The 72089-nt window shown below is 31.4% G+C and overlaps 3 protein-coding genes and 1 long non-coding RNA gene across 4 annotated transcripts in view; 3 read left to right on the plus strand and 1 right to left on the minus strand.

Moving 5' to 3' along the window:
- Positions 1–1503: 1503 nt before the first annotated feature.
- On the minus strand, positions 1504–8224 carry LOC113366736 (maternal protein tudor-like). Its single transcript, XM_026608393.1, has 8 exons — positions 8164–8224; positions 7894–8090; positions 7349–7613; positions 5608–6724; positions 4919–5535; positions 4346–4580; positions 4025–4251; positions 1504–3125 (listed from the first exon to the last, which is right to left on the minus strand). Exons 2-8 carry the CDS (start codon positions 7894–7896, stop codon positions 1612–1614), a joined length of 3978 nt encoding a protein of 1325 aa, XP_026464178.1. The 5' UTR covers positions 7897–8090; positions 8164–8224; the 3' UTR covers positions 1504–1611.
- Positions 8225–18325: 10101 nt separating this feature from the next.
- Positions 18326–19336, plus strand: LOC113368230. Its single transcript, XR_003366365.1, has 5 exons — positions 18326–18385; positions 18480–18625; positions 18711–18830; positions 18901–18994; positions 19289–19336. It is a non-coding gene; the product is annotated as an uncharacterized LOC113368230 (long non-coding RNA).
- A 6368-nt stretch (positions 19337–25704) lies between these two features.
- Positions 25705–27995, plus strand: LOC113367292. The gene is made up of 2 exons (XM_026608909.1): positions 25705–25860; positions 27138–27995. Exons 1-2 carry the CDS (start codon positions 25705–25707, stop codon positions 27993–27995), a joined length of 1014 nt encoding a protein of 337 aa, XP_026464694.1.
- Positions 27996–53600: 25605 nt separating this feature from the next.
- The window catches only part of LOC113367293, a 33963-nt gene continuing 15474 nt past the window's right edge, over positions 53601–72089 (plus strand). The window contains exon 1 of the mRNA XM_026608911.1: positions 53601–53739. Within this exon, the coding sequence (XP_026464696.1) occupies positions 53601–53739 (139 nt within the window). The remainder of the gene's footprint in view (positions 53740–72089) is intronic.

A 72089-nucleotide genomic window follows, 5' to 3' on the forward strand; every position in this document is an offset into this window, starting at 1 on the left:
TCTGGCTCGATCATCGTACGCGGGTTATGCCCGTAAAATTTAAGTTTGGCCTAGTCATCGCACGCAGCTCTGCTCGTCATTTTAAGTTAAGGGGTTAAGACCAAGCACTCTATCGTTATTCCAAGCAAATCGTCTAATTTTCTCAAACTTTGATGAATTTTTAAAATTAAACTACTTGTCGTAAGACCGTAATATTTCAGTAAGTTGTATAATACCATGATATATATCGCCAAAAAAGTTCCATAAAAATCGGCTTAAATTTAAACTGTTTCGTATCATTCTCAACTAATATATCTTTTGAAGTTTTTGATTTTTTAAAATCGATTCGGTAGTATGAGCTTAAATGTGGACGAAAAGTTTAACACTTTTTTTCAAATTACAAAGAAACGGCTCGGGCGATCGTCGCACAAAACTGAGAGACGATAATCCTCATTGAGAGACATCAAATGATTCAAATGGCTTTTAAATTTCTGAAATCAGTTCAGGCATTTTTGAGAAAACGTCGATCAACGGTCTAATTTTGACAAATTCCAAAAAACGATACCAATTTTTGCAAACTTTGACGAATTTTTAAAGTTAAACGAGTTGTCGTAGGGTCATAATATTTTAGTATGATCTATAAGACTATGCTATGAGACTATGGTATCTACCGTCAAAAAAATAATAATAAAAATCTTTGAAATTTTTTTTAACACTTTATTATAAGAAAACGGCCCGGCCGATCACTACCAAAAACTAATCAGCACAATTCCCAACCAATATCTTTCGAATGTTTTGAATTTTCAAAATCGATTCAGAATTGCGGGCTAAAACGTAGATTTTTTTTTCACTTTTCTGCTATTTATAAAGAAATGGCTTGGCCGATCATCTCACAAAACTGACAAACAATAGTCCTCAATCGAGGTGCATCAAATTTAAATTATTTAAATTCTTTTTTAACGGCTTTTCAATTTTTGATTCGGTCCAGCCGTTTTTGAGAAAACGTCGATTTACGGCAAAAAATCTGTTCACATACACACATACACATACATACTGTTTTCAAATTTGGTCTCATTCGATTCAGAATGGCTCAAGACGTCGAGAAAGCAAAATTAGCAAATCGGATTTTTTGATGAAAGCATTAACTTCCCCTTCGAGAAGTTAAAAAAAAAATCTGGTATGCGCTTCTACAAAAGCTTTGTTTCAAACACTTGTAATAAATTATTAACATTTCATCAAATATAAGTAGAATTCAATCTAATTATACTAAACGTTCTACTCATTATACGAATTTTATTTATGCCATAATAAAAAAATTGTGAAATTAACAATATTAGCCATGAACAAGAATTAACATATAGTAAGAATGGATTTAACTTAATGGTAAATCATAGATAAGAAAATAGGGGTAAATGATGGGTAAATTAGTTCAGTCATTTATACATAAATCAAAAGTACCTATTCATTGAGCACAAGAATTAATAATAAACGAATGTCTATGAAAAAATTATTAATATATTCCGTTAGTACAAAATTATCACATAAACTATAAAATAAACAATAATCATGTCAAATGTGACAATTAACATAAGTAAATATTAAACAACATATTTAAAATACTAATATTTGGCATCAGAAGTGTTCAGATAATATTTTTTCTATTATATTTTCTCCATTTAAAATTAATTGTGTTTTATAAGGACTGCACAAACTCATGAACTCAATATCAAATATAGTTAGACCGTCCCCTGATATTTCTTGCAGCTTTTGACCAATCTCAAAACTCAAACTTGATAGATCATCTGGAATGAAAATGTAGCACTGCTTAGCTAGTTGACCAATATTATCCAGAGATGCAGGCATATCACGAATTTCTTTAGTAGTACCGGTGTTGCCAAAATCTATGAAAAATACTTCATAACAATCAGGCAAAACATTCAAGATTGATGCTCTGTACCAAAGCATATCATCGGCAAACTGAGCAACACAAACAACATCTTTTACAGGATTTTTGCAAACAGGAAATGAAGCAGCATTTGAAAGAGCATCTTCCAAAAACTCTAAACCAGCTCTATCACATTCAAGCTGCACATAAAATTCGTTGAGATCTACAAAATGGCTAATGTAACCAGTTTTTTTTTGAGTCAATACATCACTATCTGAGCATAAAACACTAGTGTCATGTATATCACTCACATCACACGTAATACCATGGCCATTCCTTATCAATTGCTCAGTTATATTAATGCCATCATGTTCTAACTCTACATAACAACATTTTCCTATTTTAAACAAAACATTTTGTTTGAAAGTTTCAGAAAGTTGAACAAATTCTTCAAATTCTTTGCACGCATTTTCACTCCAATCATCTCCCTCTACTGAAGCAGCTAATAATGAACACTTTGTAGCAAGAGGTTCAATTTGTTTTAATTCACCATCAAGATCTTTAAGTAAATTATCAGAATTTTCAATCACATCCGTATTTCCAAAATCAATAAATCTTATAGTAGTAATATCACTATCGGCATCAAGAATTACTGCTCTATACCATAGATCATCGATTGAGTATTTTGCAACACATATTCTACCGACTTGCAAATTTGTCAATGATGGCAATTTTTCAGCTATATTTTGCAAAACTTCTTGCAGATGTAACAAAGCTTCCTTATTACTGGCATCTTGCACCCAAAATTGGCTAGGTGAATCAATATGAGCAACAATAACTAAATCACATGTCTGAGTTAATTCTGTTTGAATGGAATCCTTATGGCCAACATTGTTGGATTTTGAAGATATTTCAGGTGCAGGATGACTTTGTTCATTATTACATAATTTGTGGCCAGAAGTTAGATACCACATTTTGCCTTTCCGACTTAGATTCACTTTAATCAAATCATCACTAGCATCATGACAAAAGTCATTGGAAGCAATTACTTCCAAACATAACATATATAATTCATAGTATGCTGTAGAAAGTTCTTTAATGTTATTAAAAGGTAAAAGTTCTTCATTACCATAATCAACATATCTGACAAGATAATCATTCTCCCTCGATTGAATGATTATAGCCCTATACCAATTACTGTCCAATAAAGATTTCGCTGCACAAACATTTCCTTCAGTTAACTCTGTCTGGGGCATATCACCTAAAATATTGTACAAGATAATAATTAATTTTGCCATATTGATGGATAGATAGATAAATAGATATGTATTGCAAGATTTTAATTATATATATATATATATATATATATATATATATATATATATAAGTCTAACAGTCAGGCATATCATCAATAAAAAACAAATTTCTTTTACATCCATATGTTTCGGTTATAATCCTTTTCAATTATTTTAGTTTTCAAATTTCATTTTCAGTTTCCACTGGATGAAGGCTAAGATTATAGCCAAAAAGTATGAATATAAAATAAATTCTTAAAAGAATTGTTTTTTATTGATGCTGTATCTGATTCTTAAACTTTGTTAAGACATATGTCAACATATTATATATATATATATATATATATATATATATATATATATATATATGTCTTGAAATGTTTATTTGCAGCCAAATAGTCCAAATAAAAAGCAATAAATATTTAAACTATTCTGTATGTTTTGACACTGTATGTGCGCCGTCATTCAGCATATTTAATAAAATCACACAAGAAAAAAAACACAAAACATAATATTTAAAAAATTTAAAGAACATTGTTTCAAAGAAACAAGCAATTTGTTGCAGGACCATGCTTTTTTAAATAATAAAAACAAATAAAATATTTATTGCTAAGATAAATTATATATTCTCTAAAAATATTGGAATTACTAAATAAAAAGTATCTAAATTATTACTGTATTAGTTTAGTTGTTTAAAAAAAAATCTAATGAATATGGTGCATATCATCAACGTGCTTCGCGCGTACATCCTCATGGCTTGAAACGTCGAGAAAACATAAAATTTGTGAATCGGATTTTTTTATGAAAGCAAACTTATCCTTCAGAAAGTTAATAATAATATAAGAAAGTCAAAATAAATTCTCACCATTATTTTCATAGAACTGAAAGAGGTTATCTAATAATTCCGATAGAAGCGTCATGTCTGAATCTTCCTGAATAAATGCTTGATCTCCATTTCGATGACTAATGATCACATTCATATTTTGCCTATATACTGGCTTTGCGCATAGAGGAAATACAGAAGATATTGACTCATCTGATGAAAAAGGAACAACTTTACACCCAGAAGAGTCGTATAATGTCACAAATAATCTGAAAAGCAAAATACATTTTACATTATTATTAAATAAAATTTCTATAACACTAGGTTATATAAGCACTTATATAGATTATATTAAAAACCTACTTGGTTCCTTGGATTTCATTAATATATATTATAAAAGTATTATTTTCTGTCATTTCACAAAAAGATTTTCTCATCTTGTTGTATTCGGGATCATTTTCATCACAGTTCCATTTATACAATCCACATTCAAATTGCGAATCTGTTTGAAACAAGTTCACAAAAAATATCTGAAAACTTTTTACTCCTAAGATTTTTCCTTTTATAAACTGTCCACGAAGCAAGTCAAATTCAATATCTATAATATGGAAACTTAATTATTTTTGAACTCATATTGATCAAAAATGTTAAATATAAATAATTTCATATAGCTTTAATGAAAAATAATGTGTTATCCTATTTAGTTTATTTGAATGCAAAATTTAATATGAAGTTACTGTATGAAAAGTTTTATAATATACATAATTTTTATAACCAAATATTAAACATGCTTTAAAAAATATTTTGTTATCTAATCATAGTTTAGCAAAAAAAAAAAACTATATACATAATTAATTTTTGTACTCTCAAAGTTCAATTGATAAATATTTAATATCGTGTAATATATATTACTGCTCAAATCTTAATATATCTTACCATTCCTTATATCTTCCGAAGCAAAAATAGCAAACCCATTTTCAACTAGTTGTAATCCAACATCAGCACCATTATGACTTAATTCCACATTAGTGTAGCCACTTGCATCAGTCTCATTAAACATACAATCATAAACATTTTGCTTGAAGAAGCCATATATCTGTGGCAGATTTGATTTATCCATTCTGATTGGAATAATGCTATTGATTTTACATTTTATAGCAAATGTTGGCTCTAATAAAAATTCATCCTCTATTGGAAAAATATCAGTAGGTCCAACAATGTCTTTGAAGCCATAATCAACAAATTGAATCAGATATCTTTGCTCTTTAATGTTCACTATCCTTCCTCTATACATAATATTATCTTGTTTATATTTCACAATCACAGCATCTTCTACTTCAGCATTGAACGCATTGCTTTTAATTTTACTGTACTTTGTTTGAATATTCTTCATCAAATCCACCAATTTTGCATCATTACATTTCAATTGGCAATGAAAATTGTGGGGATTGACAAACCAAGATACAGCAACTTGTTGCATAACTGATGGTAAATTATCCTTAAATCTTTTACTTTGATGCTGACTCATAAAACATTTTTGTAACTGAGATGATCTAAAAAAAAAGTATAATATTCATAAATAGACATGTGTAACACAAAAAACTCATAAAATTGAACTAACTTACAGTGCATTTTCATTTGTAACTTTCAATGAATGTTCAGTGGCAAAACCATTGGGGACTATTGCTTCAGGTGTGGTATTTTGCAAATTGTTTAATTGTGGGGTCTTTCTATCATTATGACTCAAACCTTTGTTTTCGGAAGCAATAAAACGATTCTGTCTCGGCGATGATAACTCAATAATTCTTTTTGATACGTTCAAGGGGGGTGTTATGTTTGAGTCCACTAAATCAACTACGGCACAACCCGTGTTAACATCATAATATGCCACCGTCATATTTAGAATCTTCTCTAAACACAACATTTCCAATTGTGTTGTAGTAGATTCATTTTGATTAATGCTGTCTAAGCCCGTTAAACAGCATAGAAGTGCTTGGGCTTCCAAACAAGATATCAATTCCTCACTCAATAATTTCAAACAAGATATATCTACAGTTTCACAATTGCCATAATCTACATATTGAACTTTTATTTTATTATCATGCAATGATAATATAACAGCTCTATACCAAATTTGATCCTCCAGATAGAGAGCTGCGCATGGCATGTTAACTTGCAAATGTTCTATAGATAATCCTTCAGCATTCTCACAATAAATGTTAAGTTTTTCCATTACATTATCTAATTGATCCTTATGTTCATATAAATGAATATAAAAATGTGACACTGTTTCTATATATGATACCAAAACATTATGTTTGGATCCCTTACAAACTTTAAGTTCAGCAAACGTAATATTATTTTTTGGTAGTTGAATATTGCAGGCTGCAGAAATTGTTTCATTAATTATGTCTATCACGTTTTTTCCATCAAGAAAAAGGTTACAATATTGTATTGCTGAACCCTTTGAAGGTAATACTTCTAGTTCTAATACTTGTTGATTTACAATATTCCAAAAATGCTCATGCATTATCTTTTTGAGCGTAGGATCTAAAAATAAACCATGCAAAGCAAATCTATATGCATAAACCTTATCAAGAATGAATTCAGCGTCGATTTGGAAAACTTTTGCGAAGGAAACCATTTCCGTTGTACCATAATCAATTGAATATAACTTCAGAGAATTTATATCCCCTACACCCATAACTGTGGCCCGATAATATAATCCATTTTTGAATTGACCTAAAAAAATTATTTTACAATATCAGTTATTTCTGCATTCTGCAGAAAATTAGAATGAAGTAAGAAACAAAGTTATTTAAATTATTTTAAATAATTATAATTGGTTAAAAAGCAACAAGAATATAATATGAATCACAATACCAAAAATTGAGTCACATTTCTATAGTTCTAAATGAATTATTTATATAATTTATAATTTTATCAATTTTAATGCAATCCAACAATTGAAACATATATTATTAAATATGTAGTTAATAATTGCAAGTTTTTATAGAATCAATTAAAAATAATTTGTATGATTTATAATAAGAAAATGAGCAGAATAGATTTTTCCTTACCATGCATAGAAAATATTGAGTATGCTAAAAGTTACTATTCCACATAATTGAATGAATAAACAATAAATATATGTATATATAAACAAAAACAACATTCTAAAAAAATCTATTCCTTATTTGCAATGTTTTGATTTTTTTTCAACTAGCATTGCAAATTACTCATTAACTGAAAATCTGATTCTCAACTAATAACTTTTAGCAGCAACCTCAAGTAGCATTTTACTAAAGAAATACTTTGGACAGCATAAGCTTACTAAATTTATATAAAAAGGAAAGAAATCCATACCTATACAGGTCGATCCATTTATTGGAATTTCATCAAAATGATATTTTTTACAATTATTAATCTGAATCATTAATTGTTCCAAATTTGTTTGTAGTGACAACAATTGCACACAACAAGTAAGTGTCTCTTCATCTATAGCTGAGACGATGACCATATGTCTTGTATGCAATTCTAAAGGTGCTCGGCTTTTGAAAGTCATCATCAAATTTTGTTCAGAACAGCATTTTGAATTATCGAGCAATTGATTATCCATTATATTAGAACACTATATAAATAAATCAATTAGTCTTAGATGGGCTGTTTTGCTGACTTTTCAATCATTTGGTCGAAAAGATATGAACATTTTCTTAAATAAATATCACTAGGAGGTTATAAAATAGAATAGTTCCATGTTAATTGAAAACAACAATTATGAAAAACAACAAACCAACATGACTTAAAACAGTGAACTAGATTTAATACTAAATAAATAATTCAATTACTTATTCTATAAAAAGTTGGCTAAAGATAGAACATAAATAAAAATTCATAAATGGATAACTCACCATTGAAATGCCAATATTTTTTTCTTGTAAACTTTCAATTAAAAAGTTAAATCTTCGTAATTATTATCATATACTTGTACGTGAGTTATATCTGTTACTTGTGAGCAGTTGAAAACAAACAAATGAAACTGCGCGGTAGCTTAAAAATTTTAGTCAAGGATTCCTTGATTGTGTCACTCATAAAAATTGGAGTATTTCTATAAAAAAAATCATCGACGATCATTCGCATTCATAAACAAAAACTGACAAAGTAATAAGATTAACACTAACCTCAGATCATTAACCCATACAAAAGAATGATTTATGTGAATAGTATTCTGTCAAAGTAAAATGTATACGTTAATAACTCGAGGCAGACAACTACAAAGTCGGTTAGTTTTGAACGTAGGACACATAGAACCCGAGACAATATTAGAATACCATGTGTCCATATAGATAGATGTTTCCATGGCCGGTAATCTCGGAACAAACATCTGTAATCTTGTTTTTAGTTTCCTCTCCCTCGTTTGGAGCGCTGGTAGCGCTACAAAACGGGCTAAAGAAAATATTCGAGAATCTAATATGGCGGAATAATAATATAGTGTCAAAGTGTCAAAAGTGTTTGTTAAAAGTTTATAACAAATATCATGTCAAAGTGTGGTGTACAACAATGCGGAACACCAACAAATATGCGAAAATGATGTATTTCCTGCAGAAAATGACGTAATATGTAAAATGATTAGTTAAATAACTGGAGCCCGGGCTGAGCACTGATGGTGAGAACTAGGTGAATAAGTTTTATCAATATGCACACAACAAAATACTCGCATCTATTACTAGCACTTCTGATATAATTTTTTATTGTAGCTTAATAACTGAGACATTTAACAGTATTAATGCTAGGAATTTTAAGGTTATAAATACAAGAACCCGTCTTACTAAATCCCTTTCTGGAAGGTATGATATTGAAAAATTATTCTTTTTATAACACTTTTTGTATTATTCTAATATAACATTTTATTGTAGCTTTCTTGGACTCTACAGTAGTAGGACACAAGGAATGTTTGAATCGTCTCACAATATATATGCACATACACAGTGGATAATATATACATTTATGTACGTTTCTATGCTATTTATGCATAGTTCATGAAGCTCACTAATCGTCATATATTTATATATATATATATATATATATATATATATATATATTTATATTACAGTACACATTATATATGTGTATATATACAAATATATAATATATACATTTATGCAAATTACATATCTTATAAATATGTATTGTAATAGCATAATGTAACATGTCATTGTTGAAATTATACGCTTTTTTATATTCAATTTTGGTTTTTTTAATTTAAAAAAAAATTTGAATTCAAACGGTCTATATAATATTGGTGCATTTCTTCAGCATTTTATATTCGCACCCATGGTCGACGCTGGCGCCATCTACATTGGGGAAGGGAAAACTAACCCGGGCAAATGGACAGTTTTGACCGAAAAACGTGGCAACGAAATATGGCACGAGAGAGCGATCTATATACTCTTCTTTTATCTATGGATGTTTCTCTCTCCCGATTTTTACGTTCAGAAGGAATACTTAAAGGGTCCTCCGCTCGACGTGATGGCGCTGCTCTTGGCATTCAAATTAATACACGAGTATTTGAAACCATTATGTTTACTTATCTATGTTTGAAACTAAATTTGGTATTACAATCGTATTATGTTTTGCAATAATACAATAATAACAAAAATATACTAGATATTATTATATTATAATAAATATACAATCAAATCGAAATATAAATCAACAAATACACTGCCGGTTTATATATAATAGACATCACATTTAATCTACTGGAATAACTTCTACACTTTTTCTACTTATTAATATAAATATTTAGTGAAATTTAGTGAATAATGCATTATACTGTTATAGTATAGGAGCCAGCAACGTTTTCAAAACAAGCATTTTAGTCAGGCTGGTTTTTTGGTATGTGGTCCTTGGTGCTCTCTCGGTTAGGGCAAGGGCCGTCTGGCAGCTGGAAGTGGTTGCGTTAATTAGTGCGCAGCCAATTTGTACAGCGCGATTTCAGAATTTTGAAAGCATTTTAGTCAGCCCAATTTTCGTTTTTTTGACTTCGAATAGGTTCACCAGACTCAAATTTTTTGTTGCCAGACATTTTGGGCGCTGCTAAATATGTGCCAGACGCCAATTTATTTATTAATTTTTTAAAAAAATTCAAATCATTTTAGTCCGTCTGAAATTTTAGTATTATGTTCGTTAAGGGTAAAAACACGTAAAATTAATTTGCCAGACGTTTCTGCGGTTGTTAACCATGTCTGGCAAGCAAAAATGTCTGGCAATATGATACTAGTTTATAGCATTTTAGTCAGTCCAATTTTCATTTTTTGACTTGATATTTGATTTGATAACTTGAATAAGTTATCCAGATTCACATTTTGTTGCCAGACATTTTGGGCGCTGCCAAATATGTGCCAGACGCCAATTTATTCATTAATTTTTTTTAAATTTCAAATCATTTTAGTCCGTCTGTAATTTTGATATTATATTCATTAAGGGTCAAGAAACATAAAATTAATTTGCCAGACGTTTCTGCGGTTGTTAAGCATGTCTGGCAACGAAAAAAGTTTGCCAATATGATACTAGTAGACAGAGTGAGACAATCGCTAAATACATTGGCGCGAATGAAACAAAAAACTATTATACTTGTAAGAGCGCTATACGTTTACTAGGCAGAAAACCATAAGAAAAATCAAGTAACTACATTAGACAGATGTGTTTGTTATAAACTTCTCTGCAAAATTGTGTTCATACCATTTTTCTTTAGAATCACCGTTTCTTACAAATTGCCATCTGGAAAGTTAAAAAATTCATATTTCTCATAATATGCAGCCTTTATAAATACATCATCAAAGGTGAATTATGAGTGAAAAATAAAAATCCATTGATTTGTTTTGGATAGATGAGTTTAACGAGTCTTATGATATATCACATTGTAGTATTATTGTCCCAGTGTGGGAGGTTCGCATACCTGATTGTTTTGAAGGAATTAATCAAAATAATTATGTATAAATGAATGCGGGGCGTGTTACAACATCCAAAGTGCACAGTTATCATATTAAGCCATAAGACGAATAAATCTGTACAATAGACGTTTTTATTCGTTGTTAAAAAAACGATATTCCCAATTATAATCTTGATTTAAGAGACCTAGGTCGAATGACTATCATTATATAGTGATACATATTGATCTAAAATGAACCCATTTGAATTTTTGAATTATTAAATACACTTCGATTTTTAAAAAACATTGCTCAATTTACAGCTAAAAGCTGAAAGAAAAAAGAGCGGAGAATGCTTGCTGTACAATATATATTGTATATATTATATATATACTAGAATTTTAAGATTCTATTCTAGGGGTAGCTCGAACTGGTAAGGTAGCAAAACTAGTATTATCAGTATTAAGTATAGGTATGTGTTAAAATTAGTTGCTGCTAAAGCCATGTAATATGTACATGCACCAATAATATAACATGTATCATGTAAAATGAAGTCATTCGACTCAGTTAACTTAGTGATAAAAAAAAATTGCGTACAGCAAAATGATTATTGTCAGTTTTCATTGCAAACCTTAAAATATATGATATTCTTAGAAAATTGACGATGTTACTTAACCACTGTCGAGTCAAATTTTTAAAAATATTAACAGCAATATTTTAGAATCATTAACATATTTTTTACAGCTAGTAAAATTAAAAAAATGACTAATATGATGCAATTACTTTGTCTTTTCTAATTAGGTCTTTATTTAACTTTATTTTATTTGTTTTATGAAAATGTTATTGAAATTGCACTAACTTTAAATAGCGCTCTTACGAGTATAATAGTTTTTTTGTTTCATTCGCGCCAATGTACATGTATTTAGCGATTGTCTCACTCTGTCTACTAGTATCATATTGCCAGACTTTTTTCGTTGCCAGACATGCTTAACAACCGCAGAAACGTCTGGCAAATTAATTTTATGTTTCTTGACCCTTAATGAGCATAATATTAAAATTACAGACGGACTAGAATGATTTGAAATTTTAAAAAAATTAATGAATAAATTGGCGTCTGGCACATATTTGGCAGCGCCCAAAATGTCTGGCAACAAAAATGTGAATCTGGATAACTTATTCAAGTTATCAAATCAAATATCAAGTCAAAAAATGAAAATTGGACTGACTAAAATGCTATAAACTAGTATCATATTGCCAGACATTTTTGCTTGCCAGACATGGTTAACAACCGCAGAAACGTCTGGCAAATTAATTTTACGTGTTTTTACCCTTAACGAACATAATACTAAAATTTCAGACGGACTAAAATGATTTGAAATTTTTAAAAAATTAATAAATAAATTGGCGTCTGGCACATATTTAGCAGCGCCCAAAATGTCTGGCAACAAAAAATTTGAGTCTGGTGAACCTATTCGAAGTCAAAAAAACGAAAATTGGGCTGACTAAAATGCTTTCAAAATTCTGAAATCGCGCTATACAAATTGGCTGCGCACTAATTAACACAACCACTTCCAGCTGCCAGACGGCCCTTGCCCTAACCGAGAGAGCACCAAGGACCACATACCAAAAAACCAGCCTGACTAAAATGCTTGCTCGAAAACGTTGCTGGCTCCCGTACTATTAGTTCATTACATCGTCTGACATTCTTAACTCTACCTAATAATCATCCCGTGCAAAATTTGACATTCTAAAGCCGGCAACAGACGTAACTGTATGCATGTGCAACTGAATGAATGCGCAAAATACCAAGCGTATTTTCACAGTGCTCACAGACGGCTCAAGTTTATGTTCAAGTATTTGCGCAAGCATATCACAAATGTCAACTAAGAAACGTCAAGACATAACCTAAAAATATATCTTTTTTATTAATTCATATATTTACAGCATCAGAAGAGAATTCAAAGTGTTCAGAGGGCTAATTTAATAACTTTTAATAGTCGATAACTTCATAAACTTGTATTATGAATTCGCTACAATAATAAAGTAAAATAAAAACGGGACATGTGCTGCCACACGCGGCCAACGAATGAACTTGCCGACTTGAATGATTGCGCAATTAAAATAATCGAAAAGTGCTCATGCCTACTCGCTTGCACCAGTCTGTCAAGTTGCGCAAAAAACACCCCACAGACGCTACAGAATGCAGGTGCAAGTCGCAGGTTGCGCAAGTATACAGTATCGTCTGTCGCCGGCTTAACTGTAACGTCAGCTTACTAAAATTTTAGATTTTTTAATATTGGTACCGCGATCATTTATGGCATTCTTTTTGAACGTTTTTCCTGGATCTCTAAAACCCATGGACTTGCCTTTCCAAAAAATTAACTAATTCTTCATTCCGTCGATACTTTTTGCCCCATATCTCCCAAACGTCTGGACCTATCTTTGCCAAAGACTAATAAACACTTATCCCGCATCAATAGCAATCCAAAATATTTATCTTATATATAAAAATGAATCGCAAAATGTGTTGGTAAGCGCATAACTCAACAACGCCTGGACCAATTTGGCCAATTCTTTTTTTAAAATGTTCTTTGAAGTCCAAGGATGATTCTCAAGGCGAGAAAAAATGTAATAAATGCCGGGAAAACCCTAAAAACAGCCTTTTTATTTTTCACATACAAACGTTTTCTAACTAATACGTAGAATCAATTCGAGCTTTAATTTGTTTATAATGCGTAAATAAATAAGGTGAACTAGAGAATTTATAAAGGTAAACTGGTAGACTGGTAAATTAGAGAATATGTAAAATGGTAGAGAGGAGAACTGGTAGATAAACAAATATGTAGACAAATAAACAGGTTGACAGGTTAATTGGTAGATATGTAGAACGGAATGACAGGCAAATATGTAGGCCAGTAAAATGGTAGATTGATAGGTAAATCAGTAGACAAATTGTTAAACAGATAAATTATTGAACAGATTGATTGGTAGACATTCAGAACGGGCTGATAGGTAAATTGGTTGACAGATGGTGTATTGCATAATGTATTGATAAACAGGTTGATAGGCAATAGGTTTTCAAGTAAATTGATAGACAGGTGAATTGAGAGACAAGTAAATTGGTGAAAAGGTAATTTGTTGGATAGCTGGTGGTCAAGTAAATTGGTAGAAATGTTAACTGATAGATAGACACATAAATTAACAAGACGGATAAACAGGTTGACAAGTAAATTGGTAGAAATGTGAAACGGGTTGATAGAAAAATGGGTTGATAGATAAATTGGTAAGCCCGTAAAATGGTAGATTGATTAATTAAATTAAGTTGATAGGTTAATTCGTAGACAAATTGTTGAACAAATAGTAGTAGCGTTAAACTAAATGTAACAAATACACATCTTTGTTCAACTTTTTAATTTAAACTAAATCACGGCAAAGCGTAAACGGGTACATGTAGTTTATATAATATATGTGTGTGTGTTTCACGTGCATACAATTTTTCATCCACGTTTTGGGCGCACGGTTCAACCGATTTGATTTTGAAAACATTTGACTCCAACTGATGGAGAAATGTGCCAATTAGTTTTCGGCAAAGATGGACCTAGCCATTTCGGAGGTATGGAGCAAAAATATAAATTGAGATTTTGAGAGAACAGACCATCCGATTTGAATTCTTTAGAAGATACGAAGCAAAACATGAGAAGAATAGCAGTTTTTGAGAGAAAGGAGCATCTGATTCGAATGATTCAAAGAATATTTTGCTTGCGTTGATAGTGTGGAAAAACGATTAGTTTTTGTGGAAGGCATTGTTCACGAAAAATATTTTGTTTTGAATATTGAAAATGATTCGGATTTTAATTTTAATTCTAGATAAAATTCTGAAGCTCACTTATATACCTCAAAAATAATTTTAAAAATCTTATAAATTTAAAATAACGTTCTTCATTTTATTTACACTTGATTATGTTTTGATTATTTATCTTTTATGAAATGAAATGAATGAAATAATTAAAAATTGATTATTATAAATACTGCAAACTGTAATATTTATAACACTGCGCAACACTAAAATTTTTTCTGAGATGTTATGATAGTTTTTAAGTAATTCGTGGACCCCCGAAAACAGTAACAGAAATTTGCTAACAGCTCTAGTTTTTGAGATATGCCAATGTGCTAGCTTTACCTCAAATTACAATAAAAAGTACGTAATATAATATATTATATTCTTAAAAGTCTTTTTATATGATTTTCGATCGTAAACAAAGCCTAACTGATTTCGTCGTAATAAGCATTCCTTGATATCGCTCCTCCAAAGTCCTGATGTCTTGGTGGATACTCTCGCTCTGCTCTTTGCTAATGTCTCCAATATTTTCCAAAAACCGCTTTGAATGAGAGTACGGGTAATAAATTCAAATCAATTACATCGAATATATCAGTATTTAATTCTTCCTGTCTTCTGTTTTAAAGTTGGTTGCTACATCCATCACATGGTAAGCAAAGATGTTTATGCTCTAGGTCAGGGGTCGGCAATCTGATTTTCCTTAAGGGCGCAATAATATTTTTGAAAATTACCGTGGGCGTATCGGTATAAAATTAAGAAAAATTTAAAAAAAAAACAGATTTTTTATAACTTTATTTTCTTAATATTATATATAATACTAAGAAAATAATACTAAATATACATTACATATATTTAGCAATACTTAATTAAATACATATAATTTAGTGTGAAACTTGTGTGTCCGTTTTTTCATCTATTTTTATAATCGGGAATATATTTTGAGTTCCCAGTTCGAAAACAGTTATCTAAATGCGTGTGGTTTAACTTCACCTTGTATTTTTAAATTCACTTCATTTAGCTTGCCGTTATATCTGTCAGAAATCCTAGATCCATTAATCAATCCATATTTTCTAACTGCTCATAACATTCACCTCTTGATGTTAAAGATTCCTTCATTTATAGTAAAAGCATCATAAACCACTCAACTATTTTACCTCTGCTCAGCTCCCACCAAAAACTCTGAGGTACATAACAATTCTGTTCAACTCTCTCCTAAGATTAAAAGTGTTTCCTAAGGCGTGGAAAATAGCCAAAGTAATTCTAATTCCCAAAACAGATAAGGATCTTTGTCTCCTTAAGTCATACCAACCAATAAGTTTACTTTCAACCCTCTCTAAAATATTTGAGAAACTTCTGCTCAAAAAAGTTCTAACAATACTCCATGACAAATCTATAATTCTGGACTCAATTTGGTTTAGAAAGCTACATTCCACCATAGAGCAAACACACAGAATTGTTGAACAGATAAATGCTACAATACATGAAAAGAGGTACTGCTCAGCCTGCTTCCTTGACATATCCCAAGCCTTTGACAAGGTTTGGCATTCCGGACTACTTCATAAATTAAAGAATATTCTACCTTTCTCAATATTAAAATCCTATCTTACTGAGAGGAAATTCTACATTAGTCTGGCAAACCAAACCTCATCCCTCAGAAACATTAACTCTAGCGTTCCCCAAGGTTACGTGCTAGGTCCTATTTTATTCTTCATATTTACCTACGACATGCCAACTTCCCCGGATACTGAAATTGCTCCACCAGGACACGGGCCTGCATACGGTAGAAGAAGAAATTGCAAGATACGCCATCAAACACAGTCACCGACTGGAGAACCATCCCAACGGGCTCGCCAAGGCACTCATCTCAGCAAACTACACCAAAAGTATAAAAAGGAAAACGTCTTTGGATCTAACTTTCCAAGTCAATCTTAATCATAATCTTTTCTTAAATTAGGAGAGATTGCAGTTCTGCATTGTTTATTTTGCAGACAGCTTCTTTGTGTTATTCTGTTATTTGTTATTCATAAAATTTACCTAATGTCCATTGAACAGATGTAAATTATATCCAAAATAAAAAAAAATAATTTTTTTTTACCTCTGCTCAGCCACCTCACTTCGGTAGGGTAGAGCGGGGCTAGTTGAGCATAGGGGCAAGTTGAGCAATCGAAATATCTCAAAAACTACTCACCGTCTGTTTAGGCATTATATGGCGGAAAGATAGATGTTTGGGAGAAATAAACATACCGCGATCGCTAGTGGCCGCTGGACAAATGAGTGAGGCTCACGGCCGTTGTGTTTATTTTGAGACCAAAAAGTAAAAACGTAATTCATCACGAGTTTTCGACTGGTTTAGTCGAATGTTATTTATTTTTAATCAGGTAAATGTTATTCTTTCATATAATTATAGTACTTTTAATATGCACAGAGATTCTGGGTATATTACGGTTTTTTTATAAACTTACTTTTATTTCGAAATTCCGAGTTGGGGTTAGTTGAGCACAGTTGCTAAACTTGTTCTGTCACTAAGACAATTACCATTAACTTTCAGAAATTAATTATTATTTTTAAAATTTAAGCTAAGTCTATGAGTAATAATGATTTTAAACAAAAATACTGAATATAATGGTAAAATTATTCCAAAGATACGATATTGTTTTGTTGATTCTGCTTTTCGTTAATTATTCAAAGCAAATAACTATAAGTTTTTTTTTCTGACAATAAAGACTATAAATATAGAACTGGTTATTAAAAACTTATTTTGTTTCATCACTAATCGACATTGAACCTGTGGGAGTCGTAATGATTATGACAATATATTAAATTAGAAACTCCCAATATATAAAAAAAATATAAATTTTATTCATTATAAAAATATTTCGATATCAAAAATATACATGACATGTCCCATTGTTTTTTTCAAATCAAAACCAGCCTGCTTGATATCCCCACACACTCCCTGCCCAGTGTTGATCTCACAGTTTAAAAAGAAAATACAGGGAAACACGTTATAAAAATGTGGTGGGAAAGCAGATTATAGCAGACCAGTGTTGTAATACTGGTCAATTACAAATTTCCATGTTTCGTCAGCAGATCCACCGTATGTGGTGATTCGACCTGCCATCAACTCCATATTCTGCATAAGGTTCCCAGACAGCACAAGACATGCCAGGGAATGTCCTCACAATCTCCTAATATCGCGATATCCTATGAATATCCTATGAATATGCAACGGGACGTCTCAAAACCAAAGGACTCGAGCAGGTATAACGAACGGTTCACGACATGTCGCTCTCATATGCGCACGGCTTGAGACCTCGAAACGTATATGTTTGTCCCTTTCTCTTTCGTCGCGTCGGCTGTAGGAATGGGGCGTCCTTTAAGGTTTAAGCGTTATCAATAGACGCTATATGTGGAATTATTATAGTTTTTGAGTAATTGAGTAATAATAGTGAAAATTTTATTTGTTTTATATAATTATATGAGCGTGTGTTATAAATAATTAATATTATTTATCAAAATACTCTAAAATTGAGTAATAATAGTGGAAATTTTATGTGTTCTATATAATTATATGTGCGTGTGTGTTATAAATATTGCAGCAACATATTGAAAGGGGGGCAGATATAAACGATGGTAATTAAAGCTTTCTGTGTACTGTTATTTGAAATACTATGTTACTAGTACAAATAGAATTTTTAATTTAATGCTGACATTTCTACCCTGCCAGCTTATCCAGCAGCCATGCCTAATTTTGTATCAAATGCTGTGTTTGAAAGAGAATTAACAAAGAAGAAATGCTCTCCACTATGTTTGTTGGAGGAGCTTCAACTTATGGAGGCTATTCTTCTGAGCAAAGATATCAAAATACAATTGGTAATCAAAAGTTTATATAGATTTATTTTTATTTGTTAACTTTATCATATACTAAACAAACTTTCTCTTTATATTCTGTATTTAGCCATCAGAGTCCAGCTATGAAAATCCATTTTTGATGATGGTTTGGACAAAGAATTTTGCTAGGGACGAGGAAAGGGCAAAAATAAATTTTGTGATCTAGTGCCTTGCGATGTCATCACAGGTAATTTATATATCTTATACTTATGATGTGTTGTAAATTATGAATTAAACTAATATATAATTAATTCCAGGAATTGCTTTGAAAAATTTGCCGCATGAGACATAGTTTACTGTTTCAGAGGCTGCAAAAAGCTGGCTGCGACGTGCCAATAAATATTATACAAGGTATTTTTGTGAGATGTGTACTATATGTTTTTCCTATTTACAAAAAAATCATGATTATTGACTGGTTAGTTGTATCAATGTTAGTGCAAAATTTGTGCTGTGTACACATTTTTAGATGTAAAAAACCAAGTTTAATATTCACTCGTAATGACATCAAATTGTGTCGATATATTTGGAATTAGAGATTATTTTATAAATCTCTGTCTATTTTGATTGATGTATCGCTCTTAAAGAACTTACTTATATATATATATATACATATATATGCATTTATTCATTTGTTTTCTATTTCAGGAGAGAAAATCAACCATGAACTAGGATTGAATGCCGAATTAATTATATTTTTAATATTGTAAAATAAGTTATTTTGAATTAAAGTTGTATATATTAAATTTTGTTATAAAATTATCTCAGGATTTTGTTATTTTGTAATAAAAGTTTACTTTGTGAAATTGTGTTCTTTTATTTTATTTTTAATCCAAATTTATTTTTCATCTAAAAAGTAAAAAACAATTCCATAATTATATCCTATTCATGTCCGGAATATCCCGCGCGGGATATCCTACAGAACGTCCCATAGGTGCGACATATTAACATGTTTCGGATAAGATCAGGATAAGCGGGATATCCGTAAGGCTATCGCAGGGACAATGAATGTCCGCGCGTGGATATCCTGTGGACGTTTTCCAGGATGTCTTGTGTTGTCTGGGTTCTGACTAAAAAAAACATGTGGAAAATTTCCTGTACCTCGATGTCGGTGAACTTCTAAGATTTAGCCTCGATCTAATTGGTATTAGTTACATCAGAATTACTTAATGTTTAGAATGCATAATTTATGGGTACAGTTTCCATTTCTGCAAGCGTTGCATTCGCATCTGATGAGTTCCGATCAGAGAAAGAAGTTGGCCCTTTATCCAAATCAGGATCATTGGTTTCTTTGACATAAGAGTCCAGAATTGTGGAATCCAATAAATTATGTCATATTTTGTTTTGACTCGTCGTTGTCACTGATAATGGGAGGTAGCATTATAAGACGACTTGTTGAGTTAACAGAGAAAGAGAGGTTGAATTGCATCCCAATGAAAAGTTCAGGCTCCATATTATTTTTTCTGTCAGCAATAGACACTGAGATCTGGGTATACCAAATGAGTAACCTCGGAAGTCTGATCCAGATAGTAAGTGCGTTAATTATGATGGATTGGACTGGACGTACCTTATAGGTCGTCTCTGAAGACCATAGTGATTATGGTGCTGCGTCAAAATCAATTTTTCTTAAATCCTCGAAAAATAAAACTCCTTTGTCTTCATCTCCATCGTCGTGAGTCACCAATGTGGGAGTCGTAATGATTATGACAATATATTAAATTAGAAACTCCCAACATATAAAAAAAATATAAATTTTATTCATTATAAAAATATTTCGATATCAAAAATATATATGACATGTCCCATTGTTTTTTACAAATCAAAACCAGCCTGCTTGATATCCCCACAAACCTATGATTTCATTATACTTCCTTAGTGCTCAACTTGCCCCACCTATGGGGTACATTGAGCATACTTGACTTTTTGCATTTAAACAGCTGTAGCTTTTAAATTTTACTTATTACCAAAAAATAGTATCAACACTTTTGTTAAGCGATAAATAGCAAATCTATTAAGCCGTATAGCAATTTATTTAGACTTTTCATTGAGGAGCCACATCCGTTTAAGTAAAAAATTGCTCAACTAGCCCCGCCCTACCCTATGTGAAAGAAGATCTGTAAACTAAATAAATGATAAATGATCTGTAAATAATGATAAGATCCAAATCATATCTTTTTGTACAAAAAATAGTTTATCCAATAATATCACTTCTTTAACCATCAATAATTCAGTGTATGATTTTTCGCAAGTATCAAAGTTTCTTGGTATTCATATTAATAATAATTTAAAGTGGTCTCTATAATATCTCTATCTTACTATCACCAACATTTGTTGCGCACAATAAAATCCAAACTCGGTTTAAATTGCTTACTTTCAGTTTATTATAGCAACTTTTATTCTCACGTTTCATACGGCATCCAATTCTGGGGTTTTTCATCCGAACTAATTAAAATGCTTCAGAAAAGAATTATTCGAATAATTTTTTTCTTGCCCAGCAAATCCTCCTACAGACCCATATTCAAAACTTTTTTATATGGCTTCGTCCTTCTCAAACTACAACACTAGACACAAACTTACTGAGGCGCGCACATATAAATTAGCCAGCTCTTTCAATACGATCTACGGTCTAGGTATTCAGCTTATGAATAAACTTCCACTCAATATCCGAAACTTAGACAGCAAAAAATCTCATGCTTTCCTAGTTAAACTTTTTAAAGAATTAGCTTTTTATGATATTACTGAATTTTCTCAATTTGATTTCAATAACTGTTTTCTTGCATAATCTTTATCCTTTATCTATGTAGTCTGACCATTCATTTGATCGCCTGTACAACCATGTTTTTTTATTGCTATTTTATTAATTTAATTTTTTTACGGTTTTAAATGAGTATAATTTTCAACCTTGTGCAAGAATTTTGATCTTAACTGGTGGTCAGATAGACTTTAATATGATGAACTTGATGATGAACATTGTATTTAATGTTCGAATGCTTCTTTTCAGCTCTTTTTTTCAGAAGCAAAATTCGTGCAGCTACTATGATTATTATAAAATTGCTATCCTTTTAATATTAATTATGAATAAGCTTGACAAGGGCCTGAAATAATATCTATTATTATTGATTACGGCTTCCTTATGAATAAATGAATAAATAAATAAATAAATAAAATAAACTGAGCTTCCTTATTTGCTAATATTTCCTCCAAATTCTCCGCAATTACTTCAATTTTTCAGTGCTGATGATTGCAACGTGTTTATAGCCAACCGTATTTCTTTTTTATTATCTTTAAAAAGTGAAACTGCAGCTTCTAACATTATTTCACTAACTTTTCATCTGTAAATGGTTTTTTATTCTTAGCTACCAAATGCACTATTTTATCACTTCACTCAATAAGTCCGTAGGATAAAACAAAGATTTGTAGAAAGAAACAACTTTAGAAAGATATATATCAAAATTTCATGACAATCCGACGATTAGTTTACATGCTACAGATTTTCAAGTGACGCTACTTTTGAGTTTTTCGAAACCATGAATTCAAAGCAATTTTGTGGGATGATTCATCATTAATTTTTGATGGGTCAAAATACCATTGCTGCCAAAGTATCGCTTGAGAAGTGTTATCTGGACTGTTCCAAATCGAGGAAGATAATGAAGAAGTGGTTTACTAATTTTAATCGCGGTCATACAGTATACAGTCACTGACGATGCTGAACGCTCTGAAAGCACAATTGAGGTGATTACACCGGAAAATATCAAAAAAGTCCACCGAAACGTTTTGGAAAACCGAAAAGTATAAATGCCTTAGATAGCTGGCACCCCAAAGCTATCAATAGAACATGCTGGATATATCGTACAAAAATATTTGAATAGAAAAAACCCCTGTGCAAAATAGGTGCCGCGCGAACTCATATTTGACCAAAAGCATAACGAGTTGATGATTCGTAATACTTGGAGCTGCTTAATCGAAAAAAAAACGTTTTTCCGTCAATATGTCACCATGGATATGACCTGGCTTCCACACTGCACTCCGGAGTCGAATAGACAGTTAGCCGAGTGGACTTGAGACGATTGCGAGAAAAAACGCAAAAAATCAGCTGGCAAGGTTATGACGTCAGTTTTTTGGGATACGCAAGAAATGATCTTTATCATCTATCTTGAAAAAGGCCAGACCATCAACAGTGATTATTGTATAACGTTATTGGAACATTTCAAGATCAAAATCTGAAAAATGGCCCCATTTGAAAAACAAAATCGTGCTGCTCCATCAGGACAATGTACCGTGAAAACAGTGTCCAAAAAAACATGAAATAGGCTCCGAATCGCTTTCCCACTCACTATACTCTCTAGATATGTTGCTCAGCGACCATATCCTGTTCTCAGATCTGAAAAGAATGCTCGCTCTAAAGAAATTTTTGCCAGGTGATGAGATGATGGCCAAATTTTGTGGCTAAGTATAAATCGTACTACAAAAATGGTTTCGAAAAGTTCGAAGTTCACTATAATTGGTATATAGTCTTCGAAGAAAACTATATTGAATAAAAAAAAAGAATTGTGCCAAAAAAATGTTTTTTTCTTAGTTATCCTACGGACTTATTGAGTGATGGGTTATATGTCGCAATCGTAGCTCCTTTATGTTGTTGTAGCATTTTAGTAAAAAAAACTTTGCTTAGTTTGAAAAGTTTGATTAGTCATTGAAAATTTTAAGGATTTTTTTTTCTTCTAATTTCAGAGTCACTATCAAAATTGGAATGGACGGTTTTAATATGTTACTTTTCTTTAAAATCGCAAAACCCTTATTACGCAACAAGCAAATATACTTCCCTTTATTATCAACGAAACAATATAGATGTTTTCATTAATCGTCAAAATAATATGTTTTTATTTTTTTACATTTATTTATGATTAATTTGAAATTACTTGATAGTTTTAAAAACACTGTCACTGGACGCCGTGGTGAACCATGTGACAAAGTACTTCCGATTGGTTTACACAGACTATTCCATCTCCAAAAATAGCACACTAATTGCTGACTGAATAGCTGATCATAAGTATCTTGACAAGATCTAGTAAGCCGATAACAAGCGGCGTTTCATTTTCAACTATCGACCACGTGCTTCTTAGCTGCCGAGCAATAAAGAACCAGAACAGGAGTTGTATAATGTAGGCTTAAGTAAACTGCTATGGCTATCATACCTTTACATTAACCGACCTCTGCTCTAGGTTATTTATCATTAGCATTGATAGGGTTCGCGTAGCTGATCATAAGTACTCTTCAATACCATTGGAATTGTGGTTTATGTCCATTTGCTTCTATTGCCTGATTTTATTTATATTTACTACACAGATGAAATAATCGTCGGGTGATTCTGAGGTTTTTTCTACATGACTGTACAAAGAACCTATATTTTATCGTGATTGCGCAATTCACTTTTAAAGTGGTTGAGATACGATGCCTTTACGCAGTTCCACATAGGTGTTCGGTATTTATCGAAAACATATTGACATCAGATGTAACAAAAACTATCTGGAATATGCACACGAAATCTTAAAGCATACCAAAAACAGTAGATAAAACTCTTGGTTATCCGTTAAACTGTGATATTGGTATTGAATCGGGTTAGTTCTCTAAAACCCAAAAACTGAAGCTGTCACGTAAAAATGGAAAGTATATTAAAAACTAGCATGCAGTTTTAAGTAGATTTAAACAAAAGTTTGAGGAAAAAGTAAAAGTGCCATTTTTGTCGCGCTGTGCGCTGTGTGCCATTTGAAAACGTTTAACATTCTTCAAATATTACCTATAAATATGCACGGGAAGCTTCAGCAATTTGCCTTAAAGCACGATGCCATGCGCGATTTGCAAAATAAATATTTGATTCTTCATTCAATAATAATATCGATAAATATTTTTCGTTTTAAGTATTTTTAACTTCCCGAAGGAGAAGTTTATGTTTTCGCCCAAAAAATCCGATTTGCTAATTAACTTCCCATAGGGCAAGTTATAGTTATCGCAAAAAAATCGAAAATGAAAATTTTTATATATCTTTACGTTTCACAGGTTTCTGAATATTTTGGCATACCTTAGAAAAAATGGATGTATGTGTATGTGTGTGTGTGCGAATACAAATTGTCGTCGACGATTTCGGGAACACGGATGAAGCGATTTTAATAATTCAAAAAACATTTGATTCGTATTGATAAGGAGACGTGCTGATTAGTTTTTGGCGAAGGCAGGTCTAGCCGTTCCGAAGATACGGGACAAAAAGTGCCAAAAACGGTAACTCAGTTTTTAAGAGAACGGAGCGTCCGATTTTAATAATTCAAAGAACATTTTACTTATATTTACAAGATGAAGAACTGATCAAATTTTCATTAAGGCAGGGTTAGCGGTTTTGAAGATCTAGTAAAAAAAATAAAAAAAATGCTATTTGGCGGTCAAAAATCATTAGACATATGTACATTAAATTATCAGATATTTTATAGAGATTTTAACAATAAGTGTAAATTTTGTTTACATTCCTATGGGTTCCGTACCAATGCTTATCCGTTAGACGGCGGCGCGGCGCTTAAGCGCTTCGATATTTCGTCTCTATGCAGTTAAAGCAGTACGATTGTTTTGAAAAAAAAAATTCTGAATTTCCAAAATATTTCAAAATAAATTTTTCTTCAAAAAGTCTTTTTTTTTTCAAAAAAATGTAAATTTTTGTCAAAAATTTATAGTTTCTCAAAAATCTAATTTTTTCAGAGTAAATTTTTTTCAAAAATGTTAATATTTTAAAAAAAAAAAAAATTGGTACGGGAAGTACCAGCAATTTGCCTTAAGGCACGATGCCATGCGCCCCACTAGTTTTATGTTTTCTCGACGTTTTAAGCCATTCTGAATCGAATGAGACCAAATTTGCGTGTTTTTTGTGTATGTGTGAACCGTTTTCGGACCTTTTGTCGACGTTTTCTCAAATATATATATATATAAATATCTTGACATATCAAATAATTTAAACAAAAAACATCTATTATTAGTTATAAATAATTTTAAATAAATTCTATTTTTTCTATGAAATGGATGAAATGATAGAAATATTTTTTAAGGATGTATTTGCTGTATTGGATCGAGATAGTTTGCTCAAATTTAAATGCAGAAACAACCTCTTAAAGTATTTAAATACTATTATCGAAGCTGCAGCTCAATCGGACAATGTAGACATGGATACAGTATGCCACAAGGTATTTTCATGCTAGTAGCGGTTATTGTATGGTGGATAGGAACGGAATAAAAAATCTCATAAAAAAGTAATCAAAAATTTTATAAATTCTTAAATATTTGTCGGTCAGTGCACACACTGGCTAACTCCACCCTTTGAAAAAAACTCAGATATTAGTGTGAAAATTTTTGGTATAATTCCTGTTTGTGTTTATAATAACTTTCCAGAATAAAAATTAGCACCGTTAAATGTTTTTTTGACCATATATATATTTGATTCAATAATGAGTAGTACAGATGACAAAAGTTTAGCAAAAATATAAGTGTAAGCCATATGTGAGCCTCAAAAATTTATACCTTGTTTGATAAAAGTTATCAAAACTTGCTCTCCAAACTTTGAAAAAAAAATTTTTTTTGTGTAGCAGACAAAACGGTAATAAAAAATCTGTTTTAAGTTTATCAAAACGTGTGCAAAGCACTGAAATAGAAGCCGAGTTTCAAATTAAAATTTTTGTATATAAACTGAACTGACGACTGACTCATATTGATCTGAACTTTATGAAAAGTAAATGACGATTGACCACAGCCTTTTTAACAGCTCGACCTCAATGTGATCCTAAATAACATTATTTTACAACTTGTTCAATGTCATTGTATAGTGCAACTCAATGTTTACTTATTGTTAATTGTTACTGGGTATTCGTGGTTTGGCAAGGAATTTTATTAACGCTAGCTGGCTTTGTCATGGATATCTCAAGCATACAATCTACTACCAATGCGTAGTTTGAATTCTGACCGTTGATTAATACTGTACATTGTTCAATACTATAACATTGTCTAATAAGTGAGCTTTAGAACTTTAGCCAGAATTAAAATTAAAATCTGAATTATTTTCTATATATACAAAAATTTTTTTTTTTTGAAAAAAAGAATTAGAAATATATTTTTTTCAAAAGCGATTGTTTAGTCAACACAAGCAGAAAGTTTTTTCAATCATTCAAATTAGATGCTTAGTTCTCTCAAATACTGCCATAGTTTGTACATTTGGCTTTGTAGCTTTGAAATGGCAGGACCTGCCTTTGCCAAAAACTAATAACGACTTCTGCCAATCATTACAAATTGAATGTTCTTTGAAATACTCCGTTCTCTCAAAAACTTGATTCCTGTTTTCTGCACTTTCTGAGGTATGCCAAAATATTCAGAAACCTTTGAAACTTGAAGATATGCAAAAATTTTTATACTCGATTTTTGGACCATTACCATAACTACAAGAAGTTAATGATATAATATTTTTTTTTAGGTGATTCATCATTTAGTATGTTATCATAAAGAATCAAAAAATAAAAACTTCGGTGTGTGCCCCATGGGAAAAAATCATAACATCCTTTATGTTGCAAGTGCATTATGCAAAAATAAGCACATTAAAAATACCAATGTTGTTTTATCGATATTGGATGAAATTTATCAATGCGAAAATACTTTTGAACGTTTAATACTAGGAGCACTTTTTGGGAAGAAAGCTGCTCAGTTCTTCTTTGGTTGGCAAGGTGATGAAGAAACTAAGCAAGAAAGTATGGAAACACTAATGTATTTTGCTAATTATTCAAATGTTGGCAAACGTTTATATACATTTTACTCTTCTGCAACATTTTTCAAGAAAGTAGCAGTACCTTTTGTTGATCTACCTTTAGATTGTTGTTCAAAATCGTCTCCACTAAGAATTGCATTACGCATTGGGATCCCGGAAATAGTTTTGTTGCTCTTGCAACTTGGAGCCAATACTAATCCCTGTGATAAAAACACAATGGTCATAGAAGATCTTATGAGTGATATTTGCAAAGAAAATGGTAAAAATATGAAACGCTTGCAATGCTTTACTATTATGATCAGAGCTGTATATACAGTGCCGCTTCGTAAAACATTTCAATGGTATACTTTGTTTGATATGCAAAAGTCATTTTTCAATAGATTTCCATGCATTCAGGATCTTAATTTATTGCCCGATTCAAGATGTGGGAAAACTCCTCCAGAATTAAAACATTTAGGTAGGTGTGCCATAAGGAATCATTTATCAAAAAATCTTAAACTTCCGTGGGGAATTAAACAATTAGGATTATCACAGAAACTACAAAATTATTTGAACTTATTGGATGACTAAACAATTTTTTCTATGTAATGTGTCATAGACATAAACAATTAGTTTATGAATAATAATTATTTGGTATGTGAAATACGAAATTTACGATACACGTGTACTAGTATTATACTCTAGAATAATTATTAAATTGGTAAATAGTTAAAAATTTAAATACATACGCTTTTGGACTATTCTAAATATGAAGTTAATATGAGATTTGAAAGTTCAAGAGTGCGAATTATGAACTTCGGCAATATTAATCATTAATAAAAACTATAAAATGTTTATAGCGGTATATTATATTGAAATGTTTTTGTGCTAATACAAAAATATACATTATTATTCATGAAAAATAGATGCTATTTATTTTTAACATGTTATTAATTAAATTATATATAATAAATTGAGCGTTAAAGCAAATTACAAGAATTTTTCATTTTATAAACAAATAATATATTAATAAAAATAAAATCAACTAGCGTGTGACCTGTCATATCAAATTATCTGTAAAAGTAGCTGAATTTACTCATTGTTTAGTTTGCTACGTAAAATAAAAAGTGGTGTATGGCATCGTGCCTTGAGGCAAATTGCTGGAACTTCCCGTACCGTAATGAAATACGTTCGGGGAATTCGAGGAATATTAAATGTTTTCAAATAAATTATTATAAATACTCTAACTTATATATGTTTACATATAACTAAATAAAACTTCAATCAATCCAATTTAAAATGAAGGACATTGTCTACTATTTATAAGAATTATATAAACTGAATTGCAAAGTTAAAAATATTTATTTGAAGTATATTAGTGAGCTTTAGAACTTTAGTTAAAAAGTTTTTTTGGAAATGAAGAAAAATATAAAAAGTTATTTTCCCCAAAAGCATTCGTTTCGTTAACACAAGCAGAAATTTTTATGAATAATTAGAATCGGATTCTTAGTTTTCTCAAAAATTGCCATTTTTTGCACATTTAGCTAGGTATCTTCAAAACCGTTGGATTTGCCTTTGCCAAAAACTAATCACCACTTCTGCACTCTGTATTTTCGAAACGACTGGACCTGCCTTTGCCAAAAACTAATCACCACTTCTCCCTATTGCCAGCGGTGGCGACGTCGGTTAGAGCGTGGGCTAGCAGCAACTAGTCCCAGGTTCGCTGGATCGATTCCCGCTACCGCCATAGCCCGACATCAGGCAGCTTTGATGTCAAATTTCCACTTGGGGTTATAGAGCACAATATAATTTCAAGTGGAAATCGTCCTTTGTGAATATAGCTGCAACATCCATTCACATGTTAACTTTTAGACGAAAGAGCTAATATCAAAAATATCCCACACATAAGAGAATGGTAAATCGATGGATGGCCTCTCATGAAATAAGTAGTCACAAGTCTTAACCGACAGCTTATAGAACCTTAAGAGTTCTGAATGCTGTTCAAACAATATATGAAATAAAAAATAAAATACATCTCCCTATCAATAGGGATCGAATGTTTTTGAACCATTCAAATCGGTTGATCCGTGTGCCCGAAAACGAGGACAAAAAATTGTAGTAAATAATTGTTAGTAAATAATTATTAGTTAATAGTTAAATACTTAATAGTTAATAGTAAATAGTTGAATAGAAAAATAGTGAATAGTGATAACTAAATACTTAATAGTAAACAGTGAATAGTCACTAGTAAATAGTGAATTAAAGAAAGAATAGTTAAATAGCTAATAGTAAATGCTTAAATAGTTAATAGTTATTAATTAAATAGTTAATAGTTCATAGTTAAATAGTAATAAGTAGTAGTTAATACTTAATAGATAATGGATAAATTGTTAATACATAAATACTTAATAGTTAATAGTGAATAATAAATAATGAATATTAATGATATAAGAAACTAAATAATATAAATATAAATATTAGGTGCGCAACTAAGTTCTCACTGTTTGTCAGTATATGGCTCTAGCAGTAAGGGTTGGTCGATTTTAACAAATCCAAAACGTCTTGCAACAAGCTTAGATATATGGTAAACAAACTGCTGCGACACATGAGTGATTTCGTTTTTACATTATATACTTCTGAGAATGTGAATATGTCCAATTTTATGCCAAACAAAAGTCATTTTTGAACACGGAGAGTGTTCATTTGTGTCTTCCGTTCGAAAAAACGGCAGCTCAAGTGCATTGAGAGCAACGGAAATGTTGCTCTGAGCGAAACAACATGCCGTGAGGGGTTTCGTCGCTACAAAAATGGTGATTTTGATGTTGACGACCACCCTCGTAAAGGAAGGCCAAAACCTTCATAAACGCTAAATTGAAGACCTTACTCGAAGAGGATTCATTCCAAACTCAAGAATATCTTGGTTCAGAATTAGGAGTTAACCATCAAGCCATTTCCAAGCTATTGCATGCATTGGGGATGATTCAGAAGCAAGAAACTTCGGTTCCTTGTGAGTTGAAGACAAGAGACGTCGAGCGTCGTTTTTTCGCCTGTGAACAACTGCTCCAGCGGCGAGAAAATAAGAGGTTCTTTATCACATCGTGACAGGTGATAAAAAATGAATACATTACAGCAATCCAAAGAGGAGAAAATCTCGGTTTGGCTGAATATTCAATGCGAAGGCTATGCTCTACATTTGGTGGTGTTGTTTATTATGAGCTGTTGAAACCGAGCGAAACCATCACTGGAAAACTGTATCGAACTCAATTGATGCAATTTAGCCGAGCACTGCGCGAAAAACGGCCGAAATACGAGCAGAGTGATTTTACTGCATGACAACGCTCGGTCTCGCGGTTTCAAGCCTGTTAAAACCTACTGGAAACGCTCAAATGGCAAGTCCTACCCCACCCGCTATATTCCTCAGATATTGCACTGTCCAATTTTTACTTGTTCCATTCGATGGCACATGACCTGGCTGATCAGCAGTTCAATTTATATGAAGACGTCAGAAAATGACTTGTTTCGTGGATAGCCTCAAAAGATTACCACTTCTGGCGCCAAGGTATTCGAGCTCTGCCAGAAAGATGGGCAAAAGATGTGTCTAGCGATGAGCAATACTTTGAATGAACCAGGTGTAAGAGTTTTTTTATAATAAAGTTACATTTTCATCGAAAAAACAGCGAGAACTTAGTTGCGCTGAGTTGAACTCACATTCGCCAAATGAGCCGGTAAATGTGCGCATTCATCGGTAAATGTGCACATTCACCGAGATATGCCCAGGTAATTAGTTTTTTGCACTTCTTGCCGGTCCAGGTGCTTTTCTGTTCGGTAGTTTTCTGACTATTGCTTTGATTTTGCTGACTGTGGCAGGGTCTTTACGTAAGTCCTTATCGTTAAATTGTTCAGTAAAATTTTGAATAAATTCATGTACGTCTCGCCTTAAGACTGCGTTTGGCATATTGGAATTTAGTTTGAGAATGTTTTAGTTTGAGTTTGCCGCCGATAGTTCCGCTTTATCTGCTTGTATGGTGGGGTAGTTGTTATCAGCCAGCTTGAGTGGCGGTTTGGTTCTTGGTTTCCGCGTCAATCTTTTAGCGGTTTGCCAACTTTGTTTGGGTATGTATTTAAGTTTTTCAAGTCCAAGTTTCATTACGGTGGTCGCGTATCTTATCAGAAATATTGTTTGTAGCTTATTTCCGTGGGTTTTATTAACTTCCCGTAGGGTAAGTTATAGTAATGGGCCGAAAATCGAAATTGAAAATTTTTACATTTCTCGACGTTTTGAAGGTTTCTGAACATTTTGGCATGCTTCAGAATAAATGAATATGCTTGTGTGTGTATGTATGTATAGATACAATTTTTTGGTCACGTTTTCGGGCGCACGGATCAACAGATTTGAATGGTTCAAAAAACATTCGATTCCTATTGATAGGGAGATGTGCTGATTAGTTTTTGGCAAAAACAGCAAAAACGGAGATAAAGAGCAAAGAGTGCAGAAAATAGAAATCGAGTTTTTGAAAGAACGGAGCATCCGATTTGAATTATCTGAAAAACATTCAATTAGTAATGATTGGGAGAAGTGTTTATTAGTTTTTGGCAAAGGCAGGCTCAGCCATTTCGAAGATACGGAGCTATATGTGCAAAAAATGGCAGTTTTTGAGAGAACTAAGCGTCCGATTTGAATGATTCAAAGTACTTTCTGCTTGTCTTAACAAAATAATTGTTTTTGATCTTCAACGAGGAAAACAATAAATACGGTCAGCTTATATTGAACACCATCCAAAGTTTTCCGCCTTATCTGCACTATTTATCTTGTATTTATCTCCTTCGACAGAAGATCTTCAAAGACCTTGGATTCTGCAATCGACGGATGCAGACCGGTTATGGTTATATTCTTGGGTATGTCTTCTTTTGCGAGTAGATATAAAATTGATAATTACTGCCCCTTGATATTTCTTCGATTTCTATAATTTCTTTTGCAGTATGAGTAAAGATTTTGTGCACATATTTCTTGAGATATTGGCATTTGAAATTGATTTTTGAAGGCATCTAATTAAACTCAGCACTAATAATTGTTTAAAATTTATTAAAAATGAAAAACACTATTTTTCTTAAAGAGTACATACACTCTAATTGAGCCTACCCTCTTCTCATTAATAATTTCAATCTGAGATTTGGAAAGAAAAGTAGGCGAAAAGGCCTATCACCAATGTGATTTTGCGGAAGCGGAGCAAGCCCCTTATTATTGGACATTTCTCTAAAATTATCAGATATTAAGCTGATCACAAGTTACATTAAATCGGATTGACAAATTCTTATATTTTGTCTATGAAATACGAAAAACAAAAGTTATAGTATTTATAATAAAGTATTTGAAAACATTCAATATTCCTCGAATATTTCGTTTCGGTGCAGAAAGTTCTAGCAATTTATTTGTCCAATATCTAATTAGCACGTTTCCTTATTATTATAAATCTAATATATTTTGAATCATTCAAATCGATTAATACATGTTTTCGAATTCATCGACGAAAAATTTTATCCGCACATACATACACACTTTCGCACATACGTTCATTCTTTCTAACAAGGTATGCTAAGGTAAGGTATGCCTAGATGTTTGAAAGGTCTTTTAAAACGTAAAGATATATAAAAAAAATATTTTTGATTTTTTTGCGGTTAAAATAACTCGCCGTACAGGAAGTAGGTTATAAAACATAGCTCCACTTTGTTGTGAAGGTTTGTGAGTTATTGAAGTTTTTTTTTATTAAAACTTGCTTAGTTCAAATATGTATTTTATTTAAACTGGCTGACAGTAAGTTTAATCCATTTGCATCCCACAGAAACGTGAAAAATTCGTTCTTATCACCAAACATTTGTTTATTGTATTTAATTAAAAATGTTTTCAAATGTTAAAAATAAAAGCAATACTACATATATAAAGAAATTTTACTTCATAGTAGATTAATAATTATGAGAGAAATAAAATCTAATTAGTTTGCACAACATAATAGTGCTTGAAATGATCAATCCATAATGCCACATGGCAATTATCACATTGATAAAATGTATCTTAGCTTTTTTTTTCTGATAAACAAACTACACAGCATTTACGAACTTTCTTTGATGAATTTGTTTCAAGAAGGATTAGAAAATGTTGACTCCTAAATCTTTCTGGCAATGATAAGCATGGTGTAATTGTTTTTTTTTTGTAGGGTATTGATTTTAGGTATATTTTTTTCAAGTATTTCTTCCGATAATTTTTGTTTGAACACATGGAATGCTTTGTCCTTATAACCTGTTTTGTAAACAATATAACTGACAAATGCCCAAGTGCATTGTGCGCATATATGCGCGCTCTGGTGATAGTGGCCAGGCAAAATGCGCGCATATGTGCGCTTATAATGCGCGCATTTTGCCTGGCCACTATCACTTATTCTTATAATCTTAACTTAAGATTATAGTACCTGTCTTTGGAGAACTTACGTGATTGTAGTTTATAATATGTTTAGAAAAAAGATATATTATAGAGAAGATAGATTAAATATTGCGCACAATGTAAGTGATCGTAAAAGTATAAAAATGAAAGAAAATGTCTTAGAAAGAGAAGGAATGAGGCGGTGTATAGTTCCAGCCTTGTTGTTAATGTTTTCAAACAGCACGCAATGACTTTTATAATGGCTATAGTTAGGAATTATCAAATTCATGTTTGCGTAAAGTTTTCTACTTGATATAAAATAGGTTATTGACTTGGCCCCATGTATAAAGTTAAAGTTTATACAACTACGGGGTAACTGTCAGTCGACCTTTACGATAATTAAAGACATGCCATTTACCCACACTCTAAGGCATAAGCGCCATCTTGTGACGCATGAAATTGCGTGACCGACAAACGTTCAAATCACACTCCCTCTTCTCTGCCTTTGGGTTGGTGTTCTTATCTTAACACTATTCAGGCATAACAGCAAGACCAAGGAAAACATTTAAATAGGCATCATGATATGGGTGAACTAACCTTGTAGCTAAATCGTATACGTCATTGGTTTAAATAAATGATAACTGCCGATTACTATTATCTGATATTCATGTTCAGCTTATGCGGCTGCCAACAATTACATTATTTTGAGATCGGAGAAAAATTAATGAGTATGATATATGATGCACGAGGATGTCTACTTTGTTAACTTTTTGTGGGGTAGGGGGATGTCCCCAAGTGCCGGGCACCTAAGGTTGTTTATAAATAAATTAAAAAATATTTTACGAAATGTTTATTAAATTATGACTTATGTTAGATAACAAAGTTAGAAATCAAATTAAATTAACAAAAGCGCAATCTTTGCTAAACAATAATTAATACTATCAATCAAACTTTGGTAACAAAAGATATGATTTTACAAAGTGGCACCTAGACCGGACATTTCAAAATAACCAGCCTTGAACACATATGTAGCCATTAGGATTTATACAAAAACCGACATTTCAGAAAACCGGTTTTCGAGTTTTAATTTTGCTAAAAAACCGGTTTTAACCGGTTTTCGAATTTTATATAAAAAATAAATTTTTGCTCGAATATTCTGTAATTTATCCGCAAATTTAGTGTAATTTAGAGCAGTATTTGACTGAATTTAATTATTGTTCAATTTTATAGATAATAAACAAAATTATTTTAATTTTAATTAGTAGAACTAAAAAATAATAGTTTATCTTGATTAAATAACTTTGAAAATAATTATTCGTTATTCATGCATCATTTTTACATATAAGAATGAAAATGTTTTTATGATAGTGAAAGGAAAATTTTCGAATTAATAAAAATTATACACTTTTAAATAAAAAAATCAATAAATTAGAATAAAATGTTGTTGATACATACTTGTTAATATCAATTATAGTTTTAAAAACAATTAAGCCAAACTCGGGTATTGTCTGTTCCGAGCAATTTTAATTAATTAATTTTAAACATTCTAATTGTTTTTTTTTTCTTTAATAAAATTTGATTTCAGTAAACTGAGAACGTCTATCGAATTGCTACTTAGACGTGTCCTTTGTTTACTCACAAAAACTCCTGAAATAGAAAATACTCTCATACTTGCGACCAAATTATGATTAATTGTTTTTAAAGCCTGATATAATAATTCTAAGTTTTTTGTTCTTTGTGGCTTCTAGGGTTTAAAACTCTTTTCTTAAGTTAGAGTAGAGGAAGTTACTTTTTCAAGAAGAAGTCACACTGATTTAAATTAATATATACACTGGTATAAAAATCTAATTTAATATATACAAAACCTTTCTGGGAACCATTGCAGACTGATAAGATATGAAATGCTATTGAACCGATATTATTTCAAGAATCAAAACGCTTTCATCTATATTTTATATTTGGTTATATTTGTCATTTTCACATATACAGTAATAAACGACTTTTTTCGCTAAAAAAACGGTTTTCGAATTTCATAATTTTCGCCAAAAAACCGGTTTTTAAAACTATCTACCATTTAGTAAGTACTACTTTTATTTTTGAATGCCACTAAAATAAAAATGCATAAATACACTAGAATTACTTCTTTTGATATTTGGGTGACGCCGTGTTTTTGCTCTTAAAACAACAAAGGGTTGCTCCCGCCGTGGCCGTGTGAGTCACAGGAGAGTCTTAGCGCCTAATCCTGCACCTGTGTGCCTCCCGTGCCCCTTTTCTCTTGTATTTAAAAATAGAAATATACTCGCTTAAATAATACGTGTTAAATAGAGTATCCGGCTTTATGTGCCGTCCGGCGTTTCGGGACTTTTCCCTATGTTATGAGAAGATATAAGAAAAATCAAAAAGAATTTTTTTTCATATCTTTATGTTTCAGAGGTTTCTGAACATTTTGGCATACCCTGAAAAAAAAGATGTATGTATGTGTGTGTTTGCGTATATGTAGATATAATTTTTCGTCCACGTTTTCGGGCACACCGATAAACCGATTTAAATGATTCGAGAAGCAATCGAGTCCTATTAATAGGGAGACGTGCTGATTAGTTTCTGACAAAGATCAGTCCAGCCGTTTCGGAGATATGAAGCAAAGAGTGCAGAAAGTAGAAAACGAGTATTTGAGAGAACTGAGCATCCGATTTGAATGATCTAAGAAACATTCAATTCGTAAAGATATTAGTTTTTGGTAAAAGCTAAATATGCAAAAATGGCAGTTTTTGAGAGTTATAAGCATCCGATTTGAATGATTCAAAAACGATTGTTTTTTGAGAGTTCTTTTTGTTGTTTCAAAATTGTATTTTCTTTTAATTCTCAAAACATTTTTTGCGATATCAAAAATAATTCGGATTTTAATTTTAATTCTAGCTAAAGCTATATATAACTCACTTATAAACTTCAAATAAATAATTTTAACATTGCAATTGAAGTCAAAACAATTACTGAATGTCCTGAGTGTGACAGATTGTAATTAAAATTTAAAAAAAAAATTGCAATTTATATATTTCTTATACATATTATATAATGCCCTTTATTCTAATAACTCTGCTTTGTTAATTTCTGTTTATTAACTTTTCATGAAAACATGTATAAAACGTTGTCGTCAAATTTAAAGCTCTTTCTTATATTTTGTCTATAACACACGAATGATGAAAGCTACAGTATTTATAATATTCTACGTAAAAATATTTATTATTTTACAAATATTTTAATAAGGTACGGGAAGTTATAGTTATTTGCCTTAAAGCACGATGCCATACACCACTGAATAATTATACATTTTGGTATAATTATAATTTAAATTTATCATCCATACAATAATATCCAATTCTTTTATGTTCCTAGCCTTTTCGATTTTTTTCGTGCATTTTACAGAAAAAAATGTTTTGGTAGTTTATGCCAGTGTCGGTTTATATAGCAGTTTTGGAGATATGAATGCATGACTTAACAAAAAGATAAATTTTCAAAATCTCACCTTTTTTTAAAAATCTCAAAATTTTTAAGGAATCAATGTATGAGGACAGAAGAATCTTGCTACACAAAATTAGCTCCACCATGTATTTACACAATTTCTATGCACAATTAATTATTTAACTATATTGTTATAAATAATAAGTACAGATCATTGTGAATGCAGCTACTTTTATTGTTCTTATGACTAAAAGTTTGAAACTTCGATATTTTTAATATTATCCAGAACAAATGATGAGATAGTAGAAAATTGGTATAAATACCAGGGTAGGTATAATCTTATATATAATATAAAATTTGTGTGTCACAAAGTTTGTTCCCGTGCTCCTCCGAAAGGGTTTTACCGATTCTAACCAAATTTTATATTCGTATTCAGTAGAGGTCTGAGAATCATTAATTATTTATTTTTTATACCCTTAAGTAATAAGGGTATTAATTTCATTTTATTTTTTTAACTTCCCGTAGGGTAAGTTATTGTAAACGTTCCGTTCAAATATCTAAAATGAAAATTTTAGTATATCTTCACGTTTCGAAGGTTTCTGAATATTTTGACGATTTAAAGAGCGGAGCATACGATTTGAATAATTCAACAAACATACTATTTTCAATGATGGGTAGAAGTGATTATTTGTTTTTGGCAAATGCATGTCTAGCCATTACGGAGATACGGAGATAAATATGCAAAAAATGGCAGTTTTTGATAGAACTCTGCATCCGATTTGAATTTTATTTTATTTTTATTCTGCAATCTATAAAAATGATTATATTTAGCAGAGAATGCTGACAAGTGTTTACAATTGGTTGTTTACAAATTAGTACATACGCCCAGTGGTGTATCTACTATAGTTAATATATAAAAAAGAAAAAACTAAAGACAAATATAGAGAAAAAAATATATAAATATAAAAAATAAACTATAATAAATCTCGAGGTATTTTCCTTTTGAGCCTGGTCGGCTGGCCTTCCTGGTATAAGTTGCATGCTAGTTGGTTTGGATGTGCGTCAATTCTATTCTTATAATTACAGGCAAACATTGATATATGTTCTTGAATTGTAGGTATACCCGTGTCTTTGTGGAGAATCCGATTTGAATGATTCAAAAAACTTTCTACTTTCTACTTGTGTTGACAAAACTTTTATTTGTTGGAAAGGAAAAAACAACATTTTAAAATTATTATTAACTTTCCGTAGGGTAAGTTATAGTAATCGCAAAAAATCAAAAATGAAAATTTGTGCATATCTTTACGTTTTGAAGGCTTCTGAACACTTTGGCATACCTTAGAAAAGATGGATGTATGTGTGTGTGTATGCATGTGCTGATTAGATTTTGGCGAAGGCAGGTCATATAAATTTTCGAATTTTTTCATCATTTTCAAAAAAAACTTAATTGAAAAAAATGATTTCTTACAAAAATTTGAGAATATTTCGAAAATTAAAAAAAATGGAATATTTTCAAAAATTTCAAATCGATGTTTTTGTCGTGAATAAACAAACAATCATTGGGTTGACATTAAAATAAATTGAGCTATTGGAAATAAATTTGTTCAATAAATTGTAGTGTATATTTCTAATATACTATTTTATTGAACATCAGTCTTCGCTCAGACTTCGAACGATTCACATCGCTCAGCCGATACCAGTCATTTACATAACAAGTGATAGTGTAAACAATAGTGTTTTCTACCTGTGTCAGTACCTGCGACAGTGCCCGCATTGCGTAGTTTATACAGCCAATCACGTGTCCCCATTGCGGGGGACATGGCGTTGTTTATAAACACAGTGACATTTATAATTATAATATTATTTTCATCGTGTCAAATAAATGTTATTCAACCAGTGAATTTTTCAAAGTTTTAAATCATGAATAATACTTCTGAAAATTTTATCACTGAATCACAACAAATTCTTCAAGATGATTCTACAACTAACGCAGAATTTGTCGAAACGCATATTCTACCACAAATGAATCAACAGCGAACTTCTTCGCAAACGTCAGAAGATATCGAAATGCTTCCAAGTGACAATAATCTGCAATCGCACAAACCATATCCAGTAACTTTCAGGGACATGCGTTTCAACGCGCAATATCAAGAGTGGAAACTGGCCATGAGTAAAAAAAGACAGCAAAATGAACCTGCACAAACCGCTAATGTCACAAAAAAGGCAACCACAAAAAATTATTGGTTAGATCCGATACCAACCAAGAACTATTATAATGTATTACAATCAGTTGCTCCGGAAAACGACAAAATGGACGAACAGCCTTCAACTTCAGCGCCTCCAGTGAAAAAAGTTATAACTCCGCCACCGATTTTTGTGCATGGGGTCAATGATATAAAACCTCTAATTGAACTGCTAGAAAATAATGTTCAGAAACTCTATTCATACAAGACCGTTGGTTTGAAGGAAGTTAAAATTAATACTAAGGATTCCCACACATACAATACTGTCCTCAAATTATTGAAAGACAAAGGTACTCAACTTCACTCATACCAGGAAAAAACAAAAAGGGCACTTAAAATTGTAATCAAAAATCTTCACCACAGTACAGACATAGAAATCTTGTCAAAAGAAATCTCAGATCTTGAGCATAAGGTCATACGAATTTACAACCTAAGACAGCGTACTACTAAACTTCCGTTAAACATATTCGTTGTTGAACTGCAGCAAGACAAAAATAATAATAAAATATACGCAACTGAATTTTTATATAAAACAAAAGTTATAATCGAACCCATGCGCCATCCTCGAGAAGTTCCTCAATGCAGCAGGTGCCAATGTCTAGGACATACTAGAAACTATTGTACAAAAGATCCACGTTGCGTAAAATGTGCCGGTAATCATTTCACTTCAGATTGTTCATGGAAGGACCCAATTAACAGTAACGTAAGATGTGCATTGTGCGATTCAAACCATCCAGCTAATTATAAAGGGTGCCCAATATATCAAGCAGAAAAGCATCGGCGATTCCCACCACTAAGGACAAAAGAAATCTCACAACAACCTACTACAAGTAGCAGACCATCACTAATACGGCCAAATGTTTCCTTTTCTCAAATAGTTAACAACCAACAAAACGCAAATAATCACCAAAATCCTCAAGAACATGAATCATCTACAAACATCAATCAAACAAATGTAAGTTATCAAAATGACATACATGAATTAGAATCTATGATAAAGACCTTAGTAGACCAAATAGGCATCATGCTCAAACTTCTGACAACCGTTCTTCCCAATAACAAATAATGGACACAAATTTTAAAATTTGCACATGGAACGCCAATGGTTTAATACAGCACTTACAAGAAGTTAAACATTTCATTATACAACACAACATAGACATACTTCTCATTTCAGAGACACACTTCACAAGCAGAAGTTATATAAAGATACCTCAATATTCCATCTATAATACAAATCACCCTGACGATAAAGCTCACGGTGGGACAGCAATAATAATAAAATCAAATATAAATCACCACATCATGGAACCTTTTTGTGAACATTTTCTGCAGGCTACAAACATTTCCGTACAATTTCTTCATAAATTTATAACTATATCATCAATCTATTGCCCCCCCAGACACACAATCCTGAAAAGCCAATTTGAGTCATTTTTCAACGTGCTGGGCAACACATTTATTGTTGGAGGCGACTTCAATTCCAAGCACACGTACTGGGGATCAAGACTCATAAACCCCAGAGGACGCGAACTTTACAATACGGTTGCATCACTCAGTCTACTACCCATATCTACTGGCGAGCCAACCTACTGGCCATCTGATCTTCAAAGAATACCAGATTTGCTGGATTTCTACATCACCAGAGGTTTTCCAAGAAATTCGCTGAAATCTTCGACATGTCTGGACTTAAACTCCGACCACTCTCCCGTTTTCTTGAATATACTCAATCATAAACCCATCAACAATCTAAATAAATACTTGACTACTAAGTTTACATGCTGAAACAAATTTAGAGAGTATTTAGACAACAATCTAAATTGCAACATACCATTAAAATCTGAGAGTGACCTCAACGCTGCTGTTGACCTGCTAACAACATCTCTTCAACGATCTGCTCTAATTTCAACTCCCACGCCGAACAATAATTACAACATTGATTATCCAATACAAATAAAAGAAAAAGTGGCTATTAAAAGAAGACTTCGGAAACAATGGCAACTCACAAGATCACCGATGGACAAATCAAAATTAAACAAAGCTTGCAAAGAACTAAAAACCTGTCTTCGAGAACACAACAACAAGATCTTTGAAACCAAACTGAAAAATCTATCAGCTACCTCAGACACAAACTACTCACTCTGGAAAGTCACCAGAAATTTTAATCAACCAATTATTCCTGTTCCAGCTATTAAAGAAGGAAACAACACATGGGTCAAAAATGAACAGGATAAAGTCAACACGTTTGCCAACTTTTTCGAACAAATTTTTCACCCTCTGCCGCAGCAATGCAGCACCCAAGAAGAAGAGTTTATTCACAATAATCTAAAAGATTCTCCAACATACGGCGACCATTCAGATACTCGTTTTACTCTTTCTGAAGTAGCACTTGAAATAACGAAGTCAAAATCAGGCAAAGCCCCTGGGCATGATCAAATCACGATACACATGCTGAAACAACTCCCACAAAAAGCCATGAGATTTCTAACCATTCTGTTCAACTCCATTATCAGACTAAAAGTATTTCCGTGTGTCTGGAAAATTGCAAAAATAATTTTAATACCAAAACCTGGTAAAGATCCCACTCTGATGGAATCCTACAGGCCAATTAGCTTACTACCCATCTTGTCTAAAATTTTTGAAAAATTACTGCTTAAGAAGATCCATGCAATTTTGAGTGACAAGAACACAATTCCGCAATATCAATTTGGCTTTAGGAAACTCCACTCAACAATCGAACAAACTCACAGAGTAGTCCAGGAAATCAACTCATCTTTACAAGAAAAAAAATATTGCTCAGCCGCATTTCTAGATGTCTCACAGGCTTTTGATAAGGTGTGGCACACCGGTCTCCTCTACAAGATAAAAACAAACCTTCCAGCTAATTTATACCGACTACTTCAATCATACCTGGCAAACCGACAGTTTTTTATTAATATATCACAATGCAACTCTCCTCTGAAGCAAATAAACTCAGGCGTACCACAAGGAAGCGTTTTGGGTCCCACATTATTTTTATTATTTACTTCAGACATGCCTACCACAGCTGACACCAACATCGCCATTTTTGCAGATGATATCTGTATTCTATCGAAACACGAATGCCCTACAGCTGCGTCTAACGCCCTGCAACAGCATCTAAATTTAGTAGAAATGTGGCACAAATTTTGGCGACTTGAAATTAACAATCGAAAATCATCTCACATCACCTTCGCGTTAAGAAGGGAAACATGTCCGCCTGTCTCTATCAATGGGGCTCAACTACCTCAGGTTGAACATGTAAAATACCTGGGGTTTCACTTGGACAGAAGGCTTACGTGGAAAAATCACATAATGAAAAAACGTTTCCAGCTTGAAGAGAATTTTAAAAAACTTTACTGGCTGTTGGGTCCGAAGTCCAAACTATCCACCTACAACAAGCTTCTTGCATACAAAGTCGTCTTAAAACCAATCTGGACTTACGGCATTTCACTCTGGCGTAGTGCCAGTCGATCTAATATAAACATCCTACAGAGAGCTCAAAACAAGATCCTTAAAAAAATACTGGAGGCTCCCAGGTATGTACCTAATTGGCTCGTTCATCAGGACTGCAACATACAAACAATAGCGGAAGAAATTAGCAGATTTGCTGCGAAATATAAGTCAAGATTGGAGAACCATCCAAATGAACTAGCAAAGGACCTACTTTCTGCGAACACTGTCAAGAAACTAAGAAGATTAGATCCACTAGACTTAGCATAGTTATATATCTAGTATAGTGCTTGTAATTATTCTCACATATTTATATTTATTATCTGCTTGCAATTATTGTCATATATTCATATTTATTATACTAACTTAAAATACTACCAATGGGTAGTATTTTAAAAACTTATTTAATAACTAATCACAACAATTACTGAATGCCTTCTCAGGCAGTTGTAATTTAGATGGAAATAAAAAAAAAAAAAAAAAAATTATTGAACATATTTCAATATATTCAAGATATTGATGGTTTTACGTGGCTGATTCGAATTTCACAGTATAATTGAAGGGTTAAGTGTGGGTTCTGAGACTCATCATTTTATTTAAAGCAGTTGTACATTTAAGATCACCCATATGAATGTACATACATTTCGGTATATACTCTAGTATCAAAAACATAATTTTTAACTAATTGGTAAATATTAGTATAGGTTATTAAAAAAAAATTGAACTTTTGAATTGTAGACATGGGTACAGGACAACGTTTGTCGGGTCATTTAGTATATATATATATATATATACTAGATGACCCGACAGACGTGGTTCTGTACCCACATCTACGTTTTTTAAATATCCTATACTAATATTTACCGGTCAGTTAAAAATAATAATTGTTTTTCGAATTACTATTTACTCCAATATATGAGTGATGTTAAATGTAAAACTGCTTCAAATAAAATTGTGATTCTCAATTCTCACAGTTAACACTTTAATTATCCCTTTAACAAATATTATTATTATTTTTTTTAACAGCGCGGCGGTAGCGGGAATCAAACCAGCGAACCTGGGACTAGTTGCTTCTAGCCCACGCTCTAACCGATATCGCCACTGCTGGCCCAAATATTAAAATATGTTCAATAAAATTGTTTATTAAAAATTATACACTGCAAATTTATATTCAATAGCTCAATTTATTTTAATGCCAAGGGTTATATAATTTTTTAGTCATACCTGTAGATGTGGATGTATAAATAAATAATTTTTTGTTTATTTACGACTAAAACATTGATTTTCCACATGTAACACACAAAAAATGATTGTCTGCCTTTCTCATTTATGGTCATAGCATAAGAGACACATGTTGAAAATTGAAGTCTTTTAAAAGGTATAACAAATTCAGAAAGAATTAATATATAGCACTGGCGGTAAATGTACAATATCACATTGGATTTTTCTACCCAAAACAATTGCTTCAATAATGTTGCCTATAATTTTTATAATTTCGTACCAAATTTCAACTGGCTTTTAGTAATTTTAATATCAAAATTACATTTTTCTCGCTAAGAATTCAATATACATTATTACTGAAGTTTATATTTGAAGTGAGTTAATATGTCAAATCCTATTCACATGTGCTCTATTCAACCTACGATCAACAAAATTATTGCAGTAAATGAAGAGGAAAAAGGCGTGTCAGAAATAGGCTAATCTTTATCTTAAGTTCAGAAGTGAAAACAATTTGCACTCCGTCACCACCCACCGAATTCATTGGATTATAACTTATTTAATTCTGATTTTATCAGAACTTGTAATACACTATTTTAAAGGTAATTAAATAAGCTACAACTTTCTATAACATTTTACCGTAACTTCTCTTATTTTGAAACGGCGAAGGGTTAAAAGGCTCGAAAGACACTCTGGTTGGACAGCCACGCACTCTTTAAACTTTAAACAATCATAACTCTATCAATATTTGTGTAACAGAAAAATAATAAAAAGCAATAAATAGTCAGAAAAAGACCTTGAATAATCATCTATATACCTTTATACGTATCTTTTATTCTTTCAGAGATATAATGATGAGATATTGGTTGTTTTTTTTAAATAGATTTTTTTTCATGAAATCATGAGCTTTTTGGAAATCGTTTGTACTAAAGTCGTGGTATTTTCTAGAATCCATCAAGATCTCTTAAACCAAGTTAATTCTAGAGGGAATACGATTATTTTTAATTTTGGTGGAAATGGCACTCAAAAACTATTTGATTTGAATGAAAAAAAACTTTGTATGCGGCCTTTATCTGCATAATAGCTCACTCATTTCACACGCACAAATACTCATTTTTAAGTTTATTTTGAGTACTATAAAACCCCAGTTTCATATCTAGCTTAATATTGTTCTTAGAACACTCTATAGAACACTGATTTATTAAGATTTTAATTGACATAATTTTGTTCATTACATGATTTTCGTTAAAATTTTCAGTAGCCAGTAACTTGAAAAGTAATTGCTTTTTTGAAAAACATTATTATTTATTTTTCTCTTCTATTGTGATTTAGTAAAGTAAGGCAAAACACGACTGCATTTAAAAGTAAAAAATAATAATCGGTCAAAGTGAATTATAGGTTAAGTTAGATATGCAATCACTGACAGACGCATGCGCAGACTGCATCACCTGTCAGACGCATGTTTACTGTATATCTTATATTATTTTAATTTTTGGCACATCTCAGCTGCTTTTGGGCAATAATAATGTAGACATTACTTATTTATAATCATGAATTTATTATATTTTAATATTGCCTTAGCCTATAAGTGAATAAAAATGTTTGGCAAATGACAGTCTTCATTTGTTTTTAATGTCAATCTATGCCTTAAATATTTCCAAGGTCAAACAATGATAAGCGGTTTTTTGTATTTTTTTCTATTTTTTTCTACTATAATATTCAAATCGGTTGATCGGTGTTCCCGAAATCGTCGACGAAAATTTGTATCCGCACACACACACGCACACGTATACACAGACACACACATACACACGCACACACATACATCAATTTTTTTTAATGTATGCCAAAATATTCAGAAACCTTTGAAAAGTAAAGATAAATAAAAATTTTCATTTTCGATTTTTTTTGCGATTACTATAACTTGCCCTACGGGAAGTTAATTAATTTAAATAATTGACCTCTATGCAACAAAGATATACACATAACAAATATTCAAAAGCATATATTTATTGTACAGCAAATTCCTGCCAACAAAATGCTAGTGTATAAAATTCGTTATAAAGCAGGTGTATTCTGTATTGATTATACTATTCTGACCTTATACGTTAAAAAGTGTTGGCATTTAAGATATTATATATAGTAAGTTTCCACGATATATTAAACGATTAAACTATAGCGCCTTATACAAGCAAACCTGATCAAATCTGCTTTATATAAATGGGCATTTGTTACTAATAAGTAATGAAAACGTATAATGCATAAATATTTTTATACATAGTATTGGGTAGAGCGGCGCTTAAAATTCGTCGGGTAAAAAAGTCCATCACCGATATCTCAAAAACCAGTAAAGTTAAGAATTTATAAACAACAATATTTGCTAGTTGAGAGAACATTGCTATCGTGAGATAAACGACAATGTTCGAAAATTTATATCAGAAGTATTATCTTCCGTTGTTAGTTTTTTTCGTTGTGAGCACTGTGTAAGTATGCGTTATTTAATTGTTTAAATTAAATCCAATTTTTTTAAATTATATTACTTCTATTTCTTCTAAGGTATGCCAAAAAAAATCATAAATCTTTGAAAAGTAAAGATAAATAAAAATTTTCATTTTAGCCTTACCCTTAGCCAAAAATGAAGGTTTTCTTGATTTGTTTCTCTGTCACACAGAAATTGACAAAAGTATGTTACCTGCCCATAAATAACAACAAATTAAACTAACTCAAGTTAAATAAAAATAAAACGCAATATCAACACAATTATATTCTATGAAAAAGAGTTACAACGATATGCCATTGTTATAGCGTGCTTAATATTGCAGAGTCTAATAATGTTATAAGAAAATAATTAATAACACGAGCGACTAGGTCCCTGAAATGAACAAACATGAATATATATTGCTCAAAATTAGCATTAATATATGATTTTAAGGTAGTTACACCTAGTAATTAAATATTAACTGTTCTTAACAGTTCGTCAGCATGAACATAGCCTAGCGATGTTTGACGAAGTTGACGAAATTTGCTTAATGATAAATTTTCGGAACATATTGTTATCAATATATATTATATAAATTTTCTGTATCTGTATTCTGTGCATTCATGTATTGTTCCTCAAATGCTCCTAATATAAACCTAATATAAACTGCTGTGTAAATTTTGATGAAATAGCTTTTTAAGTCAGGCAACGAGCGTATTCTACAAACTCATGTGTATGTTTTTTTTTTTAAATTGAAACGTTTGAATTTTTTGAAAACTGCAATATTTCAAAAATTTGATTTTTCTTTGATTTTTTTGAAATAAATCTATTTTCTTGAAAATTTTTATACTTTGAAAATTTTCAAATATTCTGAATTCTTGAACAAATCGATTTTGATCAAAATTTTGATAATTTTTAAGTAAGTCAAAATCATTTTTTTATTGAAAATGTCAAATTTATTTGAAACGCTGAAACCGAAAAACTTTGAATATTTGTTTTTTTTTGAAATTATGACTTTTAAGTTTTGAAATTTCTGTTTTTTCTTGGAAAAAGCATTTCGTTACACCGTTAACAGAGACAAAATATTTTTCGAATCATTCTAATCGAACGAACCGTTTTTTTAAATCTGCATGATTTATATCATATGTCGAGGACATATGTTTGAACTATATAAGTAAACTTTAAAAACTAAAAATTTGAAGCGAAATTCAAAAAATGGAAGGCAATGAACTGGATGAAAAGCTATAGAAGGTTTGAGGCACATTTGAAGAAAAAAGAAAGCGTTTTATTATTTATTATTTTTTTTTTATTTATTTGTTATAACCAATCTGAACTTTGGGTTCAATGAGGTCATTTGCTGACGGGTACAGGGCGTTTTATTATTTATGTACCAGAAATTTTAATCGAGACCCATTGCAGAATTTTTTGAAGTATAATGGTAAGATATGTTCAATTTTCTGATTCATTTATATTGTTTGTTGTTAATAACATGTGCTATACTGTGAAACGATATCTCTCAGAAAAATATGTAAATGAAAGTGAACATAATCCCATGAAAAAATAGCTTTCAAAAAGTACAAGAGAGGTCTCTTGGGTCTCAAGGGTCAATAAAGCTCGACTGAGACAGAAGAAACTGTATGTATTTTTATACAAATGTTTAAAAATCTAATCTGTTCATTAATAATTGTACTAAATTTATATTATGTAAACACGTTTTTTTATATGTTTTATTATTTATTTATATTTAATTTTATTTATATTTAATTTATTTTTGAAAATGTTTTTAATATATATGATAATATATTGTTATGAGTATGTTTTGTTCTCATTTGACATATTAAAATTTCAGATTCATTGTAACAATATTATATATATATATATATATATATATATATATATATATATATATAAAAATTTATTTTAGAATTAAACCTAGGGATTTATCTAGAATTGAAACTAGGGGTAAATTTACATGCTAAACTCGTCGCGCCTCTATAGCAGGAGCGGAAAATCAAAGTTAAAATAATCGAAAAGCGGTCCTGTTTGCTATCTATTTATACTTGCTTATCTATGCTTGGACCTTAGTTCCGATCACTTTCACATCATTATTATTTTTCTATCATGGGCAGCCACAAGAACACCATCTTCAAAAAACTTACAAATTTATGGACTGGGATACCAGGAAGGACTTTGGAAAGGTATTGAAGAAAACCTCGTATGCAATCTACCACTCAAAAATTAAGAGAAACTAAATTATGTCGTTAACAACTTTACCAAAGCCATAAAATATGTGGCAAAACTTAATTCAATTCGAATGCCAAAAAAGGGCAACGAGCAATATCCGCAAAGCATCAAACTTCTTATAGAACATAAGCGAAAAAATTAAAAAAAAAAAGGCAACTAACGCGTGTCTGGAGTAATAAAACTGAACTTAATAAAATAACTAGACATCTCAAAAATAAGCTCGAAGCCTATAGAAACAAAGCATTCCACAACTTTGTAACTAACTTATCAGTCACTGATCACTCGCTTTGGAAAGCTCTTCAGGAAACCCACCATCCATGTTGCTCCGATATGGAGAAACAAAAATTTCTGGGCTAGAAATAATATTGAAAAGGCCGATCTTTTTTCTTAGTACTTCGAAAAAGTATTTAGTCGACATTCATCAACTGTAAATCCATGTGAGGATGAATATATACACCGTTTTTCAAACAAGGATTTACCAAATGAGAATAGTATCAAGAAATTCAGTATAAAGGAAATCGAGCACCAAATTTGCGGAACAGCTTCTGGAAAATCTCCTGGGCTTGACAACGTCCCTATCACTCTCCTCATAAAGCACTTCCCTGTAAATTCAATCTTAAAAAAGTATTTCTTGCTGACATGTACCTGTTGTTAAAGTCATATTTAGCAATTTGCTAATAGCAAATAGACATTTTGCAAATTTCATTAAAAATGCCACTCCGGAATCCAGGGTACCTCAGGACAGTGTTCTTGGCCCAATTTTATACCCTGTTTTACAGCTGATTTTCCACAAATAGCTAAAACCGCCATCGCAACTTATGCAGGTGACATAGCTGCTCTGTCTCAACACCAAGACCCAGTACTAGCCACAACTCGCCTACAACCACATGGATTACTGATTAAACACTGGTACACTTTGGAGATTCAATGTTAACAGCTCGAAGTCAATTCACATCTAGCTAGAAATCACGAGAAGAAAATTGTACTGGTTGTTAAGCCAAAAATCTCAATTAAGTACATGGAATAAACTTCTTCTGTACAAAGTCATGTTAAAACCAATGTGGCCGTATCGAAGACAGCTCTGGATAACGACACGCAAACCCAACATCGCCATAATTGAGGATTTTAAAACCAAATTTAAATAGAAATTATAAACGCACCCAAGTATGTCCCACATTGGTTGTTTCATACAGATTTGATCATGAACAAATTTAAGGAACAAATTGAGAAATTCAGTCTGAGATATAAGAAAAGAATACTAAACCACCCAAATGTCATGGCCAAAAATTTAGTGAAGTACCATGGCATCGAACGGCTTAAAAGAAAATGACTCCTTTCTGAATTTTTTCACTAACATTTGAATACATATTATTCTATTATGCACTGATACTGATTTATAATACTACAATTACAACCGTAGGTACTGAATATTCTACTTAAATTTTTTGCATCAGTACCACTATTCATACTTCTATAAGCTATACATAATCAACATAGAAACGGATTACCACTGGGTGACCTTTCAACCTTTATTCCTAATATAATTAATCATCAAAATTACTGAATATTGTTTCCTATTTATAACAATAGATTGTAATTCATAAAAGCAAATAAAAAGAAACTAGTAGTGTATGGCATCGTGCCTTAAGGCAAATTGGTACAACTTCCCGTACCTTAATAAAATATTCGAGGAATATTAAAGGTTCTAAAACAATTTGTTATAAATAATGTAATTTTCATTAAGCTTAAATTATAAAAAGTAATTCAACAAAATTTAATCAAACGAATTAAAAATGAATAACATTGTCTAATATTTATAAGTAATTTATGAACTGAATTGCAAAGTTAAAATTATTTATTTGAAGTATATAAGTGTTGTTTAGAACTATAGCTAGAGTTACAATCTATATTCAAATTATTTTTTGATATGCAATTTTTTTTAATAAAATAAAATAAAGGAAATTTATTTCCTCAAATGCAATCGTTTCGTCAATACAATCAGAAAGCTATTTAAATCATTCAAGTTGGATGCTTAATTCTCTCAAAAACTGCCATTTCTGCACATTTAGTTCTATATCTCCGAAACGGCTAGACCTGCCTTGGCCAAACCCCCCCTTCTCTCCATGATTCGAAATCGAATGCTTTTTGGATCATTCAAATCGGTTGATCCGTTCTCTAAATAACTGCCATTTTTAGCACTTTTTGCTCCATATCTCTGAAGCTGGTGGATATGTTTTCGTCAAAAACTAATTAGCACGTCTCCTTATCAATAGGAATCGAATATTTTTTGAACCATTAAAATTGGATAATCCGTACGCTCGAAATCATCAAAGAATACACACATACACACACATCAAAATATCGAAATATGCCAAACCTCTGAAACGTGAAGATATGCAAAAATTTTCATTTACGATTTTTGGTTCATTACTATAACTTACCCTACGGGAAGTCAAGAATTCAAATAGAATGCTTAGTTCTCTCAAAAACTGCTATTTTTTGCACATTTCTCCGAAACGGGTGGACATGCCTTTGCCAAAAATCAATTAGAACATCTCCCTATCAATAGGAATTGAATGCTTTTGAATAATTCATATCAGTTGACCTTGCGCCGAAAACGTAGACGAAAAATTTCGGACACATGAAAAGAAACACTCACACACATCCATTTTTTTTAAGGTATGCCAAAATGTTCAGAAACGGCTGGACCTGCCCTTGCCAAAAACTAATCAGCAAATCTCCCTATCAATGGGAATTGAATGTTTTTTAAATCATTCAATTTGTTGATCCGTGCGCCCTAGAACGCCCATTTTGTCCACACACACATCCATTTTTTTTCTAAGGTATGCCTGAATGTTCAGAAACCTTTTCGAAATTACAGAGAACAAAGTAAAAAAAAGATATTTGGCGGTCAAAAATGATCATTAGATATATGTTCATCAAATTATCATATATTTTATAAAGATTTTAAAATGAGTAAAAATGAGTAATTCAACAAATATCAAAATTTTCAGAAATATACAGAGTTTTATACTTGCATATATTTTATATGCGTTGTTCTAATCGTAAGCAATAATCCTCGGATGGATGCCTCATTTGGCATGTTAATGTAAACATTCTGTTTTATGCGATATCGTCGCTATGAGCGATAAAGTATTTAAAACAATTGTTATTTATGATTTTTTTCTTCGAGTATTTAATACAGGTATTGAAAGTTCCAGCAATTTCCCTTAAGGCACTAGTTTAAAGGATCGCGCAGCGCTAACTACGTAGAGACGTAATATCGAAGAGCGTAAGCGCTGCGTCGCAGTCTAACGGATAAATTAGAAATTCCACCTTTGTTTGATATGTTTGATACGTGATGTGGCTGATTTGATTTTCGCAGGTCATTTACACAAAGTTGAATTGGACTTTTGATTCTTTGAATAAATAGTAGTACGGAACTCATAGAATTGTAAACAAAAGTTTTTATCATTAAAATCCCTATAAAATATCTGATAATTTTATATTCATATGTCTAATTATTATTTGTGACCGCCAAATAGCATTTTTTGTTACTTTATTCATTGCATCGCTGAAACCGCTAGACCTGTCTTTCCCAAAATTCTTTGTTCGTTCGTTATTCATTTCGTTAATACAAATAACATGTTTTTTTGAATTATTCAAATTGGACGCTCCGTTCTCTTAAAAACTGATTTACTGTTTTTGCCATATTTTGACCCGTATGTTCTAAAGGGCTGGACCTCCCAGACAAATGCTCAAATTACTATTAAATTTACTTTACTCCCAACTAACAATAAAAAAAAATGCCACAACGGCACCCAAGCTTCCCTATACTCTGTAACCACATAGTAAAAATTAAAATTCTTGATTATTATTTTATGACAATTGCATATTTTTAAGTTAAAATTATTGTTTGTATTTATTTACCAAGAATTATATATTTGCATTTTATGCTCCGCCATAACACTAACAAAAATAAGTTTTTTTTTTTAAATCTGAGAAACCAGTAAATCCATTTTGCTAAACAATGAAATATTATGTTCTATAGGACTGCGTTTTACAAAACCGTTTTTCAATTATATAAAAAGCTTTTTGAGATAATTCTATAAGTATAGTGAATTCTTATTTATGAAAATCAAAATATGTTACTAATAAAATGGATTCAGTTAAATTCTGCCACGAGCTGAAAAGTGAAGGCAAAATGTCCACTGAATATATAGCTTATTAGCATATTCATACTTCTAAGTTCATTGTTAATTGGAGTAGTGGACTAACGATCTACAAAAACCAATTTACACGCAACCTACTCGAATTATTTCGCTATATTTTTATGACAGGTAACTTTATAAAAAGCTGAACTTTAAGCTGTACATGTGATTTAGTGTGTGTGCGTGAATATCTTTAGAAACGTCGGTCGCGCACGCGTGCTTGTTATATGGATTTTAATATGCAATTCGTGATCCTTTGCTTCATATTCAAGAAATAACCTGTGCCTGTATAACATCAGGCTATTTGTATTGGGATAAGACGTTGAATAGTTTGCAAATGCTTCAAAATATAATGTGTCATAATATTTAAAGTGCAACGAAACTTGTCACGTGTGTTTTTGATTATAACATAGAAACGGGATTTTTGAAAGTTTACTAAATTTGAAACAGCAGATAATGGGACTTTGTTTGAGCTGGGTTGCCATGTTCATGGCAGTATGGCTAGTCATGTTTGGAGAAACATCAACGGCTTTGACAACGTTTGGAAAGACTAATCCCAACACTCAAAATCAACCGCCACCACCGCCTCCGCCAGGTAATAGACATTACGTAATGCTCTGATAGTTGATTTTTCCATTTTTCCTGTTATCAAAGACAGTTAGTAATTTGTTTTAATTTAATTATGGCGTATTTATGAAAACGCATCATTAAGCAGGTTAAATTAGTTTTCAACCTAATTGTGAAAGTAGTAGATCCAATATTTTTCAAGAAATAGGCAGGCATTTATTAGCAGTTCGAAAAAATCAGTAATTGAATCATTGACCTAAATACAAATATATATATATATATATATATATATTAACAAAGTCTAGTAATCGGGCATAACATCAATTTTTTTCAAAAATTTATTTAAAATCCATACGTTTCGGGTATCTTAGCCTTCATTCAGTGGAAACTAAAAATAAAATTAAAAACTAAAACAATTGAATTGGAGTGAAAATAAAAAATAAAAAGAGTAAATAGTAGTTACAATTAGTTAAGCTTAGTGTTAAATTGGAAGATTTTAATAATCCATGATAATCATGATATTGTAATGCACTTCACTATATATTATAAACATTAAACTTGTAATTAACAATATTTTCACAAAGTACAACATTAAAAAATCACAAATAGATAGAGTGTTGTTCGTAGACTGGTTGAAGATATAATGGAGAAATGACTTTTTTAAAAATATTTTTACCAAGATTCTACACATGTGTGGAACGAATTGCGAATCCTTCGCGCGACTTTTTTATTGTTTAGTGAGAAATTTGGAAATACTATCTAAATAAAAGAGATTTGTGTCGCACAGCGGGTTAAGTTAATTCCGTTTATTAATTGTTTTATTGTTATATTTCATTCTATAATTCTTAGTTTGAATAAATTTTGTTCGAATTGTAGTTCAGTCGGGTTAGAAAAGTCCATATTGTGTTTTAAAGTATAAATATGCCACGCAAGCATAGTTTTAAATTGTCTCGGATTTTTTTAATTGTTTTTATGTTGTTATAAATGTTTAATTAAGTTCTGGCTTGTTTTTCCTATGTAAATTAAATTACAATTTAGAAAATTTATTTGATAGACGAGATTTCTAAGTCGTTCGATATTAAAAGGAGTTTTTGTTTTGGTAAAAATAGTACTAGTCGTTGTACTAAAATTGTTTACAAGTCGGAGTCCCGATTTATAAAAAAGTTTTTTCCAAAAAACATACAATTCTTGAATGTATGGTAAACATATTACACCAGAGTGAGTTTCTGAGTCAGGTAAATCGTTATGTACTGTGGAATTGTCAATTTTATTCAAAAGGTACATTTGTCTGTTACTAGTTGCGGAGTTTATAAGTTTTAAGGGATAGTTGCTTAACTACAAAAACTTAAAATGATTGTTATGACAAACCTATTAACTCTATCATATATAAGATAAGGTTGCTCAAGTCGTACCGCCAACTAAATCGTATTCCAGCAAAATTTTGCCTGATAATTAAAATTTACACCTATTGCTACTTCCAAGAAGATCTATTTAGTTGACTAAGCGAGTGTTTAAATGAATGACAATCCGACATTGTGAAACAGAAATAATCAAAAAGTAAAAATGCAAAAATAACTGTTTTAATCAAATAAATCAGTTAATGTTAATCAAAAGCTAATTAAATATAGATTCAATAATCGCCGAAGATTTTCTTCTGATTTAAATGCACTTAATATTATAGCCACGCTTCTTTTGTCGGTACGACTTGAGCAACCTTACCCTATATATATATATATATATATATATATATATATATATATATATATATACAGAAACAACAAATTTAATGCTGGTTTTACATTCGCTAGGAATTTGATAGGATATTAACAGAAATAGAAATAAAGTTGCAGGATATTGACATGAAAGCGTTAAGAACAATAAGTAAGAGTAATAAAACAGTAAGAGTAAACAGAAAAATCTTTAATTTATCATTATTCAACAATATAAGTTTTATATTTAAACTATTTAAATAACATATGAATAATAAAAGAAATTATTAACTTCCCGTAGGGTGAGTTATTATAATAGTCCAAAAATCAAAACTAATTTTTTTACATTTCTTCACGTTTTGAATGATTCAAAAAACATTCAATTCGATACAGACCTAAACGTACAAAAAATTGCAGTTTTTGAGAAAGCTAAGCATACGATTTGAATGATTCAAAAAACTTTCTGTTTGTGTTGGCAAAACAATTGCTTTTACCAATTAATTTTTTTTTAAATTTTTTTTTGTATATCGATAATAATTCAAATTTTAATTTTAAATCTTGCTAAAGTTCTAACGCACACTTATATACTTTAAATAAATAATTTCAACTTTGCAATTCAGTGTATATAATTCTTATAAATTTTAGACAATTTTACAGTACTTATAATAATCTATTCGAAAACATTTAATATTTCTTGAACATTTCGTTACGATACGAAAAGTTCCAGCAATTTGCTTTAAGGCACGATGCTCATACGCCACTAGTTTACTTTTTTGATTCGATCTTTGATGCAAATAAATGTTTTTTTTAGTAATTCGAATCGGACGCTCCGTTTTCTCAAAGACTGAATAACAGTTTTAGCACTTTTTGCCCATCGTCTGCCTTTGTGATGTATTTATTGTCATATCATAAGATGCACGTGTTGAAAAATGAAGTCTTTTGAAAAGTATAACAAGTTCAGAAAGAATTAATATATAGCATTCGCGGTAAGGTACAATATCACCTTGGATTTTTCTACCCAAAACAATTGCTTCAATAATATTCCAATATTTTTTATAATTTCGTACCTTATTTTAACTAACTTTCAGAAATTTTAATATCTATAATTATATTTTTTACTAATTCAATATACATCATTACTTAAGTTTATACTTGCAATTAATAAACCTACGATCAATAAAATTATTGCAGTAAATGGGGAGGAAAAAATGTGAATTGTTTTTAATGTGCTTCAATTTCCTTGATATTTTCAAAACAGGCTAATCTTAATCTTAAGTTCAGAAGTCAAAACTCACGTCACCACCCGCCGCATTAATTGGATTATAACTCTTCTAATTCTCATTTTGTCAAAACTTGTAATATACTATTTTAAAGGTAATTCAACGAGCTACAACTTTTTCCATCATAAATTTTATCGTAACTTCTCTTATTTTGAAACGGCGAAGGGTTAAAGGGCTTGAAAGACACTCTGGTTGGACAGCCGTCCACTCCTTAAACAATCATAACTCTATCAATATTTGTGTAACAGAAAAATAATAAAAAGCAATAATTTATCAGAAAATGACTTTGAATTTTCATCTATGTACCTTTATACGTATCTTTTATTCTTTCAGAGATATAATAATGAGAAAGATTTTTTCATGAAATCGTGAGTTTTTTAAAAATCGTTTGTAGTATCTTGTTGAATTTATCAAGATCTCTTAAACCAAGTTAATTCTAGATGGGATTTTTAATTTTGGTGGAAATGGCACTCATAAAGTTGAAAAATCGATTTAAATGAGAAAAACATTATATGCGTCTTTTATTTGCGTGATATCTCACTCATTTTACACTCAGAAATACTCATTTTAAAGCTTATTTTGAGCACTATAAAACCCCATTTTCATATCTAGCCTAATATTGTTCCTAGAACACTTTATAAAACACCGATTTATTAAGATTATAGATGATATAATTTTGTTTATTACATGATTTTTGTTAAAAGGTATATTTTTGAAGATATAGCAAAAAACGATGAAAAGCGTCAAAAGAAACGAATTTTTAGTAGCCAGTAACTTGAAATGTATTTGCTTTTTTAAAAAACATTATTAAACATTTTTCTCTTATAATTAGTTCTTTTATTGATATCCGACGTTATTTAAAAAAAAGTAAAATTGAACCACGAGAAGAAACGTCATCCACCCGAAAAGTGGCAAAGGAGTCTAAATTATTTTCATTTATACTTATTGTTAAAATCTCTATAAAATATCTGATAATTTGATGTGCATATGTTTAATGATCATTTTTGACCGCCAAATAGCATTTTTTTTACTTTTTTCGTTAGATCTCCGAAACCACTGAAACCTGCCTTTATGAAAATTTGATCAATTCTTCATCTTGTCAATACAAGTAAAATGTTGTTTGAATTATTAAAATCGGACGTTCCGTTCTCTTAAAAACTAATTTACCGTTTTCGGCACTTTTTGCCCCGTATCTTCGGAACGGCTAGACCTGCCTTTGCCAAAAATAATCAGCATGTCTCCTTATCAATACGAATCGAATATTTTTTGAATTATTCAAATCGGTTGATCCGTGTTCCGGAAATCGTCGACGAAAATTTGTATTCGAACACACATACATACACGCACATACACACACACACACATACATTCATTTTTTCTAAAGTATGCCAAAATATTCAGAAACCTTTGAAACGTCGAGAAAAAATTTTCATTTTCGATTTTTTTGCGATTACTATAACTTGCCCTACGGGAAGTTAACGATGCCTCAAATATTTTCAAAGTCAAACAATAAATCGAATAATCGTTTAGGAGGCTTAACCTTTCATACCTCATTACAAAAGAATCTTATATATAAGTTTACAGAAGAATTTTATAAGATACACATATATCCATTTTTTCTAAGATATGCCAAAATGTTCAGAAATCTTTGAAACGTAAAGATGCATAAAAATTTTCATTTTTGATTTTTTGCGATTTCTATATACTAACCATACTGGAAGCTAAAAAAATTATTTGTTGTTAAACTAAAGTATGTATAAATGGGATTTATTTTTAATCAGATAATTACACAAATTGAAATAGACAAAAATTACACAAGGTAAAATAAACAAAATCTTCGGCAAAAATAGTTCGTTCTCCAAAGATATTATATAATTTTCCCGAACAAGTTTCTTTTTCCAAATCATTTGATTGGCTAATTTTATGATTTCTCGACCGTTCAAGTCATTTTTTGTCAAAAATTCAAGTAAAATTTTAACTTTACATGTTATTGGGATATCGGTGATGAGCCTTCATGGGACCCTTAAATTAAAATTTATATATAGCTTTACGTTTTGAATTTTTCTGAATATTTTGGCATACCTTAGAAAAAATAGAATTATGCCTTTCGTGAACGGGAGCGTCCTAGGAGAAGTCCATTAATTACGTGAGGTTTTTAGGTGGAGGGGAAAGGTTGTTGAAAAAAAATCACAAAATATCACATGGGAGAAGGAAGGTTATAGTACGATATCACGTGTATTTATTTTCTACCAGATTTTTTATAAAAAATTCGAAACATTTTCAAAAAAAATCCAAAATTTTACAATTTTTTCACGCAACTAAAAATACGTGATGTTTGGAGGGTGAGAGGTGAAGGGGGCATTTTGAATATCACCACGTATCATCTAGGGGGAGGAGGGGTCCAAAAATCCTTGAAAAATCGATCACGTGTTTGATGGACGCCCCCCTATTTGAATGATTAAAAAAATATTCAATTTCTACTGATGGCGAAACGTACTGATAAGCTTTTGGCGAAGGCAAGTTTAGCCGTTTTGGAGATACGGGGCAAAAAGTGCCAAAAATGAAAACTCAGCTTTTGAGAGAACGGATCGTCCGATTCAAATGATTGTTTCAAAGTTTTTAAAAAATTTCGAAGATTTAAAAAATTTAAATTACGTTAGGGGAAGTTACAGCCATTTGCTGGATGCCACGATGCCATGCACCACTGGTTAATGTTTGCTTAAGTTATCTTAAGGTTAAGGTTAATGTTAACTTAAAATATACTGCTGATACGGCGGTAACTACACCTATGGAGGTGAGGCGAATTACAAAATAGTGGTACATGGCATCGTGCCTTCACGCAAATTGCTTGAACTTTCCGTACCAAAAACTAAATTATTAAAAAATAGAAAATTTTTATATATCTTTATCTTTCAGAGGTTTCTGAATATTTTGGTAATTTTTTAAAAAAATGATGTATGTGTGTGTGGTGAAATATGGCGAATTTTTTTGAGAAATAGAGCGCGTTTTATTTAAATTTTATCATCTAATGGGCAGATTCTAATAAGATTCTATATTTGAATCTTATTATGTAATTAGTAATAATTGAGGTAAATATTTGAGATATTAAAATAACTGAAACAGGGTTTTGAATTGTTTTTTTTTATTTTTTATGGTTGTTTTTATTTCTTTTACTAAATATAACCTAATTTATTTTGTTGGCATAGTTGAAATTAAATCTATAGTTGAAGTTAAATTTTATGCTGTGATAGATTCTTCAGTTTATAATAAATTAGCACTTGTGGAGTTTTGATAAAAAATTGCTTTTATGAATGTTACACCGTATTGTTGATCACAATTTGTGTCGCATTTTGAACTATTTAAATATGCATAGTGCTTACTTTATTAACTTCCTGTAGGGTAAGTTATAGTAATCGCAAAAAAATCGAAAATGAAATTTTTTATATATCTTTACGTTTCAGAGGTTTCTGAATATTTTGGCATACCTTAGAAAAAATGGATGCATGTGTGTGTGTATGTGTATGTGTGTGTGTGCGTGTATGTATGTGTCGACGATTTCGGGAACATGGATGGAGCAATTTGAATAATTCAAAAAACATTAGATTCGTATAGATAAGGAGACGTGCTGATTAGTTTTTGGCGGAGGCAGGTGTAGCCGTTCCACAGATATGGGGCAAAAAGTGCCAAAACGGTACCTCAGTTTTTAAGAGAACGGAGCGTCCGATTTTAATAATTCAAAAAACATTTTACTTGTATTGACAAGATGAAGAATTGATCAAATTTTCATAAGGGCAGGTTTAGCAGGTTTTAAAAAAAAATGCTATTTGGCGGTCAAAAATGATCATTAAACATATGCACATCAAATTATCAGATATTTTATAGAGATTTTAACAATAAGTATAAATTTTGTTTACATTCCTATGGATTCCGTACCAATGTTTATCCGTTAGACAGCGACGCGGCGCTTACGCGCTTTATATTTTGTCTCTATGCTTTTAAAGCAGTACGATTGCTCTGAAAAAGAATTCAGATCTTCCAAAATATATCAAAATAGAGAAAACTTTTTCTGTTTTTTAAAAAAAAAAATTTTTTTCAAATTTTTTTTTTCAAAAAAAAGTAATTTTTTGTCCAATTTATAGTTTCTCAAAAATCTTATTTTTTCGAAGTAAAGTTTTTTCAAAAATGTTAATCGTTTTTAAAAAAATAATAATTTTTGGTACGGGAAGTTCCAGCAATTTGCCTTAAGGCACGATGCCTTAATTGCCTTAAGACAGAATTCCACTTACAGCTAGTTTTCTCTATCATACTGTAAACAGTGAATTAATTATATTGGGATCTCATCATAAATCATAGATCTACTTTTCATAGTAAAAAAGTACAAATTAGAGACAGTTTTGTAATTTTCTTCTACAAAATCATGTCTTCGATTCACTTCGATTTCCAGTGCGAGGAAGAATTTCGGAAAAGATAATGTTATGAATGAATTACTAATGAAGTAACAATAATGAAAAAAGAAAACAAAATAAGATGAAATTAAATAAATAAATGAATAAAGAATCAAAAACAAAAATACAAATGTATCTATGTGCTAGGTGCAAGCAAGAGGTCTTTTTCTTTTGGGGCTTTAAGTGGCTTATATCGTATGGAAACTTCTAGCGGTGACGTTCGGATGATCCTTCAATCTGTTCTTATATTTTTGGCTGAAGGCCATGATTTCTTCTTTAACTGTATTTATTTGAAATACGATGTAAGTCAGCCAATTGGGGACATATCTGGGAGCATTATCTTTTTCTCTCAATATCGATATTTAATTTATAGGCTAAGCCCCAAAGCTGGCTTTCCGTAGGTCCATAAAGTTATGACTGCCTTCTATAGGAATAGTTTATTATTAATATTAAGTTTTAATTTTCTGCTCACCAACCGGTTTAGTTTTCGCCTGGTTTCTTCTAACTGTTAGCGTTTCTTTTGTAAATGGAATTTCCAATTGAGCTTGTCGTCCAGGTGAAGCCCCAAGTATTTGACAATGTTTACCTGAGGTATAGTACTATAAAACGTTTTATTTGTCGACAAATACTTCTTCTGAGAGTGAAAGTTATATATTGGGAATTGGAGCTATTTACTTATATTCGCCAGAGCTTGAGCCACTGATCTATTTTAATTATGTGAGAGTGAGTGAGAAGTGAATATCAGATACAGGTTGGAACCCAGAATACTACTCTGCGTAGCACCTGATTTTACAGGACGTTTTGTTAAAGTTGCTGTTCACGCCAAATTAGACGTAACAACGCTGCACTCATATTTTTCTAAGAAAATATTACATTTGCAACAACGCATAGGCAATTTGCATCTCAAGATTCAACTACAAAAGGGTCCTGCTAGATACCTGAAGCCGGCACTAACAATATAGTCTTAACCCGGTCGCCAAGCTATCCACATTCAAATATTCCAATATTGTATCAATACTAAAACCTTATTATTTTAAACAGTGTAAATTATATTCTATAAATAAATAAGTGTAAATCTATTTGTTATCAATCAATATTTACATTTAAAACGGTTGATAGAGCCACTAATTCTATCTGGTCCTTGAGCTTATACTTCAACAAAAAACATTGGTCCAAAACGAACCGGATGCGTCACCAGTGCGAAGAAAATAATTAAAATCTTAAATCTAAATCAAAAATTAAATAAAGTGAAAGTTCTAAACAAGACAGGAAGTTCTAACTTTGGCGCTACACCTACGAGCGAGCACAGAAAGCAGCGAGTATATCAGGTTAGTCAAGCATTCCTTCCTATCAATCTTTCCTTATTTTAATATTTAGAGTTTTAATTCAATCTGTGTCAAAATGGAATCATTAAATAAACTCAAAATGAAACAGCGAGTTACTAAAACACGTTTAACAAAATACGAAAAAGTGTGCAGGCAAATGTCGGAACTACCTGCTTGCGACTTAAATATTGCAGACATAAAACGCCTTATCGATGATGTGAAGCCTTTGTTTGAAATCTTTGAAAATACCGTAATTAGTATAACAGCAGTACTAGAAGACGAAAGTCAAATTAATAATTTAATAGAAATAGAATTAGATGAATTTTTTGAAAAACATAATAATTGTTTATCAACTTTACTTAAACTTAGTCAGGCAGCATCAAGTAAGTCAGATACTAGTTCGAATAGTAATTCCAATGACACTACTATAACAAATAATTCGAACAACATAAAACTACCTCAAATCAATTTACCTCAGTTTGACGGCTCTTACTTAAATTGGCTACAATTTTATGATTCGTTTTCATCTTTAATTCATAATGATTGTAACATCGGTAATTCTCAAAAATTTTATTATTTGAAATCATGCGTAAAAGGAGAGGCGGCAAGCCTTATAGAGTCTCTACCGGCAACTGCCGATAATTATATAATTGCGTGGGATTTACTAAAAAAGCGTTTCGAAAATAAGAAAATAATCGTAAACAATCACATTAAAAAATTATTTGATCACCCGCCAATGCATAACGAATCAGGTAAAGACCTTCGTCATCTAATAGACGCGTTTAATAAACATTTAAGATGCTTAAAAATGTTACAACAACCCGTCGATCAATGGGACGCGTTATTAAATTATCTTGTAATTTCTAAAATTGATAAGAAAACTCATCAAGAGTGGGAGATGTTAATGAATAAAGGCTCTGAACTAGTTACATTTTCCGAACTTAGCAATTTTTTAAATCAACGCTGCACAAGAAGCAATTAATCCGACTGAAACAAGAATCGGAAACTCCAGTAAATTTAAAGATATAAAACCTAATTATGCAAAACATACCAAGTCTTACGCTACATCCACTAATCACAAAAATATTTGCCTAATTTGCAAAGAGCCATTTCATTCACCGTTCAAATGTCAAGGTTTTCGGGCACTATCTCCAGAAGATAGAGTAAGCAAAGTAAATCAATTAAAACTATGCACGAATTGCTTACGTTGCAATCACAACAGTGATCAATGTACTTCTTTAAATCGTTGTGCCTTTTGTAATTCAAATCATCACAGTCTTCTGCATATAGACTCAAGCCAATTACCAGCTGTTAATAATGCACCACAAAATGTTTCGTGCCATACCGAAAATGATTCAAGTCAAATCATCTTATCTACCGCAGTAATTAACGTATTAGATAGCAATAATAGATATAGAGCATGTAGAGTATTATTAGATTCGGGATCACAATCCAATTTCATCACGGAGAAATTTGCTAATGAGCTCGGTTTACATAAACAATCAATAAATATGTCAGTCCGGGGAATAAATCAAAATGCAACGGAAATTAAGTCAAAAACAACAATTACTTTAAAATCGTGCATTAATAACTTTTCATTAGATCTATCCTGCTTTATCTTAAATAATATAACAAATAATTTGCCGACGGTATCATTCAACCAAAATATTTTAAATATCCCAAATTACATAAAATTAGCGGATCCCACATTTAATAAAAGCAATAAAATCGATATTTTAATAGGTTCGGAAATATTTTGGAATATATTTTGTAAAGGATATATTCATCTAGGAAAAAATAGACCTATTTTGCAAAATACACAGTTCGGGTGGGTTATTGCTGGCAGCGTACCTCTCAAAAATTCCAGTTCTTTTACGATATGTCATCATACGGCTAATTTAGAAAATCAAGTTCAAAAATTCTGGGAACTGGAAGCGTGTAGCGATATACAACATTTTACCGAATCAGAAAAACAATGCGAACAGCATTTTGTTGCCAATACAACGCGGGCAAACGACGGGAGATTTATAGTTAAAATTCCGTTTACAGACGATATAAAAAAAAATAGGGAATAGTAAGCAAATCGCGTTTAAACGTTTTATTTCACTTGAAAGCCGTTTACGAACAAACAAAAATCTATTTAACGAATACAAAAATTTCATGAATACTTATATAACACTAGGGCACATGAGCGAAGTCAACGAATCTTCCGAACCCGCGACGTGTTTCTATTTGCCTCACCACGGGGTGGTAAAACCAGACAGTTTAACAACGAAATTGCGCGTAGTTTTCGATGCATCTTGCAAAACCGATGCAGGCCTGTCGTTGAATGAAATACAACTTGTTGGACCCACAATTCAAAACAATATTTTCTCTATTATACTAAGATTCAGAAGACATGCGTTTGTACTTACAGCTGATATAGAAAAAATGTACAGACAAGTTTTGGTTCACGAAAACGACAGAAAAATGCAAAGAATATTCTGGAGGGACAATCCTAATAGCAAATTAAAAATTTATCAATTAAATACAGTTACATACGGAACAGCTTCTGCGCCGTTTTTAGCCATACGCTGTTTGGAGCAGTTAGCCAGAGAAAACATAACTAACTATACAAAGGAATGCGAAATTCTCAGAAATGATTTCTACGTTGACGATTTATTAACTGGAACTGATAGCATATCCGAATTATTCACTATTAAAAATAACCTTTGTAATATTTTAAAACAAGCTAAATTCAATCTGAATAAATTTAATTCTAATTATTCAAAACTTTTAAATGCAGATAATCCAACTTTAAACATCGGCGAACAAACTATCAAAACTTTAGGTATATCTTGGAATTCGGTAACAGACAGTTTTGAATTTGACTACAAAAATATAAGAATAAATCAAATAGTTAGTAAAAGATCCATTTTATCGGCAACAGCGCAAATGTACGATCCTATGGGCTTTTTATCTCCAATTATCGTTATACCAAAACTAATAATTCAAAGCCTATGGCGATTAAACTTATCATGGGACGAGCCCATTCCTTCGGAACTAGAAAATAAATTGAACCAATTTTGTTTCGAAATAAAATCTATTAAAAACTTGAAAATTGAAAGACATATATTTTGTAATAATCGTATAAACACAGAATTACATGGCTTTGCTGACGCATCAGAGCAAGCTTACGGCGCGTGTATATATGTACGGTCTATTAACAAATATTCTGAAATCAAAATCAAACTAATAGCGGCAAGGTCTCGAGTAGCACCATTAAAAAATATTACGCTCCCCCGTCTCGAGCTTTGTGCCGCACAACTGCTAGCAAATCTTGCGCAAATAACGAAACGTGCATTAAATATCGCGTTTGACAAAGAATTCTATTGGAGCGATTCCACTATCACTCTTTCGTGGATAAGATCTCCATCTTATAAATGGAAAACCTTCGTTGCCAATAGAGTTTCTGATATTCAAACAAAAACCGACGCAAATAACTGGCTACATGTCCGATCGGAAGACAACCCAGCGGACCTCATATCACGCGGGTGCTATACACATGATTTATTGAATTCATCCTTGTGGTGGGCAGGCCCAACTTGGCTACAAAATCTAACTGAAACACAGCGACGTGCAACTGACAATATTTCAATTCCTGAAACTGATGTCGAAAGTCGAATCACAAGTTTGACTTGTACAAAAATTAACAATAACGAACATTTTTTCTTATACTCTTCCCTTATTAAACTCGTGCGCGTAACTGCTTTTTGTTATCGATTTTTACAAAATTTAAAACTAAAGAAGAAAGAAAAAGAACTACTGTATGGCCCACTCACGGTCGATGAATTCAATAATTCACTAAACAATTTAATAAAAATATCACAATATGAAATATTCAAACAAGACATAGATATAGTCGCGCGTGGGGAAGCATTACACAAATCGTCGAAATTAAAATCATTAACACCGTTTTTAGACAAAAATGGAATATTGCGCGTCGGCGGTAGGATAAAGAATTCAAATTTACCGTATGATAAATGCCATCCGATAATACTACCAAAAAATCATCAATTGACTATTCTAATAACTAGGCATGAGCATTTAAAACTGTATCATTGCGGAGCACAGATGTTATTAAATGCGTTGCGTAATACTTATTGGCCTATCGGAGGCAGAAACCTGACAAGATCGATCGTGAAAAAATGCGTAACATGTTTTAAGATAAAACCCACATTTATTAATCCATTAATGGGCAATTTGCCTAAATATCGCGTTACACCGCAGTCACCTTTTTTTATATGCGGAGTAGATTACGGAGGTCCTATCTTATTAAGAGATCGTCAAACAAGAGGATACAAAAAATTTAAGGCTTACATATGTTTGTTCGTGTGCCTTGTTACAAAAGCAATACATATCGAATTAGTATCTGATTTAACTACGAATAGTTTTTTAGCCACTTTTAAACGATTTATGACGCGACGCAGAAAACCTCGCGAAATCTATTCCGATAATGGAACAAATTTTATAGGCGCAGCATCAGGATTAAAGGAGCTTTATAAATTTTTACAACAAAAATCAAATCAAAATAAGATTGTTAATGATATGACCAACGAAGGCGTGTCATGGAAGCACATTCCACCAAACTCTCCTCATTTTGGAGGAATTTGGGAGGCGGGCATAAAGTCGTGCAAGGCTCATTTAAAGCGAGTATTGGGTAATGCTATTTTAACTTTTGAAGATTTTTATACGGTTTTGACACAGATCGAAGCAATATTAAACTCGAGACCAATCTCTCCCTTAAGCTCCGATCCCAATGACTATGATCCCTTAACTCCTGGTCACTTTCTTATTGGAAAATCCTTAACATCTACTCCCGATCCATCAGTGCTTGAAACCCTTGATAACAGGCTTTCTCGGTATCAACGACTACAGAAACTTGTGCAACATTTTTGGAAGCGTTGGCACAAAGAATACGTATCGGAGCTGCAGACAAGAACAAAATGGCAAGTTCAACCATCGCAACCAGCTAAGGTAGGCGATATGGTAGTGGTCAGAGAAGACAATTTACCTCCACTACACTGGCGATTGGGGCGTATTCTTGACACACATCCAGGAGATGATGGACTTGTGCGTGTTGTGACAATCAAGACACAAAATGGTGTACTCAAACGTGCAATTAATCGAGTTTGTGTGTTACCAAAACAATAGACAATATAAATCAAACCAATAGACTGTTATTAACTCAAAGTGTTAAACTATAATTCTAATTTTGAAATCATATACCCTATATTATTTCAAGGGGGGGAGAATGTTCACGCCAAATTAGACGTGACAACGCTGCACTCATATTTTTCTAAGAAAATATTACATTTGCAACAACGCATAGGCAATTTGCATCTCAAGATTCAACTACAAAAGGGTCCTGCTAGATACCTGAAGCCGGCACTAACAATATAGTCTTAACCCGGTCGCCAAGCTATCCACATTCAAATATTCCAATATTATATCAATACTAAAACCTTATTATTTTAAACAGTGTAAATTATATTCTATAAATAAATAAGTGTAAATCTATTTGTTATCAATCAATATTTACATTTAAAACGGTTGATAGAGCCACTAATTCTATCTGGTCCTTGAGCTTATACTTCAACAAAAAACAGTTGCGTTTTTAAAACTTATGAAGATAAACCAGTTTTCTAGGTAAAACTTTAGCAGAAGAAACACGTCGTTTGAAAATTTTTTCTTCAGTTTAAATAGTAGTCCTGGGTGCTAAACTTTATCGAAAGCCTGGCATATGTCAATAAACACCGGAGAGCAAAATATTTTTAATTCGAAAGTATCAATGATTTTGACTCTGTGAATGTGTTTGGTGCTGGAAGGTTTGGCATAAAAACTGAATTGGTATTTAGAGGTGGTATTTAACGCCTCTAAGATTGGTTGCAATCTGCAGTTTCATCAGTAGTTTTTCGAATTTTTTTACAGAGTTTAAAGCAGGCTAATTGGTATATAACTCACGGGCAGTTTTAAGTTTCTGCCAAGATTTGGAATTAAGATTATATTTGCTGTTTTCCAGGCAAGCGGGAATAGCTTTATTTTGATAACAGAATTATAAATTATTGTCAAAAATCTGTAATCTTTTGGTGCCAAATGTTTCAGAATGTTGATGGAAACTCCGTCTAGGCTTGCAAATTTACCATTTTTGGCTTGATAAATTTCCTTCGTGACTTCTGATACTTTGAATTTGTTTATACTGTTTACTTGCGGTGAGTCTTTGTTTAGAAATCTGAAAATCAGTTTTTCGGATTGAAAGTTTATTATTGTTGGATTGGGACCACCAAAATAATTATAAAAGAATTCAACTTTTTCAACATCACTTATATTTATCTTATTTTCTTATTCGTGGAATTTGAATGATAGGCCTATTCAAATTTCTCTTTTTCATCTTCAAAACAAAAGGTCATTGACTGAAACGTTAGTAATAAAGTTATTAAAAGATGGATTTCTGAAATCAGAGAATAAGTTTTTGAAATATCTTGTAATTTGATTGTGTTCGGATTTATCATATGGAGACCTGCTAAGTTGCCATTTTTTCTTTAACTTGTGCTTTCTGATTAAAATTTGTTCGACGGAACTTAGATATTGTTCTTGCATTTTACCTGACGGTTGCATGTAAGGTTCAATAAGCAGCTATTGTTTTAAAGTATTAGTAAAATTGCTTCGTTAAGGTCGTACTCAGTCTTAAGCGGTTTGTGACAGCTTAGAGTTTTATCTACATAATGATGAAATATATCCCATTGAATATATTTAAAGGAATTTGTTTTTTATCATATTCTACAGGATGGCCGTAGTAAGTAATAATAATAGGTGAATGATCGGAGCTTAAATTGAAGCACGTTTCAGTTTTAGTCTTGATTAACAAAAATAAATTGTAACAAAAAAAAAACGTTTCAGTTTTAGTACAATAGTTTGCAATACCCTTGGTTATGTAGAAGTCTAGTAAGTCAGTAATTTTATTTGCATCTGTAGGCCAGTAAGTCGGTTTCCCGGTGGATATATGGAAATAATATTATTGGGTATAGCTTTTTGTAATTCTCTACTTCTCGGGGTGTTTAGTCTATTGCCCCATTCGGTGTGTTTAGCGTTAAAGTTTCCGCCTGATATAAATCGTGCACTTCATCTATTAATAAATGAATTATAATGATCTGCTTATTTTATGTCGTGGTGAAGTTTAGACATAAAAAATTATTAGCTTTTGACAGTACTCTTCAATAACTATGTTTATTTCTTGTATATAGTATTTAGCTAAAATTTCTGTTGGGTTATGTTTAATATTTGATCTGATTAGTATAGTACTACCGCCATGAGCATGTTTATCCAGATGATCAACAGTGTGGTCAACAGTGTAAATTAAGATTTTAAAACCACTTTCAGAATTAAAGTGCGTTTAGGATATTAGTATTATGTCAATATTATATTTTTTTAAAAAAAGTATTAAATATCCGAACTTTTCACCTCCTCTAGGCGATGCTGGCCTAGGCGTAGACCGTTAGCGTTCCACACGGCTATACGTAGTAAGGTTACTCATTTATTATTGTTTGTTGTTAATGAATCGTGCATTACTTTCATTTGTTCTACTAATGTTTTCATCATAGATTTCAACCATAGACATTACACTACATGGACTGCTAGTCCATATATGTTTAGTGCTCAAACATAGAAAAGTATGTGACGTCACATATCTGAGCCAAAATTGCCGAACACAACCGCGGACTCTCCCGATTGATCAAATGCCATATGTCATATGCAGGGCCGGATTTAGAAATTAGGCGCCCTGGGGCACTGACAAAAATACCGCCCCATCCCTGAAATTTTAAAATTAAAATAACTTTTGGTTGCAGAATTTTTATTACGCATTACATACTACAAAGAATGGTGATTGGCATCGTACAAATTGCTAGTACTTCTCGTACCGAAAATTAAAATTAAAAATTAAAATAATTTTTTTTGAAAACTTAGAACTTTTTTTCAAGTGATTGTACGGCGTAACTGTTTTAGTGACAAAATATCGAAGTATGTATATAAAAAGTATCGGAGTCTAATGGATAAAATTTCTACGGAACCCAAAACAAAACAAAAATGTAAACAAAAGTTATACTTATTATTAAAATCCCTATAGAATATATGATAATTTGATGTGCATATATCTAATGATCACTTTTGACCGCCAAATGTTTCTTTCACCGAAACCTGGACCTGCCACCCACAAATTTAAGCAGGCAGGACCATCCGTTTAAAAAAATTGCAACTTTTTCGATATTCCGTCTCTGAAATTGCTACTTAGCGCGATTGCTTTGAAAAAAGTTCATAATTTTCAAAAAATTACAAAATAATGATGTTTTTTAAACGTCTTTTTTTCCATTTTTCAAAAAAATTTGAAGCTGTTTATAAAATGTTATTTTCAAAGGCAAGGAGGCAAGGAAAATAATGCATTTTAATAATCGGTTATTTGAACTCAAATTTTGAATAGCAATTATATTATGTTTTGTTAATTATATTTCTTGAAATGAAAAATGTTATTAAAAAAAATTAGTTAATTATATTGTATAAATTATTTTCTCACTTTCCAAATTTTGCCGCCCCCAAAAATTTGCCGCCCTGGGCAGTAGCTCCGACTGCCCCTACTGTATATCCAGCACTGGTCATATGTTACGTGCCTAACATAGACCTTATAATATATAAACAGATTTTAACAGGTGGATTCGAGTTTATATACATTTGTTTCACAGCCAAAATATCATTATCATTTTTTACAAAATTATCAGCCATCACAATTGCCATTATATTATTAACTGTTGGTATTGGTATTTTGCCTTGATGCAAGTTACATGAACTTTCGGATTTGTGTAAACAATCGACTTAATCCATGATAGATAAATTAATGTATGCTTAGTTAAAAGTATTCGAAGTGGATTTATTACACATTATTGAAAATCGAACACGTCAACCCGGTCGGAGTATTTTTTAAAAACAAATTTTTAAAAATCAATAATTTTTATAATTAAGCCAGTTTTTGTAGTATTTTAATTGCTTAGTATGTTCATTAAGACCAAGTACTCTATCGTTATACCAAGTAAAACGTCTAATTTTAAATTCTAACAATTAAACGTCAAAAAAACTACTCATTTTCTCAAACTTTAATGAATTTTTTAAATTAAACTACTTGTCGTAAGGTCGTAATATTTTAGTAAGTTCTAAGTAAGGCCTTGTGGTGAGGATCACTTTGATTAATTTGATATTGAGTGGACTGTAAACTATAAATATTTCATCACCATAAGAAGATGTGAATAAAACCACTATTTAATTTATGACATATATTGAACTACTCTCTACAACCTTCTTCTCTTATTACATTTGCTAGACTCTCTTATTATTATATGTTACAGGTATTTATACTCATATAATTGTACCCCCTACCCCGAAGGGTCCCCGGTTGAATAAAAGCCCTGGTCAAATCTTGACCATACTGCCGGCCCTGCATTATAATTAATGCTGAACAATTGATTAAATATTACAAAAATATGAATTCTTATATCTAATATCTTTTACCCTGTAACTTATTATCTATCATTTT

Source organism: Ctenocephalides felis, unplaced genomic scaffold (assembly GCF_003426905.1).
Source record: "Ctenocephalides felis isolate EL2017-DRISC unplaced genomic scaffold, ASM342690v1 CF-g0.4_SCAFFOLD_01170, whole genome shotgun sequence".
NCBI lineage: Eukaryota > Metazoa > Arthropoda > Insecta > Siphonaptera > Pulicidae > Ctenocephalides > Ctenocephalides felis.

Coding starts and splice junctions, on each gene's coding strand:
- LOC113366736 (XM_026608393.1), bottom strand. Junction 5,536..5,607: donor GTTACAAATGAAAATGCACT/GTAAGTTAGTTC, acceptor CTTTTTTTTTAG/ATCATCTCAGTTACAAAAAT. Junction 3,126..4,024: donor TCAGTTCTATGAAAATAATG/GTGAGAATTTAT, acceptor ACAATATTTTAG/GTGATATGCCCCAGACAGAG.
- LOC113367292 (XM_026608909.1), top strand. CDS start 25,705: ATGATAGAAATATTTTTTAAGGATGTATTTGCTGTATTGGATCGAGAT. Junction 25,861..27,137: donor TGGATACAGTATGCCACAAG/GTATTTTCATGC, acceptor ATTTTTTTTTAG/GTGATTCATCATTTAGTATG.